General features: G+C 39.6%; 2 protein-coding genes across 9 annotated transcripts; both read right to left on the reverse strand.

Moving 5' to 3' along the window:
* Positions 1-9131: 9131 nt before the first annotated feature.
* Positions 9132-53462, reverse strand: phf21ab (PHD finger protein 21Ab). Of its 8 annotated transcripts, XR_012593643.1 has the most exons (20): positions 52721-53461; positions 43331-43370; positions 41942-41993; positions 41458-41547; positions 39705-39737; positions 39453-39518; positions 32296-32448; positions 31517-31753; positions 29016-29105; positions 27733-28074; positions 25693-25806; positions 25546-25597; positions 25391-25470; positions 23989-24049; positions 19129-19235; positions 18593-18748; positions 18187-18262; positions 16974-17077; positions 12552-16088; positions 9132-12405 (listed from the first exon to the last, which is right to left on the reverse strand). XR_012593643.1 is itself a non-coding variant. In XM_074633391.1 (19 exons), the coding sequence occupies exons 3-19, from the start codon at positions 41981-41983 to the stop codon at positions 15303-15305; spliced, it is 2586 nt and encodes an 861-aa protein (XP_074489492.1). In that variant the 5' UTR covers positions 41984-41993; positions 43331-43370; positions 52721-53462; the 3' UTR covers positions 9132-15302. The 8 variants fall into 8 exon arrangements, 7 of the variants coding, with proteins under 7 accessions (XP_074489492.1, XP_074489491.1, XP_074489496.1 ...); XM_074633391.1 differs by having other exon boundaries at positions 9132-16088; positions 25693-25803; positions 52721-53462; XM_074633390.1 differs by having other exon boundaries at positions 9132-16088; positions 52721-53462.
* A 4175-nt stretch (positions 53463-57637) lies between these two features.
* LOC141766457 (nuclear factor 7, brain-like) lies at positions 57638-60111 on the reverse strand. The gene has a single exon (XM_074633337.1). The coding sequence runs from the start codon at positions 59848-59850 to the stop codon at positions 58447-58449; it is 1404 nt and encodes a 467-aa protein (XP_074489438.1). The 5' UTR covers positions 59851-60111; the 3' UTR covers positions 57638-58446.
* Between the last annotated feature and the right edge of the window lie 5358 nt (positions 60112-65469).

Here is a 65469-nt window from a genome sequence, read left to right on the forward strand (position 1 = left end):
CCTGACGAATCAGAGCGAAGCTCCTCCTATAACATTTAAACATTATAATTTAAACATTATAATATAGATTTAAACATTTTATACATACATTATATACACAGTTATAGGAAGAGCGAAGCTCCTCCTATAACTGTGTATAGGCCTACAGTAGCGTACAGGCCTACAGTTATAAATGGTAAATGTAAATGGACTTGGATTTATATAGCGCTTTTCTAGTCTTCCGACCACTCAAAGCGCTTTACACTACATGTCAGTATTCACCCATTCACACACACATTCATACACTGATGGCAGAGGCTACTGAGGTGCCAACTTTGCCCATCAGGATTTAATCTAAATACTCATTCACACACCGATGGCTATGCCTCCGGGAGCAATTTGGGGTTAAGTGTCTTGCTCAAGGACACATCGACATGTGACCCGGAGCAGCAGGGGATCGAACCACCGACCTTTCCGATTGGTGGACAACCTGCTCTACCCTCTGAGCCACAGCCGAAGCTCTCTTTCCACTGTTCCAATAATCACAAACTCTGGTTTTGGTCAAAATAAACCCTTAATTCATAGCATCAACAGATAGATATTCAGTTTGTTCAGTTCAGTAACATTTTTGACGCTGCATGGCGCTGTTGTGTGTGTTCGTGCGTGTGTGTTAATCTCCCGACAGAGGGCGCAGAGGACAGAAGCTGCTCGCAGTTTAAATGACACCAATAGCTTACTGTGTGTGTCACCTAGCATAGTTTTTATAGCATGACTAACTTGAGTTTTGAACTAATGTTTCCCGCCAGTAGGTGGCTAATCACTTGGGGTGTCTCCTTTTTCAAATGTAAACTCACTTTCATTGGGCAGGAATGAACCAGTGTGTCAGCTGTTGCTAGGGGTCAGGGGGGCCCCAGCAACCAACCTGACGATGTTTCCCGCCAGTAGGTGGCTAACCACTTGGGGTGTCTCCTTTAGTCATAGAGCAGTGTTAATGTAAATGTATGTTGTTTTGATTTCAAATGTAAACTCACTTTCATTGGGCAGACTAATGCCACATTGGTTACACATGAACCAATGTGTAACCTGTTGCTAGGGGTCAGGGGGGCCCCAGCAACCAACCTGACGAATCTGATGACACCTCTCAAATTAAAGAACTCTCATTGGCTCTTTGTTTTATGGCCTTCACTTAAATAACGTCTTCACATCTCCTTCTGCCTCTCTGACTTCTGTTTGAGGTGAGTCTCACGTTAACTGTGTATTTAGCTAGCTAGCTAGCTAGCTGTACAATTCAGCCTCACAGATTAGCATTTTAAGGTTGAACTTTATGAAAACATGTAAATGTCCTGTTTATTTGCTCGACAGGAATGAGTGGCAAATCGATGTGAAGAGAGCTCAAAAACACTCCTCTTTAGGGCCGTACAGAGTCGCCATACTTTAACATAGAAAAATGATTAAAAGTTTAACGGGTAACGAGACTTGGGACTTTATTGGGCCTTTCATCCACCTTCTTAAAACCTCACTATGGTCCTCAGACCCCCCCCCCCCCCCCCTTCTGTCGTAGAAGCACTTTTATGACATGTACGTCTCTGGTTAACTCCTATTATAAACTGCCCCACTGCAGCAGTGGCCAATCACCACGGCAACTTCAGATTGCTGCTAGACAGCTGATTCACATTAGCCAGTCAGAGCAGGCTGACTAACACTAACACACCCACACACACACACACACGCACACTATTTACTGTATCATGCCATTTCAGTGAGCCAGCATGCTGTAAACCAGGCTTCAATGGATCAGGGCCATAATTAATGTGATTACACCTGTGATTAAAAGCCCCACCAACTCTCATTGTATGATAACAGGAATTAGGTATTCACCTACTTTTCAAAATAAAATCCCTCAACTCTTACTGTATGTTAACAGGAAACTAAACACTCCTCACGGCCCCCCAATCACCATGGCAACCACTGACAGACACGCACGCAGCGAAAGGGCCTACAGTGATGACCTCACTATGGACCTCAGACAGTCTGAATTCTGCCCCCCCCTCCACACACACACCACCCCTAGCCCCCACCCATCCCCCCAGCACCAGGCACACTGGTCAAAATTTCTTGCGAAATTTTCTAGTTATTGTTATTATTTATTTCTGTTTTTTAGTGCAACATTAAAGAAGATAAGTGAACAAGGCATGATGATGAGACAGAGGACAAGCAAAAACTACAGCCAGAACAGCATATATAAATAACTAAAAGAGAAAAAATAATGATTCATGATAATCATTAAAAAGTATAGAGTTTATTAAATATATATATCGTGTATAAGCTTCTTCCGATTCGACAAAGTGGCAAAAAAACAACAACAAAAACCTATTAATGCAACTTTAAACATTAGCGTTACTCCTGAATCATGTTGGGGACTTCTTAGGCACTTTTATTTAATTAACATTCAACAATCATTATTTATATTTTTATTAGAATATCATAATAACAACAGTGCAGAAATGCTCCTTTCAGAGTGTTATCTTATAATATATTTTGTTGTTCTAATTTTGTCAATATAAAGCACTGTATCATATTTTATATCATAATTATTAGCTTGTCGTGTTTATTATGAAAATTTGGAAAGTAACTAAAGTTGTAACTAAAAGAGTAGAAGTAGAAAATACTCAAGTAAAGTATAAGTACCTGAAAGTACAGTACTTGAGTAACTGTACTTTGAAAAAATACCGATTAGAATAACTTATATATTTATTCTCTGTCTGTTATTCAAAACATCTTCATTCTTTTATTTAAAACATAAACTGCTGTAAGTAGAAGTATAAAGTCACATTTTTATGCTATTTTATACTTTTACTCCACTACATTAATGAAAATAGAACAAATGGAAATTCTAAAGTAAAGTACAAGTACCTTCAAACACAGAATTACAGGAAGAGAGAAATACTATATAAGTATGTGATGATGTGTACTCTATCTCCCTCTAGTGGCTCCTCTCAGTCATTGTGTCCACACAGCAGAGAATAAAGACAATAGAGACACAAACTAACAGAACTACAGTTTATCTCAGTCGCTTTGGCTCATTTCTTGAAACAGTCTTAACTTTCTCTAAACTGTAAATGCAATTATCACAACTGTTTGATGGGACATCACAACTCTATTACATGTCTGCAAAACGTAGTAAATCACGCTAAACACTTCAAATCTAGTTATTGTGTCAGTAAACTGGCCAACGGCACCAAAATGAAAAGTTGTTTTGTCATCATGTGAGCCGGACTGGTCAAAATGATTACGTGTTTTTTCACCATCAACCCTGGAAATGTTTCTTATATACTAATATCTGTTTTGTTGACACTGACTGCTTACTGTACTACACCAGGATGTCAGTTCTGTCTAGCTGAAGGCTGTTATATATCACACAGAGCTTTATACATTCACATTTCAACAGTTGGTCAAAGTTTACTGGGAAAAGTCAATACTGTACAATAGTACACAGATATGTACATGTATTTATAGTAAATGTATTTGTGTAGCAATGTGTTACATGTATTATAAACAACAAAAAGTCATGTACTGTGAACAGAACATGTTTAATCTCACTGAGAGTCAACTCATCAGGGGTCCCTTGACCTCTGACCTCCAGGTATGTGAATGAAAATGGGTTCTATGGGTACCCACAAGTCTCCTCTTTACAGACATGCCCACTTTATGATAATCACATGCAGGTTTTTGAATGCAGTAGAAATGTGTTTTTCTCTCCTATTCTAAAATGGGGTGTTTGAATATTTCTGCATACTGGGGTCCATAAACAGTCTTGAATTACATAAATTGGATTTCACTGTAAAGCTGAGACTCTTGTGGATCCAATGAGCCCAACTGTATTCATGTGTAATGATGTTAGTCCCCATAGTAGACATTTCATTGTAGTGAGAGCAGTTTTTGAAACGTGACCTCACTGTATAAAATGACCTGTGGTGACCTCTAGGATAATCACAGCCTCATGAAACTTTACAGCCACAAACTAGAGACCTAGAGCATTCAGAGGATGGATGGAGTAAGTTTGGAACGTTATTTAGCCTCCTTCCTGACAAACTAGTATGACATGGTTGGTACCGATGGATTCTTTAGGTTTTCTAAATACCAGTATCTTCACTCTAGTTTTAAAATTGAAAAGCAGTAAAGTGTGTCGAGTCTCAGCGGGTTAATAGAAAAGTATGTTGAAAAATGAAATTTAAATAGAAATCATACCCAAAAAGTTCAGTCAGTCCGAGTCCACCCAAAAAGCACCTGAGTGGGAACCATCCCTTTATTTCTAGCACCCTCTGCTGTAACCCTCCAACATCACAGCTCCAGTCACACTGAGCATGAGTCAGAACTCCACGAGGTCAAAGACGGCGTCTCAGCCTTCATTTAATGTGCACTCATTTAGTGTCCACTTTGTAAGAAAAGACATTCAAAGGGCTTACTACCTCCTAACTTGGCTTTAAAGAACGTGTGTGAGAGTTTCTTACAGGAGAGAGATCAGAGATCTTCAGAGGCTCTCTGCAGTCTGCACTCTGAGAAACTCAAACTCTTCTGTCTGGACCATCAGCAGCCGGTGTGTGTCGTCTGCAGAGATTCAGAAAAACACACAAATCACAGATTCAGACCCATCGATGAAGCTGCACGACAACACAAGAAGGAACTTCAGGAAATTCTGGAGCCCTTAAAGGAGAAGTTAAAGTGGAGTTTGATCAAACAGCAGAACACATGAAGGTCCAGGCCCGACACACAGAGAGGCAGATTAAGGAGCAGTTTAAGAAGCTTCACCAGTTTCTAGAAGAGGAAGAGGAGGCCAGGATGGCTGCACTGAGGGAGGAAGAGGAGCAGAAGAGTCAGATGATGAAGGAGAAGATGGAGGCTGTGAGCAGAGAGATAGCAGCTCTTTCAGACACAGTCAGAGCCACAGAGGACGAGGTGAGAGCTGAAGACGTCTCATTCCTGCTCAACTACAAGGCTGCAGTTGAAACAGTCCAGCAGCGCCCCCTGCTGGAGGATCCACAGCTGCTCTCAGGAGCTCTGATAGACCAGGCCAAACACCTGGGCAACCTGACCTTCAACATCTGGAACAAGATGAAGGACATGGTCTCCTACACTCCTGTGATTCTGGACCCAAACACTGCTGATCCTAAACTCATCCCGTCTGAAGATCTGACCAGTGTGAGACGAGGAGAGGAACAGCAGCTTCCTGATAATCCAGAGAGGATTGATGGTGACTACTCTGTCCTGGGCTCTGAGGGCTTTAACTCAGGGATTCACAGCTGGGACGTCCAGGTTGGAGACAGTACATGCTGGTCAGTGGGTGTGTTAGCAGAGTCTGTCCAGAGGAAGGGAGTCATAGAGTCTGGATTATGGACAATAGGGTTCGATGATGGTGAATACAAAGCATTCTCCCCATCAAGTCCATCCACTGATCTCGTAGTCCAGAAGAAGCTCCAGAGGATCAGAGTGAATCTGGACTTGAACGAAGGAAAGCTGTCGTTCTCTGATCCTGATACTAACACACACATACACACCTACACACACACTTTCAATGAGAGGATGTTTCCATTCATTGCCCCTCTGGATGAACTGAAGGTATTACCAGTGAAGGTCTCTGTGACTGTAGGACAACAGAAATAGATGATGATGATGATGATGATGATGATGATGATGATGATGATGATGATGATGATGATGATGATGATGATGATGATGATGATGATGACGATGATAATGATGATGATGATGATGGTGGTGATGATGATAAATAATTGAAGCTTGTGATCTGATCTCAGTCCCCCGCTCTATATGTAAATATCTAAGATGTAAATCATTTTTTTTCTGTATTTCAAAATGACAGAAAAAAATGTAAAAATGACATGCTTCATTTGTGATTTATATGTAAATGGTCTTAGATTTACAGTATTTTTTGTAAACACAATAGTAAATATCTGTATTTAAGCTTTTCTTGATCATTTTTAAAGATAATTATTCTGTTTTTTAGATGTTTATGACTATATTTTAACAATTAATTTCTGTTAGAAGAAAAGGATTTCATGGAATTCTAAAAATATTTCTTGTAAAAATACAGATTTTTTTTGCAAAACTTCTGAGAGTTAATGTAAATTCGGGGTTTTGCAACGTAAAATGAAATGTTTCATTTGTGATTTATATGTAAATGGTCTTAGATTTACGGTGTATGACTATTCTAACAATAAATATATATGTTAAAAGTAAAATATTTCTTATAATAATACAGTAATAAAGACTAATTATATAAAGATAATTACTGTTTTATTTTTTTACAGGTACTGACAGGATACAGTAGAGCACAGAGGTCGTTACCATGACGCCAGGCGTCTTCCTGTCTATTCACCTGAGGACTCAGAGACCTGCGGATCCCAGCGGGACGTCAGTAGAGTAGACGGTCCTTAATGTGGACCAGGACACATTCACTACACACTGCTGAAAGAATGAGGTCATATGAGACCCAGACCACCTCTGAATGTGGTCTGAGGGATCTGATCTCAATGCGTCTTTAGTGCGTTCACACCTGTACTTAGAGCTGTCCTCTTGTGATCACTGAGGACGCATGTTAATACCAGGTCTGAACGGGGCCTCTATGGTCCAGGTCTGAACAGGGTCTATGGTCCAGGTCTGAACGGGGCCTACGGTCCAGGTCTGAACAGGGTCTATGGTCCAGGTCTGAACAGGTTCTATGGTCCAGGTCTGAACGGGGCCTACGGTCCAGGTCTGAACAGGGTCTATGGTCCAGGTCTGAACAGGTTCTATGGTCCAGGTCTAGAACAGGGTCTATGGTCCAGGTCTGAACGGGGCCTTTGGAACCAGGTCTGAACAGGGTCTATGGTCCAGGTCTAGAACAGGGTCTATGGTCCAGGTCTGAACGGGGCCTATGGTCCAGGTCTGAACGGGGCCTACGGTCCAGGTCTGAACAGGGTCTATGGTCCAGGTCTGAACAGGTTCTATGGTCCAGGTCTGAACGGGGCCTTTGGAACCAGGTCTGAACAGGGTCTATGGTCCAGGTCTAGAACAGGGTCTATGGTCCAGGTCTGAACGGGGCCTCTATGGTCCAGGTCAGAACAGGGCCTACGGTCCAGGTCTGAACGGGGCCTATGGTCCAGGTTTGAACAGGGCCTACGGTCCAGGTTTGAACAGGGCCTACGGTCCAGGTCTGAACAGGGCCTATATGGTCCAGGTCTGAACGGGGCCTATGGTCCAGGTCTGAACAGGGCCTACGGTCCAGGTCCAGGTCTGAACAGGGCCTATGGTCCAGGTCTGAACAGGGCCTACGGTCCAGGTCTGAACAGGATCTATGGTCCAGGTCTGAACAGGGCCTATATGGTCCAGGTCTGAACGGGTCCTATGGTCCAGGTCTGAACAGGGCCTACGGTCCAGGTCCAGGTCTGAACAGGGCCTATGGTCCAGGTCTGAACAGGGCCTACGGTCCAGGTCTGAACAGGATCTATGGTCCAGGTCTGAACGGGGCCTATATGGTCCAGGTCTGAACGGGGTCTATGGTCCAGGTCTGAGGACATTTACATGCCAATACACACTCATAGCTCCGCCCCTAAACTTTAGCCCCGCCTCTTCCATAACTCAGGACCCGTTAGTCGTAGACGGACTCGTCATCATTGCAGTCAGCAGAGTTCCTGTTTCTTTGTGCCTGGCTGCATGGATTATGGGTTTATTTAGTAACATGATGGTGGTGGGAGGGGCTACTCTTTGGTTTACCATTATTGATTACTGATTATATCTTTAATGTGAAGTTTCTGTGTATTTGAACAGCAGGTTCAAACATTGATTTGTTTATTGATGTAAAGTGTTAAAGAGATTTTATTTCACATCATCTGTTCACTGTAATTCATCATTAGAAATGAGATTAAAGCTTCAACAGGAAAATTAAAGTGTCTCATGAAGCACTGTGTGTCACGTTGTTTTAGTCATAAATCAGAATTAAACACGAACGAATCTGGTACTCAGCCAAATATACTTTTCTGTAAACTTTTCAGTATAAACCAGGTATACTTGAATTTTTCTGTATTCTTGCCAAGTAAACTTAAACTTTTATGTTTACTTGTCAGTATAAGCCTAGTATACTTGAATTTTTCTGTATACTTGCCAAGCACACTTTGACTTTTATGTATACTTTTCAGTATAAGCCAAGTATACTTGAATTTTTCTGTATACTTGCCAAGCACACTTTGACTTTTATGTATACTTTTCAGTATAAGCCAAGTATACTTGAATTTTTCTGTATACTTGCCAAGCACACTGAGACTTTTATGTATACTTGTCAGTATAAGCCAAGTATACTTGAATTTGTCTATGTATTTGCCAAGCACACACTTCTCTGTTTATTTGTCAGTATAAGCCAAGCACACTTAGACTTTTATGTATACTTGTCAGTATAAGCCAAGTATACTTAAAGGTTCCATATCATGCTCATTTTCAGGTTCATATTTGTATTTTGTGTTTCTACTAAAACATGTTTACATGCTGTAATGTTAAAAAAAAAATTATTTTCCTTATTCTGTTTGCTTGAATATACCTGTATTTTCCATCTGTCTGAAATGCTCCGTTTTAGTGCATTTCAACGGAATTGCGTTGCTAGGCAACAGTTTGGGTCCATGTTTACTTCCTGTCAGCTGATGTCATTAACATACACTGCAAACAGGAATAAACTGGGTCACATTTAGAATGTTTAGGTTTTAAACCGTGTAATGGTCTAAATATTGTATATTTGTGACATCACAAATGGGACAGAAATCCTAACAGCTTGTTTCAAACGCACAATTTCTGAATACGGGCTGTGTGTATTTCTCTGTATATTGAGCGCTTCGATACTTTCACAGTATTTATAAAGCACTTAAACCTGCTTTATAATATAAAAGACATGAAAATCTTACTTTTTACAATATGGGTCCTTTAAGTATAATTTTGTTAAGTATATCTCTAATAAGTACATAAAAAGTAAACTGAAAGTATATGAATATAGTAAAAATACTAATAGCACACTTGAACAAACTTCTTGTTTGTAAGGGTGAATCCCTTTACGTCTGATTATCAGGTGAACTTTAGTCAGATTTAAAACAGTTACAAAATCGACACGCTGCTTTTCACAATTTATTAACAAAATGATAAAATAAATAAATACAAATTGATCAAATGCTCCTAATATCAACTCCTCCCCATGTTCCCTACAGTATTTCCTAAACACTGCATACAAAGAATTCATCACAGAAGAGGCTCAATACAGAGGTAAGAATCCCACCAGACCAGTCACAATGTCAGGCCAACAGAAGACACATCTGGAACAGAAGTCAAAAAAATAAACACATTCCTTTCCAAAATCATTATGAAAAAATACAAACAATTATACAAATATTCAGATTGTGTAATTACCAATTTACACATTATTCAGCACACCAGGTGAACTTTTTCTTTATTCATATCGCTACAATGCATCTCACCAAATGGAAGATTAAAAAAAGACTTCTTTTATTTTTCATTTATTTTTTTTTTGCACTCAACACGCCCCCGATGGAATTAGCTGTGGATGAGGTAAGAAGCTTCAGGTGTACGGTTGGATCCGGACAGGATGGATGTGAGCGGTAACAACGGGTTGATGATGTCATGTATCGACAGAATACTAGAAGGCCACAATCATGACTTGATCGCTTTAAAACTAAAAAGACTAGAGTCGGAGTGAGCGACTTTACAGGATGCTTCCAGAAGAATCGGCCACAGAAGGAACTGGACATGTCTGAATTAATGCATATAAGACGTCCTCACATACTGACTGAAGAGCTCTCAGCTGCCCACTAATGGTCTTCTTCCAGCTCGGTGAACGCACACGATGCTGACGCAGAAATTAACTTCTAATGATATGCTTCGACTACGTAAAAGGCTTCCAAACAGAAATGCACATTTGCAGTGTTCTTTGGATAAATTCACTTTTAGACTAAATAGAAAGCGAGGACTCGGCCTCAGCCCTGCTGGGATCCCAACATTCAGCATGGTGCATTAGCCAAATCAAAACCGACACTAAAACATGATGTCAGGAAGAAATGTTCACGCTGGATGACCACCGCACCGCTAAACTGCACACGTTTGAATGTTCAAAGAAAAAAAGGTGACTTGAGTTTCACATAAAAACTTAAAAAACAAAACAAATGCATATTAAAAAGATTTGACAAATCTTGTATAAAAATTTGCATAAGAAGGCATGCGCTCCACCAGACTGAGTGGACAGATGTTGCTAATCGGGTAAGCTAAGTCTGCCCGTCGGGGTGCAGGTTAGTTTGTTCACACACAGGCTGCGGCTCACATGACCTGATTTAGCAAACTCATCCCTCCCAAACACAAGAAGAAGAAGAAGAACCACGGCACAGAGGGAACGATGGACGAGTCACAGGACAACGAGTCCGGACCAACACGCCTCCAGGAACCAGATTGATGAATGCGATTGACGGATTTTACACTCTGATAATAATAATAATAATAATAATAATACTGGTCAAACCAAAAGTGCATCACAAAACGACTGGTTGTCACACCGAGCAAAGATCTCATCATCAACAATCCCTCTTTATTAAAAACGACCTCTGACCTTCGCCAGCATCTGCAGCGATCTTTTTTTCTTCTTCTCAATGTAAATCACGTAAAAATGAAAATAAAACACATTTAAGGCAACTCCTATAATAAACAACAACAAAACACTATCTGGTCAATCTAAACGGCATAATCTGAAATGTAGTTTCCACTTGCATCGACTACTGGCAGCCTGAGGTGAAGGGACCGGGTCCGGGTCTCGGTGGGATGGGACAGACCAGGGGAGGGCGGGTCGGGTCGGGTGGGAGGGTTATCTGGAGGGTTAGTAAGGTTCTACAAGTCACAGTGCAAGTCAAGAGACAAATATTATCTGCTGTTTGAAGAAAGGCACTCGAGGTACCTACTGTACAGAGGGAGAGGTCCAGTTGGGCTGGAACACGAGTTCAGGCTCGTTCTGAGTGACGAGACGATGACTGATCTGCTCTATCCATGAGTGAACAACAGGTTGAAAGAAGAAGAACATCCACCCGAGTACGCCGACAAACAACAAAACACACAATGAACGGGATTCATGAGGAACTTGGGGACATTTTCTGTTAGAGCTGCATCCCTGGCCGGTCTTTTCCTTCCATGTTCTGAACTCTTCATCACAGACTAATGACATTTACCAGACAACACTGTGGCCAAACATAAAGATGTTAGAGATTTTCTCTCGTTACTTCTCCTGGGATCTTCTGAATGAAGGCAGTTTGTACAGCTGATGTCAGAAAATAAGGTGTCAGATATGATTCAGTTACATATGATATGAAAAAGACAAAGAAAAAGACACCTGCAACCGCTTATGTCAGTCGCCCAACAACATATTCACCTCCACAACACGTCACTGTTGGTCTGTGCAGAAATGCATCGATAAAAAAAATAAAAAAATCCTTGTTTCATGAGGCGCATCGCTATTATCACCTCTACAGCCATGCTAGCAGCTCTGCTCATCTCAGCTACATGCTAACATTAGCATGCTAACACGCTCACAATGACAAAGCTAACGTGCTAACGTTTAGCAGGTTTAATGTTCACCATATTTAGCACGTTAGCATGCCAACGTTAGCTAATTAGCAGTAAACACAGCTGAGGCTGATGAATGTCTTTCGTTCTACAGGTATTTGGTCATAAACTGAAGTATTGGACACATTAACATGTAGACCTAATGGTGGCGCTAGAGGAAACGTCAGAGGATCACCAGAATAAATAGGATTCATGGATATCTGAACCAAACTGTGTGGCAACCAGGCGACATATCCTCATTCAACGGTTCGTATTGATACGTTTTTTTCATTTTCCATGTTAACTTCCTCTCGTTACATGCGTACAATCTTTTATAGATAAACTTCCGTCTTCACGGGAAACTACTTGGTTAGGTTTAGGCAACAAAACTACTTAGTTAGGTTTAGGAAAAATTATGGTTTGGGTTTAAATAACACCAGAAGTGCTGTAACTCAAGTACGGAAGTTACGTGACAAATAAATCAACGTTGACTTCTGGTTTCACACGGGGCACCAACAACGGTCTCCAGGTGAAAGTCTGGTGTTTTTAGACCCACCCATCCACCCCGACCTCCTCCCTACACGGCGTCTGTTGCTCTCTATACGTCCTGGTACACAATTACGTGGATTACATACAAATTGATTTTGTGGGATATACACGAATTATAGTGTATTACTTTTCGTAGGTATAGCTACTAACGGTGGATGAGAACTGCCGGATATCTGTTCTATATTTAATGAAAATCCATCCAATAGTTGTTGAGATATTTCACTAAAAACCAAAAATGTGAACCTCATGGTGACGCTGGATAAAAAGTTAGGGGGATCACCAGTCAGTAGGGTTCATCCTCTGGAGAACCATGAACATTTCTACAAAATTTTATTGAAAATCCTCCAATACTTGTTGAGATATTTCACAAAAAAAACTAAAATATGAACCTCATGGTGACGCTGGATAAAAAGTGAGGGGGATCACCAGAGTCAGTAGGGTTCATCCTCTAGAGAACCATGAACACGTCTCCAAAAAGTCATTGAAAATCATCCAATACATGTAGAGATATTTCAGTCTGGACCGGAGTGGTGGACCGACTGATACACAGATGCTGCTAGCATGGCTAAAAATACGTAAATAACAGATCACAGAAAATAAAAGTATGTTGACACAACCTTCTACAGCTGAACCTTCAGGGCTACTCGGGTGAATAAGTTTTGGACGACTAAAATTTAAGCAAAAGCGCTCCAACATTGCAAAAGAAACAAAGAAAAAAAGCCCAACCAGAGGCACCGTTAATGAACAGACCTTTCAGAGTTTGTTAATGCCCCGAACCCAACAAGAAGCCAGAAGTCATGATCAGTTCACCAGACAAAGACAGACCCCAACTGACAGCCACCAAGCCAACAAATAACAGCATCACATCTCAGCCCAGACATGCTCCAGAAAGAAAAGAGATGCACCGGTCTAACTGCCCAACAACTCCTCCTCGACCGGAGCCTTAACGTCAGACAGAGGTTTGTGTTTCCTCCTAGAAAAATATTGGCAATGTGGGGATAAGTCACATCACAACAAAGAGATGCATACTCTGTTTAATTCCATATTAACATACAAAAAGCTCTTCAGCACTTCTTTGTAATGCAGCAAGCTTGTGCTTTAATCTCAGGATTTGTGGTATTGTCCTTTGAGATCCATCTGAAGGAGCAGGTTCATACAACAAATCCCTCCATTTCAAGGACAAAAAAGTTCCTCACGTTATTGTTTAATAAGCTCTCCTGTCTCAATCTGGGGACTTCCACTTTCTGAAATGGTAGCATCTATATCTTACAACGCCAATGATTTGATCTTTCAATACAGTAAGTGGACGTGTCCCTGCTGAATTTGGATACAACATCATTTTGGCAGTTCAGGATTCAACAGAAATGTACATAATGCAAAGATCACCACTTCAAAAAGAGGATTCCTTTTTGTGTTGATAATGCCAGTACAGCAGGTTCAGGAACAGAAAGCACTTATTCTGAAGACTAGGAAGACCTGAATATCTTTTCCTATAAAAAGAAACACAGCCCAGATATAGTTTGTGTGTGTTGACATTGCAATATTGCAATTTCACATTTAGTGCTCACAGTTGACACACTTGACTCACGAATGAAAACTCAATCACTACACTTGACCGACACCACTGAAAACATCTGTTAGGCTACAGCGCCTGTTCCACCTCGTCCTCCATACCTGCTGAACATGACGCTCAGCGTCTTTTCTGCCTGAGCTCAGGGATACAGGTGGGGGAGAGATGGGGGGATTGGCGGGGGGGTTAACTGGGAATACGTTTGGTCGTTGGTCGACTGGGAGAGGGTAGTCTTTAGGTAAGTGGGTGATGGTTGCTGGGGTTCCAGAAGGAGGTCAAATTGGTTGTTTGAGGACTGCGGAAGGTACGTTTGGGTTTTAAGGCCCTGACACACCAAGCCAACGGTCGGCTGTCCGACAGATTGGGGCCGTTGGTGAGCGTCCGTCACACAGTTTGGGCACTGTTGTTGAGCGTCCGGTGAACAGTTTAGCGTCGGCGGTGAGCGTCCGTCAGACAGTTTTGGGCCGTCGGTGAGCATCCATTGGACAGTTTGGGGCCGTCGGTGAGCGTCTGTCTAGTTTTTGCGGTGTGTCCCTCACCGCCGGCTCTAGTCTGCCTGTGTCGGAGGTTTTTCAGCTGATTCAGCAGGTTGATTCAGCGGCGGAGCTCGTCGGTGAGAGAAATCACTCTGATTGGCTGTTCAGCTTAAACCAATCAGTGCAGGAGAAGAGAAACGTTAGTGAGGAAAGCAAGCCAACGGGTGAAGTCAAGAGGACACACACAGAAGGCTCTTCTCATTTTTCATCTTCATAAACAACGACGCAACTGGTGGCCTTCGTCGCCGCTAGTTCTTTGATGTTGGGTTGGTGTGTCTGGACCTTTAGACTTAGTACGAACTAGTTTGTTTGAAGCGTACTGAACCTTTTTGGGGTTTAAGAGGGAGGTCACATTGGATTGTTGGTGGACTGGATAGGAAAGGTTTTTGTTGACTGAAGATGGTTTAAGATGTTGGTTAATGGGGAAGTCAGTTTCAGATTGGGCGGGGTAGGGGTTTGGGATAAGACTTGTTGGTTAAGGTTCAGGAAGAGGAGATCGGGAGGTTGCAGAAGTTAAAGGTTGTTCACATTAAGTTTGTTGGGACGAGGGGATGAACAGGCTCTCTTTTCATACTCCATCACAACACTGCTTCTTAGACCAGTAACCCCTGACAGATGTTTGGTTCCATGTTCTGGGTCTTCTGCGTACCCATGAGAACCCATCTCCCCACCCCACCAGAGAACACAGGGGCCACTAGAACAGGCACACACTGGTGTGATGATGAATTAAATCTCCCTTTGAGCATTCCCACCACTGACGACTATCACTAATTGGCATGATGACACTGGAACGCAAGCCTTCCTGTACCCCAGCTCTGTGTGGGGGGTGTGGGGTGGGGGAGGGGGCAGCCTACGTCTTCCCAGAGCCATGTGACTTGGGCTGTATATCTACCATTGACACAGTCTGACAATACAATGCAAACAAACAACATTTATACAGATTGGCAACTTCAGGACACCGTACGGTGCAAGCAAAAGTCATTTTTTTTAATATACGTATATGTTTGAATTCCCTCAGCTCATGAGACAGAGCATTACTTTTTATTGTCCAAACTGCTGACCAGAGCTGGCAAAGAATTCTGGGAGGGTTCTGAGGTTTTGCTGTTGTTGTTGTTGCTGCCGTCACTGTCGGTGATCTCCTCCTGTTTCTTCTCCACCGCTGTCTCTGGAGGGTTGACGGCAGCCATGTTGTTCTCAGAGTTGGTGGTTGCGTTGGCGGTGCAGGCTCCGGTGGGGTTGTGGTCGGGGAAGGCCGGCTCGGCCGTACCGTTGGTGGTGGCAACAGTCGCAACCGCTGAGGGAGCGGGAATGTCAACCACCGGAGCTGCCTCAGTCTCAGGCTTGGCCACAACCTCCACCTGGACACCAGTCCCTGTGTCGCCCCCACCCCCATCCCCGGCCCCGTCACCAGGCCCTGCCTTACCCCCGGCCCCGACCCCGGGGCTGGTATCTGCTGCTAGGGCTGTGCTGTCTTCTAGGACAGCCTGGCTGTCGGTATCTCCTCCTGCTGCTCCTGCTGTCTGGTTGCACCCCGCTGCTCCGTGCTCCTCTTGTTTGTCGTTTCCATCAGCGTTGCAGCTGGCCGAGGAGCTCCCAGCCTTCACGTTCTCTACAGAGTTGACTTCTGGTGCAGCTTCAGGGCCGACTGCACCTCCAACACCGTCCTGCACTCTGGCGCTGACATCCTTACCCTCTGTCTCTGCCAGAGCTTGGTTGAAATTGAAGGCTTGAATGAGGCGAATCAGGTGTTTGACTTTCTCCAGGGAGAGATGCATGTCTTTCTGACGAGCCAGGATGGTGTTTTTGGTCTCCATGCATTTCTGATGGAAGAACAACAGGATCAGATCGGACACCAGATGTTATTTAGAAAACGACCACCAATAATCTATCTCCTAAAGTTCCTGTGTTTCTAGATTTTGGATTAATCGTTATTAGGGCTGTCACAGTTAAATGTGATAACGTGTTAACGCAAATTTGTTTTAACGCCACAAATGTCTGTAACACATTGATGCAATTTTTTGGTTGTAGCAGCTCAGTTTTAAAGCTAGAGTGAAGATACTGGTATCATATGAAACAAGAAAAACTAAGGAATCCATTGGTACCAACCATGTCATACTAGCTTGTGAACTAGGTTAAATAACGCTCCAAACTTGCTTTAAATTTTGTTGAGGAAAAACTATCATGGCCATTTTCAAAGGGGTCCCTTGGCCTTTGACCTCCAGATATGTGAATGAAAATGGGTTCTATGGGTACCCACGAGTCTCCCCTTTACAGACATGCCCACTTTATGATAATCACATGCAGTTTGGGGAAAGTCATAGTCAAGTCAGCACACTGACAGCTGTTGTTGCCTGTTGGGCAATAAATATATACATACATTTGCATAAAGCAGCATATTTGTCCACTCCCATGTAGATAAGAGTATTAAATACTTGACAAATCTCCCTTTAAGGTACATTTTGAACAGATAAAAAATGTGCCATTACTTCTGATTAAATATTTTAATTGTTTGACAGCCCTAGTACTAATATAACAGGCTGCCAGCAATATTTGTCATTTCAACCAGCAAATGCATTGGTCAGCACCAGCTAAGTATCTGAGATTCAGGAGGTTTGTTAGCCTCTGAACTAAGACTCAGGATATTTAATGAAACTGAAAGCAGCTCCTGTCATTGTGTTAATGAGCCATTTGTTTGTGTTTCTTACCGTTATGGAGTTGCTTAGCTGTTTGACTCGCTGTTCCAGCTGCTCTCGCTCCAGCTTCAGTTCAGAACTCCATTTCATCAGCTTCTGTTTCTCCTCTTCTTTAGCTACAGCAGAGAACAATAAAGTTGTTAGTCTCACTGTTTAACTGCTCACATTCGTCACAGCCAGGGTCTGAAATTGACTTTTTTCACTTCCTGTCACTGTGGTAGGTAATTTTTTTTGTCTGCCACTCAGAAATTTTATCTGCCACTTTTGAAATCTCTGATCTAAATGAAGGAATAACATTTGATGTCATTCAATGTTCAATATTTTTTTACATAAAAAACATTATATACATGGTAAATTACAGTGTTCAAATTACTGGCTTCCAGGGAGCCCTGTTTTTCTGGGAAGGGATGGTACTGTTCACAGTACTGTACTGTACTTTGTTATTGTCATCTATAGTGGTTATTTGCATAAAAACACAATTTAAATGATTATGATTATTCAAATATTTGCTTTGATTAAGAAAAATCATGGTAAACTGTTAGGAAGTTAAACAGGTCATAATTCCCTCCGTAATATCTATTTTATATTGCTGTGAAAAAATCTCCTTCAAACAACTGGATTTGTTCAGGTTTCTCTGCAACAACTTATTGTATATGAGATTACATTTGAACACATCATGATAGCATTGTAATTTACCTTCGCCCAATGATCATTTTACTGAGCAGAGCTTGAACACCTCATAATAATAGCTCAATGGCACCTCCGTTAACGTTAGTAGCTCCGTTATTTAACCAATCAGGACTGTGCTGCCCACCGGCTGCTAACAGCTAACGTTACTAACTCCCCTCCTGCTGATTTCAACACAGATTTGTTGCTCACGGTGTCGCATTATCAGGGACAAAATTGGGTGCACCCATCAGGTTTAGTAGCACCATGCTTTTGAGCGCTTTTTTTTCTCTCCGCCGTCTCCGGTCCCAAACAAACTGAAACATGATACAGCGTGCGTCTGCGTCATTGTGCAGCGTAACTGTTGGAAAGCATCAATAAGAGGAATGGATAGTCACGGAGGCATGAGATGACAAGGAATCAGACAACTAGAAACCCGTTCTTTATTCCCATCACTAGCGTTTTCCCTGTCTGCCAAAGTGGCGGATGGCCTGATGATTTCATTTGTACTAATTTCAGACCCTGGTCCCAGCAGATGTAGAAAGCAACGTGACGTCACCTTCTTTGTAGGCGATGTAGGAATGAACAATAGCCAGAGTACCAGGCCAGGGAATGGCTTCTTCTTTCTTCAGGATCTGCAGAGAGAAGCTGGCAGTTGTCATAGAGGCCGAGACTTAGAAAAGACTTGAGGGAGACACATTTAGCCGCCACCCTGTGGTGAGGCTGAGGAGGGACAAGCAATGAGTGGATGGATGTGAGATGCCAATCTGTACTGACACAATGAATGGGACAGAAGCACAACAAAACAATACTGCATCATGTTTATGCTTACAAAGGATTGAACAGTCCTAAAGGTCAGGACAGAGTTTACAGTCGAGTACAGCTACTGGCTCTGATTGGCCCTTCCCTGGGCCACGGTACCCCCTTCCCCCTGACTCAGGATCAGTCACGGCTGCTGTGGTTACCTGATCTTGACATTTTGGACAGATCCACATGCCTTTAGGAATGGTTTTCAGGGGTGGATCCAGGCAGTCCAGGTGATAAACACGAGAACACGTGTCGCACATGAGCAACTGGCCACTGCGTCTGCACACAGTGCAGAAATCCTCATGGATGTCTCCCTGTGAGGAAGAATTGGACCAATCAGTTTCCCCGCCCAACTGAGCCCCACCGGCCATCCGTGGAGAGGCAGGGGGGGGCACCATGATCGGGTCTGGTTTAGTCTGAATATCTAATGGACATGGTGTGTTATACTGAGCCCACAGGAAAGTTACTGGGAGTTAGCATGTACTCTGAGTAGTAGTTATTGTTAATGGACACTGTTCACTTTGTAAGGCTGAGAGTCAAAATCAATGATGGCTGATGATTATCACATGGAGACAACAGACTAATGAAGTGTTTGTGGAGGTCTTTGGGGTGTAAATGAATGATAGAGCTACTGGGCCGATAAGGACTGTGTGTGACGGGGTTTCTGTCCCCCGTCTCCCCCATCGTTACTTACATCCCCAGAGCTGGGGCTGGGCAGGGGGAGGGGGCGGACGGGGCTGGAGGGGGAGGTCGGGGTGAGGCTGCCCAGCTCCGGGACGCTGCTGTATTTGGGTGGGCGACCTGGGTGAAATGAGACAGACGACAAAGACGGAAAACAAAGAAAAAAAGAAAGATGGAGAGGGGGGGAGAAAAGAAAAACAAACAGTCTGTATGACATACCTTGGAAAGGGAGTCTTCGTTGGCTAGCATGAGACAGGGGAGCGGTAAGGGAGGAAGAGGAGGAAGAGGAGTCAGAAGCACAGACAGCAGTGTTAGTGCTGAAGCCGAGCACTAGTACAACCTACTGCAGCTCTGTGTCAGATGTTAACACGCCTGTCCAGGTCCACGTCTTATTATGGGCTGTCACCAGGGCTGCAGCCGGGATGTACAAACACTGAGGCCAAGTTTAACCCCCCCACCTCCCCGATACAGCGCTGCAGGGATGACGTATTTCTGTAGTCCAACAGGAAGTTAGTGTCGCCCTGGTTCCCTCCACTAACCGGAAGTGATCATCTCCCTGGTTCCCTCCACTAACATCCAATGGGATTGTTCCATTGGGTTTTGGATTATTGCCAAAAAAAAACTTAACGTTTATGATACTGACACGTTTAGTTCAGCAAGATAATCTCCACTAATGAACACCACTTATGATTTTTGAAGTGTGATTGCAATCAGCAGAAGTAAAAAGTTAACTTTAGGCTGTAAACGAACTACACCACGGTCACGTGAGCGCGAGTAAACACAACGAGGCTGTAAAGGAGGACGAGTCGGCGTGATGACATTTAGTAGTCTCATTTAGCCACTTGTTGGCAACCGCCTTTTTTAAGACACATAAAGGCTTCAAAATTCACGAGTGGGATATTTACTGACGTAATTCATATCTTAGAACAAAACTTTAAAATCTCTTCAGCTTGTGTTAACCACAGACCTTATTTCAGACATCTAACTAAAAACCCATTGACCTCCAGACGAGGGAACAGGAAGTGATAAAATGCTAACTAATTTCTGGGTTTTAGGACTCATTCCTTCAGCTCTCTATGAAACCCCCTCTGCCGCTAACCATCTCTCAATCAAATCAATAACAAAAGACGGTCTTGAAGTCATGAGGTAGCGTGGGATCGTTTGAGTGGTCTTCATTTTTAAACAACCACCATTGCTGATGAAAATCTATCTAACGTGACTCACACTTCTTCCTAACATACAGCGAGCGAGCGAGTGAACTCTGGCGAATGGAGTGCAGAAAATTGTCCAGATATACTACGAGTGATGCCACTCTATTACATGGAAAGCGTGATATTGATTAACTGTCAGCTTTGATTTTTGACCAGTGAAAGTAGGTTGGAGGTGTGCAAAACTTTGCATAAATAGAGCCAGGGTGAGCGTCGCTTTGCCTGTTCGCTGACGCACAGAGCAGGTTAGGACATCTTCGTTGGTGGAAAATTAAACAATCTGATATTCGCTCGCTCGAAGAGGTGTCAGACAGAAATCATGTTCATGGTCGAGGTAGCGGATACATTTTTAAGGGTGGTCCATCTGCAATCTGTTCTGGTGTTTTCAAAAGGAAATCGCCACTCAGCTGTTAGCAGAAAGCAGTGACGTAGGTTAGCACAGTAAGTTAAACAATTGTTGGTTGTATGTATACTCCCGTGTTCTGAGAGGTAAAATTACTGCTTTTTTGAATGGAGTCTGGTGGCTTTGAAGACAGCGATATAACGGCTTCAGTTCAGAGCATTTCGCTAAGAGGCAACTCAACCAAATGGCTTACAGTTTTATTCACATTTATTCACGTCATGTCATTTCGTTGACTTGCTAACTGATAATTAGAGGACTGGACTACCCATACAGCTACTGTAAGCTCTAGTCCTTTATTCATAGAGTCAAAATATAAACTAGCCAGCGTGTTTTTATCTGTGCCGTATACTCCCCTCAGTGTGTTCAGTAGCTGCAGCCCTGTGATGACAACCGTCTACTGTTTGTTTAGTCGACTGACGTGATAAAATCTGACACTGACAGTTAATTTCTAGTCTTTTCTCCTGATAACTGTGAAGTCAGATGGAGGTTGTGTAGAGATAATTTAGTGTTAGATGTTAAGCCTGTAAGAGGAGTCAGTGTTAGTATTTTGAGTTGTGATGTAATAAAAGCTGATTCATGTTAATCATGTTATTACACACATTCACACATGTCACTGAGTGTTTTTGAACTGAAGAGCAGATATCTAAAATATTACTCTAATTCTAATTAAAACCCTCTCAGATACTTTCATTCTACTTATGTTTTAGCAGGTAAATTCACTACACTTCCCAGAATGCCTTTCAACAGACCCCAGAGGAGAGAACAGGTGTGAAGGTTCAGCCGGGTTTATTCTTCTTCATCAAGGTCAGAAACAAACATACTGATTGATTTACTGTGTAGATCAGCTCAGGCTGCAACTAATGATCACTTTCATTACTTTTAGGTTCAACGATTAACCTTTAAAATACTGAAAAATGTCCAAACAACAGTCTAAAACACAAAGATAGTCAATTTACAAAGATATAAGCAGCAAATCATCCTGTAGAAGAAGGTTGGACTTTTGCCTTAAAGTTCCCATGAAACAGTGCCATTTGTTTTTATGTTCATGCCGGAAATTGCCTATTAAAGGGACTGTATGTAGTTTTTACTCGTATACACATGTTTAATTTTTTTTTTTTTATGTGTGAACAGGTTGTAACCTAAAAAATGAGACCTTCCACGACTTTCTAGGTTTCCTCTATCAGCCTGTAGACTGCTTTTAATGTGAAGAACCTGGGCCTATTTTTCTGGGAAAATCCAACGGATGTGACATCATGCACGCTCACAAGTGCCTTTCATTTCAGCTCCGCTTACAGAGCTAGTGGCACATTCACAACAAGAGCGAAGCAAACTTTTCGCGTGGCGCAATTACATCCAAATTCAATGCAAAGAGGCAAATAGACGCAAATTCGAATGGAGCGACGCAAATGACGGACTGACACGACACAAACACACGGAGGTTGGAGGTTGTGTAGAGAATTTACAGCGTTTCACGTTCGCATTGAAATATTTCCAAGAAATTCTCATAACGCTGTGTGGTGAAAGCCTCTCAGCGTTGTGATTGTCCTCCTGTCGTCACTGATGTCCTGACATTGTTGAATCAGAAATGGAGGAAATAAATCTTGTATGTGTCTGTGGTCACCCAGAGCTATGATAGTACATCATATCTGTACTGAGACTGGACCAAACTACAGACTGTCTATGGTAGAAACAACAACGTCGCTGCCGTATTTATGCCTAGATGACTTTATGTTGAGTGTTGATGGAGCAGCTGCATAGCCTGGCACTGATCCATCCAAACTCCATTCAGAAAACAAGCATTTTAAAAGTTGTTTGATTGTCGTCTTGGTAACAGACCTGACAAAGCATGAATTCAGACTTTTTACAAATCAGCATCATTATGTAGTTATTTCAGCATCATTTTGATCCGTTTATTGATATTAAATCACAGCACAATCTGTTTATTTTGGGTTCATACCGCAGTAGCGACCTGTGGCTTGCTATATACAGTCGGTGCAATGACACTGTATGTGAATACAGCTCGCCGCAGGGTGATGTTATAAACCCAGACACGACAACGTTTGGTTTTCTGACATATCTGGGACTTCCACAACATGTACAAAGCAGCAACAGAGGTTATTTCTTCCATGGTTGATGGAGGAAAGAAATGGCATCTATGGAGACAAGCTCCTCCTCCTCTCCGGCGCGTGTAGAGCGAATTAACACAAATGATGCCGGCGGTCCGACTGGCTTTGATTCATGGGAGGGACCTATGTTTGGTGAGCTAACATTACTGCCAAATATTTGAAATATAGAGTGATATTGTGGTTTTAGCTGCTAATGTTGCTAACGTTAATCAACATGATGCCCGTCAGTCACGTTCGTCTCGTGTGTGTCGCCTCACTGTTTTGACGATGCTCGCTCGCGTCTACGTAGTACGAGCGCGAGCAACAAGACGTTGACTGTCGTTGACTTAACGGCCGCAGGTGTCACTGTTAACAAGACATTTCTGATTCTTACAGAGATCTCTTTAATATGAAGCTTTGGCAGTTTTCTTCCAAAGTTACTGTTTTTTAGTTGGTAATTCCCTCTTTGTACTAAAAAGCCCGGAAAGATATCCACATGATCCACCGATTCAAACTGCTGAAGCCTCAGATTAACTTCAGACTGAGTAGATTTTGTCCCCCATTGGGATGTAGCGATACACCCGTATTGACGATAACCTTGATATTTAAAAATGAAATTGAAAAATTAAAGAGCCCTGTTAAGAGACGGATAAAGTGTTTGGATCATAAGGATGGATGTCATGAATCCTCTATATTCTCTGTATTTATAATACTGTATATGTAATCATGTTTACATTCATTCATTCACTCTGTGAGAGCAGAAGCTTTTTCTTTCTATATCGCAGAATACTGAAGAGGAGGAGAGAAAGAGCAGCCCGAGCTGAAATATCACATTTCTGAGGAGGTTCATGTGAAGTGCTGTATAACTCCGGCTTTAAGACATGAAACCTGACTGAAGCGACAGGAAACAGGAAGCAGGAAGCAGGAGGAGGGGAGACTTGTTTTACAGCATGTTATTAGTACTGAGTCAGATTTTAGTCTCTATTCTACCGTTTCTACTGTTTCTACTGTACTGAACTTCAATACAGCTGCACCTACTCTCTTTCCAGTGCTCTGGTTTCTATTGCACTGAGCTGTATCTCGCTCTACTGTGTCTCTAATCTGTCTCTACCAGTAGTTGCTGGTCTCTGACCAGTAGACCAGTATTTCATACGGACCTCTCTTCCTGGTCCCCTGGTGCAGAGGGCTGTTCAGGTAACTCACTGCACTCTTTTTCCTCTGAAACAAAAGTGGAGAAAACAAACATGTTAATGAAATACGAACTCCACAAAGCTCCTACTGGACGCTCCTCCACTGGTCTCAGTTAATATGTTTGACTTGTTTCTGTCTCTTTGCACAAGAAATCAGTATTTCTCAGATGTGTTTTTTAAATCCTTCATCAGATAAAAAACGTTACGTACAGAAACCTTACACACTGAGTCCGATATGTTTAATTATTCAATTCATTGCGAAAATTCACGATATGAGACAAAATTGAATTAATTACGTGGGTGCGATGGGTAGCGCTAGTCCCTAACAGGAATAATGAATGAATGATATTAGCAAGAAGCTATCGTTTAGCTGCCTAGAGCACAATCACTGCTGTCTAATCTTTCTTTTGCGACCATCTGCGATTCCAAGCTGTTCTGCAATCACCTGTCACAATTTATCTTTAAATCACATCTCTGTATTCTTGTATAATGTATAAAGAAAAGAATACATATAAATAAGTTTGGGTAAATAAATAAGGGGTGAAATGCAAAGGGAAAATCATGCATAAATAAAAGAAATAAATGCATAAATACAGGTATACATTTAAAAAATATATATAAAATAATAAAAAAATAAAAATAATAATAATTAAATGAATAAATTAAAATAAATTAAAAAATAAATGAGTAAATAACAATAACTGCAAAATAAAATAAAAGAGTATATAAAAAATAAAAGCAATAAGAAATTAATTAATAATAAACAAATAAATGCAAAAAGAAATGAATAAATAAAAATAAATGCAAAAAAAATACATACATTTAAAAATAAATTTAAAAGAAATGAAAAAGAAATGCAAAAAGAAATAAATACATTTTAAAATGATTAAAAAGAAAAACATAAATAAATAAAAGGGAAAACTAACCAGAAGAGTAAATAAATAAGATAATAAATACAAAGATAAATAAATAAAGAAGCTAATTAAAACAGAAATATCAATTTATGTCACATTTTATCAATTAAATACATTTATTTGTAATATTATTTTTGCTACTTTTAATGACATATTTATTTATTTATCGAATCATTTATTTATTTATTCATTTATTTTTTATTTTGGCAGGTTCCGTCCTCCATGTTTGGACATCAAATTTTCAAAAAAGATCTGGAAAGTCTTTCTGCTCTATTTTTTGGAAAATTGGACAAATCCCCTTGAATGTGTATGATTTTACAATGCTGCCACCTTTTGGTGAAAGAAAGAAGCTGATACTGATACTGAGAACTCGTCTAATTTAACTTTAGGAAGTGGAATTTGTAAAATAGGAACACCACGTGAAGACAGTCTTAACGTATTGTTGGCGTTTGTACCTCAGGTTCAAACACGGCGCCGCTGTACACCGGGTTGGCCGTCGTTCTCCTCTTCCTCTCCTGTCTTTTGCTCTGAATCTCTGAAATCAAAACATCAGAGTTCAGAAAGCGTCACGGCGGCAGCGTCAGGACGTAACGGAGAAACAACCACTCACCTTCCAAGTGGTCGTGTGTTACGAGGCCCAGAGACACCATGAAGGCCAGTTTCTAGAAGAGAGAGAGAGAGAGAAAGAGTTTAATCATCAGAAGCAGTCAGAGACTCGGACGCCATCATGTGTCAGCCATCACGCTGTAGTACACACCTCTGGGTTCTCCTCTCTCTTGGCTCTGGGAGGAGGAGACAACGGAGGAGTGGTGGAGGAGGGGAGGCTGACAACCACCTTCTGTTCTGCTCCACCTCCTGATTTAACAGTCTGCTGAGAGGAGGAGGAGAAGAGGAAGAACACAGCTGTGAGTACAGATGATGGAGCTTATCCTGTCTTTGAGCTGTAACACTTAATGATGTCACCATATCAGATATTTAGTAGTCAATACCAATACCAGTGAAATTCCATGATTCTCCATACCAAGTTGAAAACAAAAACAAAATAAAAAAGTACTTCAACATCCATGACTTTATTACTATTTATATTCAGTTTTTGTTAGGAAGTTAAACAGGTCATAATTCTCTCTCTATTATCTATTTTATATTGCTGTGAAAACGTCTCCTTCAGACTACTGGATTTATTCACCAAAAACTACATTTTACTAGATTACATTACAATGGCACCTCCCGTTAACGTTAGCTGTTAGTAGGTGTGAAAAAAATGTTAATGTATCGTGATTTTTTTTTTTCATGATTTTTAAATAGATTTTTAATGCCAGAATCTATATATTTGCTTCATTTGAGTCTATGCGGAGATAAAGTATAGATGCAGTATAAAGAGAATAGAGCTGACGGGAGAGCTAGTGACGACCTTGGAGAAGTTAGAGGAAGCATACACGTGGTACTACGTCCGGTTTTCAAAATAAGGTGTTAACAAAGGGAACTGTATATACAAAATACATATATGGAAATAAGATTGATGGATTATATTCACCAGAAGTATAAAACATTACATGTCCCTTATAAATTAAAAAGAAAATACCACTAATTTGTGAGGGAAATGTCTTTATTCTTTGATTTTTGTGTTGCTAGAATTTTTTTTATAAATAATTCCTGACAATGACTGATTTTCAGCATCAGAGATGTCCTGAAGTCAAATATATCAAACATTTTTACTGGCTTCATTTAGAGATTTTCCAGAGTAAAAGTCCCTAGAAGTGTATGATTCAACTTTTTCCCCATGGTCTAGTGTTAAAAAGTTAACAAAATCACAATAAATCGTAATGTCGAATCGCAATACTTAAAAATCACAATACATATTGAATTATGATAGTATCGAATCAGGAGATAGGTATATCGTCCAGCCCCTAGCTGTTAGCAGCCAGTCAGCAGCACAGTCCTGCAGTGAGCTAACAGTCAACATTAACTAGCTCTCGTCCTGCCGATTTCAACACGTATCTGTTGTTCATAATGCAGCATTACCAGGGAGAAAATATGGTGCGTCCACTGGACATGTCAATATTGAGTTTACTGCGTCCCAAACACATTTTCTATCATCCAGGGACGTCGGCGCGCTGTAAGTGTCAGCCCTGACGGTACCTATAGTACTGTAGACAAAGCACCATCACATTTTCATAATTTTGGCATCAACTCGGTACCAAAGTATCGGTTCTTGTGGCATTCCTAGCTCTAAGTACAAGATTCAATCACAGATGATCGAGCTCATCCAATCTTAGAGCTGTAATAACGTTTTTTACCGACAAAATCCAATCTGCACATATCCGAACTTCATCAAGGTAAAAAAATGTCTCTTTGTTGACTGAATGTTAAGTCCTGTAAAAGATTTTATTATCCTCTCACGTGCAAAAGACAGTCACTTTACCTCTTCAGCCTGGTCGGAAACACCAGAAAAGTTGCCATAAAAAAATCAAAATCTAAAAACTTTCTAACTTTCTTACATAAAAATGTTTTGGCAAAGAGAAAATATCCATCCATGGTTTCTCATTTGGGAAAGTAAACTTGTGTAAAAAGCACTCATGGATTGTCTTATCAAAAAAAATAAAATCCTCATGACAGGTGCATTTTAAATACAAAAGAAAACATTACAGACACAAATCAACTAACATTTCCCCATGCTGTTAATAAAGAAGCGTACTGTTGTTATACTCCAGGTATATTCAGGTAGGACTCGTAGTACTCGTAGTACTCGTAGTACTCGTAGTACTCGTAGTAGTCGTAGTAGTCGTAGTACTCGTACCTTGGGCTCAGTGGTCAAGCTGCTGATCTGGATCGTCCTGGCCGGAGTTGGGGTGAGGATAGGGGTGAGGTGGTGTGCCTGGGCGGGGCTGGCGAGGCGGGTGGAGGCAGCAGACACCGGCGTGGTGATGACGATGCCCGTCAGCGGGGTGGAGCCGGTCTTGCTGCAGGGCTGTCCGTTCACGATGCGGACCTGGTGAATGGGAGCCGCCGAGGGCAGCGAGGACGACAGCTTGGTGGCCAACATGACGGGCCTCTGGAGCAGCTGGGGGGCCGCCATCATGGGCGGGGGAGGGGCCGGGGCGATGTGGACGTTGGTGGGTGTGGCCGGTTTGGGCCTGACCTGGTGACGACAGAGAGCCAATCAGAAAACAACACCAGAATGACCCGACACTGCTGGGTAACGCCACTGTGGAGCTCTGCTCTACTGGTAATACTAATACCACTAACCACTGACTCTACTACTACTGCCACTGATACTACTACTGGTACTATTAGTACTACTGCTTCTATCCCACTACAATTTCAAAGTGTATAACCAATATATTTTATATGTTTTAACTAGATAAGTTTCCAGTAAGACAATTTTTGAGTTTATATATTTAAAATATAAATAAATTCCCTTCCTGTTCTGAATTTCTTCTTTTTTAAAATAGAGTAAAAAGCTGTGATTTAGTAATGAAAAACAAGAGTATCAATAAAGAACCAAACCAAAAACGAGTATTGAAAAGAGTAGCAGTATCAATAAAATCCTAACGATACCCGCCCCTACTACTAACAGTACTGTTACAGATACTACAGGTGCTCCCAGTGGCATTACTCAGCACAGGTAAACAACAAGTTTCCACTTAAAGGGTTAAAACACACCGACAGCCAGGAACACAAAATACCAAGAAGCTGCAGGAAAAACAAGCTCTCACCACAAAAGGTAACACACACACACACACACGCACTCACACACACACACACACACACACACACACACACACTCACATTCTCACACACACACACATACACACACACACACACACACACACACATTCACAGGCAGGAAACCTTGAAAACAACCCGTTCACAGGTCAGTTGGAAAATTAAAAAAAGCACAAGGAGAGGAGAAGAGATGAGTAGAGGCAGCACAGAGCAAACAATGTTTTAGTGCCACGGAGCAAGGCATGAGTGTTTGCTTTGCTGCCCTCTGCTGGAGAGTGAGCGAGTCACCTCAGGTGGGCCACACACACTGATCTGAGGGGGTTAGGGTTGGAGGCGGGGCTTACAGGGACGCACCTGTGGCTGAAAGGTGGGTCGAGGCGTCAGTCTAGGAGGAGGGACAAACTGAGGAACTTTGATTGGCTGGGCGGTGGTGGTGGCCTGCACCTGAGACAAAACCACAGCAGATGTGGATCTGTGCTGCTGTTACACTGACACGTCTGCTATTACACTGACACGTCTGCTGTTACACTGACACGTCTGCTGCCGTTACACTGACACGTCTGCTGCCGTTAAACTGACGTGTCTGCTGCCGTTAAACTGACGTGTCTGCTGCCGTTAAACTGACGTGTCTGCTGCCGTTACACTGACACGTCTGCCGTTACACTGACACGTCTGCTGTTACACTCACACGTTTGCTGTTACACTGACACGTCTGCTGTTACACTGACATGTCTGCTGCTGTTATACTGACACATCTGCTGCTGTTACACTGAAACGTCTGCTGTTACACCGACATGTCTGCTACTGTTACACTGACACGTCTGCTGTTACACTGACACGTCTGCTGTTACACCGACATGTCTGCTGCTGTTACACTGACACGTCTCCTGTTACACTGAAACGTCTGCTGCCGTTAAACTGACACGTCTGCTGCCGTTAAACTGACGTGTCTGCTGCGGTTACACTGACACGTCTGCTGTTATACTGAAACGTCTGCTGCCGTTAAACTGACGTGTCTGCTGCTGTTACACTGAAACGTCTGCTGCCGTTAAACTGACGTGTCTGCTGCTGTTACACTGACACGTCTGCTGTTATACTGAAACGTCTGCTGCCGTTAAACTGACACGTCTGCGGTTACACTGACACGTCTGCTGCTGTTGACACTGACCGGTCTGCTGCTGTTACACTGACACGTCTGCTGCTGTTACACTGACACGTCTGCTGCTGTTACACTGACACGTCTGCTGCTGTTGACACTGACACGTCTGCTGCTGTTGACACTGACACGTCTGCTGCTGTTGACACTGACCGGTCTGCTGCTGTTACACTGACACGTCTGCTGCTGTTGACACTGACCGGTCTGCTGCTGTTACACTGACACGTCTACTGCTGTTACACTGACACGTCTGCTGTTACACTGACACGTCTGCTGTTACACTGACACGTCTGCTGTTACACTGACACGTCTGCTGTTACACTGAAACGTCTGCTGCTGTTACACTGACAGGTCTGCTGTTACACCGACACGTTTGCTGCTGTTACACCGAAACATCTGCTGCTGTTACACTGAAACATTTGCTGCTGTTACACCGACATGTCTGCTGCTGTTACACCGACACGTCTGCTGCTGTTACACTGAAACGTCTGCTGCTGTTACACTGACACGTCTGCTGCTGTTACACTGACACGTCTGCTGCTGTTACACTGACACGTCTCCTGTTACACCGACACATCTGCTGCTGTTACACCGACATGTCTGCTGCTGTTACACTGACACGTCTCCCGTTACACTGAAACGTCTGCTGCCGTTACACTGACACGTCTGCTGTTACACCGACACGTCTGCTGTTACACTGAAACATCTGCTGCTGTTATACTGAAACGTCTGCTGTTACACCGACACGTCTACTGCTGTTACACTGACACGTCTGCTGTTACACTGACACGTCTGCTGTTACACTGAAACGTCTGCTGCTGTTAAACTGACAGGTCTGCTGTTACACCGACACGTCTGCTGCTGTTACACTGAAACATCTGCTGCTGTTACACTGAAACATTTGCTGCTGTTACACCGACATGTCTGCTGCTGTTACACTGAAACATCTGCTGCTGTTACACTGACACGTCTGCTGCTGTTAAACTGACAGGTCTGCTGTTACACTGAAACATCTGCTGCTGTTACACTGAAACATTTGCTGCTGTTACACTGAAACATTTGCTGCTGTTACACCGACATGTCTGCTGCTGTTACACTGAAACATCTGCTGCTGTTACACTGACACGTCTGCTGCTGTTACACTGACACGCCTACTGCTGTTACACTGACACGTCTGCTGCTGTTACACTGTGGAGTCCGATGCTGTTACACCGACGTGTCCAATGCTGTTACACTATTGTTACACAACCCAAAAGTAGTCACTACGTCACTCTTTTGCAAGGACATGAATTTTGAGTGCCACTTTCTGGTGTGACAGGACACTTTCATACTCAGCACGTTGTGTTTACATGACATCCGTGTTTGACTCTACTAGCCCTTCTGTTTTTTATGTGAACATGTGGCTACGTGAGATAAACTGGAACCACATGACTGTTTGACTGGTTAGAGGACTGCTTAAAGGCCACCACTCACACCACAGCCTACTCGAGCATTAGCCATGTGATTATAAAAACATCCTTCACTCAGAGTTGGGACACTTTTAAACTCCCTAAAACCCCCTGAAGGCAGTTTAACAGACAGCTGTCTACATTCAGTAGCTCTCCTCAGCTCTACAGCTGACAACATACAGTACAATAAGTCAGATTAGAGGAGGGCGGTGACACGTGACTGGACAGCAGCGTCGACCGGAGGGTCTTACCACCATGGCGTTCTTGGATACCAGTCGCACGGGCTCCGAGCTCTGATTGGTCAGCTTGCTGGCCACCTGCAGGTTGATGGGGGCGTTCTGCAAGTCGGGTTTGGTGATAGCTGTGGTTACCATAGCAACAGTGGGCGGGCGTTGTGGCAGGATAGAGCCGGGCAGGGCGGGCGTGGCGGCAGCTTTCAGCACCAGAGGTAGAGTCTTCGCGGTGAGGACCGGCGTGACTGTCAGAGTCTGTTGAGGGACAATTTAACCCATGAGACTGTTGTTCTGTTCTTTGTCTGTGTTTTTTTAACATTCAGAGAGTGAGTTTATGATCAACTGTTCGAAGTCGTCGTCTGCGGTACACAGAAATGTGTTAACACAACGTTTCGTTTGTAGCCGCTTGTGTAGGAACATTATCTCTGCTGTACGACATACAACGGTTAACGGATAAATAAAATGCATAACTCTCCAATTAGTGAACAATTACAGTATGTTAGAACTAGACTGAATTTATGAACAGCTGATGCAGGATTTTCCTCTATGGTCTGCTGGTTCTTTAAGTCTTTTCATATTTAAAAATACATTGTTTTCTCATAAACTATTAACTGCTGAAAATGGACCAAAGTATTTTCTTTGAATGTAATCATCAGCTATAAAGTATTTAATGAAGTTCACTGCAGTGGGATATTAAATCTACTGTCTTAATCACATTCAAAGAGAGAAATTCAACCCTATGCTGTGGTTTATGAAGCTGTCTCTTATATAAATGTGTGTGTGTGTGTGTTTGCTACCTGCTGCAGGCCTCCAGGTATCTGCTGGCTCTGCAGCAGGCTGGCCGGCTTGATGTCACTGCCTACTGGAGGAGTCTGGATGTGCAGCTGCAGCTTGGCCTCTGGCTCCTGCTTCACCATCAGCTCCTTCCTCAGCTGCTCCACCACCTTTTTCTGCAGGAGGAGAGGAGAGGGAGAGAGAGGAGGTCAAACAAAGACTAAATCTTGTTTACAACAGCAGCAGCAGTATTTGTGCAGAAGAAGCTGCATTGGATCACTTTGTAGTAGGAGTGTAACGATTTTTTACAACGATACAAATCACTATCCATGGTGAACTAAACCCTATCCCAGCATGCACTGGACGAGAGGCAGCGTACACCCTGAACAGGTTACCAGCCTTACCAGCATTACACAAAAAAATCAAATGACAATCACATTATGACTAGGTCTGTCAAACGATTAAAATAGTTAATCACGATTAATCGGTATTGCATTTAGCAATCATAACATGGCAAACAACAGTGTGTCAGTGTGCTGACTTGACTATGACTTGCCCCAAACTGCATGTGATTATCATGAAGTGGGCATGTCTGTAAAGGGGAGACTCGTGGGTACCCATAGAACCCATTTTTATTCACATATCTGGAGGTCAGAGGTCAAGGGATCCCTTTGAAAATGGCCATGACAGTTTTTCTTCATCAAGATTTATTAGGATTCTTTAGGTTTTCTAGTTTCATATGATGCCAGTATCTTCACTCTAGCTATAAAACTGAGCCGCTACAACCTAAAAATTACAGGTTGCATTAAAGAAATTAGTGCCGTTAAAATTAATCTGCGTCAACGCGTTATTATTGCGTTAACTTTGACAGTCCTAGTTTTAATGGAAGAAGAGATATCAGGATAATAGTTAGTAGATTCATTCACTGCTGGTTTGAGTCTGAACATGAAAACACATATAGATTATCTGATAGGTTACGATTTACTTCACTAAGCTGCTCTGCCTGTCCTCTTAGACTGAGTCTAATAATTGCTTTTTCATTGATCCTGGCAGGTCAGATTAGAGGAAGCTCCGTACTTCCTACTGCTGAGACAGTCCAGTCTGTGATTGTACTACATGAATGCATCACAACACTGACAGATACAGATATCAGAGGCCTGCATGCTGCCTCAGCCATTTCTACAAGACAAACATAAAGATAAGGAGGAAGCAGGACAAACCCAAAGCAGGGATCCCTTTGAAAAAGTCAATATATAATCAATAACTGTTGCAGCTGTAACACTCAGCCCTCCTACAATCACCGCTCTGATCTGATTGGCTGGAGAGACTACAGCTGCATTCATGTGGTGTCGGGCTAATCGGAAAAATTAGTTTGCCGACTGGGAAAAATGTATGTGAGGAGAATACCAACACAAGTCGGAACAACAACTCGGAAAGTCAGCGACATTTTTGGTACACGAGCTGCCGTCATATTACACAGAAACATGGAGAGTAAATGTTGGGTTGATGGTAAGAAACTTTTTATTAATTCACGTTTTATCAACTTTTTTGTTCACGTTATTTGTAATCTAGGTTGTAACGTTACTGTCCACGGGACCTAGATTAGTTAGAAAAGCTTATTTATTATTGCTTTATTGATCCATTGTCTAGAAACAGCTCTGAGCAATAAAATACAACACATTAAACTAGGGCTGGGACGATACATCTATCCCGATTCAATACTATCACGATACTTTGGTGCTGATTCAATATGTAATTTTAAGTGTTGCAATTTGATATTGTGATTTATTGTGATTTTTGTTAACTTTTTTTAACATTAGACCATGGGAAAAAGTTGAATCATACACTTCTAGGGACTTTCACTGTGGAAAATATCTAGATGAATCCAGTAAAGATGTTTGATTTTCAGCATGTATGTAGTCAGAGATGTCCTGATGTCAAATATATCAGTCATTGTCAGGAACTATTTATTAATTTTTTTCCAGCAACCCAAAAATCAAAGAATAAAGACATTTCCCTCACAAATAAGTGGTATTTTCTTTTTAATTTATAAGGGACATGTAATGTTTTATACTTCTGGTGAATATAATCCAATCAATCTTATTTCCATATATGTATTTTGTATATACAGTTCCCTTTGTCAACACCTTATTTTGAAAACCGGACGTAGTCAGGCGTGTTATTTCCTCTACCTTCTCCAAGGTGGTCTCTAGCTCTCCCGTCAGCTCCATCCTCTTTATACATCCAAGGTCAGCTCCATCGGGGCCGTTTGAATGTATTTAACATAAATGTCAGTATATGGGTGCTCTATAGTTGTAGCGTCGGCCCATTTGACCACAGAGATGAGAGTGACGGCCGGCTTGACCGCACGTTACTGCGATACGATAACGTTTCCTGTCCATGACAGAGTTAGCATGCAGCTCTGCTCTGCTTTTCCTGCAATGTGTGAAACCCAAAGTGTTTCCATACTTTACTGGATGTGTAGTGTTTACCACTTTGGATTTAAAATGGGAGGGTGCAGGTCGTATCCACGCTGACCCTCCGTTGTTTTCTACTTTCTCGTTTCGGCTCGCTGTGGTTTGTTTTGGTTGACGGATACGGAACGGATATGACGTCACGTTACTCAGACTACAACAATAAAAGCGGTAACTTCCTTCTACCTCCACATAGACTCAAATTAAGTAAATATATCGATTCTGGAATTAAAAAATCCATTTCAACAACGTAAGATAACAAAACGCAATACATAGGCCATTTCCCCCCCCCCCCCACACTTTGTAGCGTCCATGTTATTTCCACATTATGACTTAAAGCTCTTAAACACACAGAAGTCGGAAGACGACTTCCGAACTCTGGGAATGGGACCGTCCGAGGAGCACCTGAATGCAGCATAATAGAAGAAGAAACGGAGCACAGGACACACACACACACACACACACACACACACACACACACACACACACACAGCTGAATCAAAAGATAAAGCCCATCTGTTGCTTAGCAACACTCGACTCAGCAACTTAATGCTGCGACACACGATTATAAAGAGGAGACTCCAGACTGAGAAGAGCCGCGGGTCGCGTTCACACAGCAGTTTGACCTGCAGTTAATAATGTGCAGGACTTTATCTGCTGCTGGGGGACGTTTCATCACACTGGATTAGACTGCCGACTGCCTTGCTGCTCTTATCAACCGCTGCTTAAAGGAGCAGTTCACACACAGTTTCCATTTAACCTCGGCTGGTATCCAAGCCATGCACATAGCTTTTAAAGTTTATAACTCACAGAGTCACCTCTGAGACAATAAGCAGGACAATGACTACGTTTACATCAGTAATTCTTTCATTCCCCCTTTAGAGGAAGAAATATTTTCTCAATCTGTTTATTTTCATTTTACATGCATATTAACTGTAACTTTCTTAAAATAACAATAATCTCTTGTTTTTCTTCATTCATTATATAATATGTAATAATATGTTATGTCTCATACTGTCAGCTGTTTTCAGACATAAAATACAAACTGGTCTCTCCTCGTCTCCCACCGCCTTCATTATTATTTATATTTATATAAATGTAAGTTATGGTGCTGTTGGGTTGCTGCTAGACCGCCCCGTTACAGGTGCATGTGGGAGAGAAAACAGGTCTCAACCGCAGTCAAACTGTTGTTTTTGAATTAAAAATATTGCCTGAAGCAGAATATTTCGTTCGATAAAAACGAGGTCTGTCAATCAATTAAAATATTTAATAGCTCAAATTAATCGCACATATTTTATCAGTTCAAAATGTACCTTAAAAGGGAGATTTGTCAAGTATTTAATACTCTTATCAACATGAGAGTGGACTAATATGCTGCTTTATGCAAATGTATGTATATATTTATTATTGGAAATCAATTAACACAAAACAATAACAAATGTTGTCCAGAAACCCTCACAGGTACTGCATTTAGCATAAAAAATATGCTCAAAACATAACATGGCAAACTGCAGCCCAACAGACAACAACAGCTGTCAGTGTGTCAGTGTGCTGACTTGACTATGACTTGCCCCAAACTGCATGTGATTATCATATAATGGGTATGTCTGTAAAGGGGAGACTCGTGGGTACCCATAGAACCCATTTTCATTCACATATCTGGAGGTCAGAGGTCCAGGGACCCCTTTGAAAATGGCCATGGCAGGTTTTCCTCGACAAAATTTAGCGCAAGTTTGGCACGTTATTTAACCTCCTTCATTACAAGCTAGTATGACGTGGAAATTAGAGTACCAATAATATGCTGCTTTGTAGCCGGTCTGTGAACGTCACTGGGCGGCTCTCCAGCGAGCTACGCCGGCGGGCGATTGTGGAGCTCTCCAAAAAGGCAGATAAACAAAGGTTCCTGTTAATTTAATATTGGACATTTGTGTTGTGATATTTAAACAGTGAAATAAAAGCCCCTCGTCTATAGACCAGTCTCTAGAGAACTCCAGCCTGCTCATAGCGGTCTGTGAGCGTGATCGCCCGGCTGGCGAGGTAGCGACCCCGGCAGGTGCTAGCTGGCTGTATCGGCAGTTTGTGGAGCTTCTAAACTCTGAAAACGTCTGAGCAAATGTTCGATTCACCATCTAATATGGTAAAACTGTCAATATTCAAAATCTACACAGTTGATTTCTCAACTCAAAAATGTTCAGAAGTTAATTTAGTGATGAAATAGCTAAAAATATGTTGTTTTTTGCTTTTGTTCGCATACTGAATACTACATACTACATTTTTGCCAAATCCGTACATACTACTAGTATAGTATGGGGTTGTACTACTAGTATAGTATGAGGTTTAGAATACAGTTTTAAAGTATCTTAATCAGCTCCACCTGCAGCCAAACTACAACAACTAACTTCCTGTTGTCCCTCTCACCACCCAGCTTACAGTTTGAGAACCTCTGATCTGGGTTCTCTGTGTCACTGTCGCTGCATCAGTATGCATTTAAATCTAAATTACAGCAGCAGATTAATAGCAGCCGGTGTTCGGAGGCTGTGGGGTTAACACACGGAGAGAGAAAACAGGTTTTTACAAGAAGAAAAATTCCTCAGCAGGAAGTGTTGCAGTTAAACAGTCTGTAGGTATTTGTCTAGTTGAAACTTGTCCAAAGAGAAGCACCTCCATGGTCTCATTTACATCCACAAACACAAAGAATTTCACCTGCTTCACCGGCAGCCGGCTGCAGCCTCACTGTAAACAGTGAACTAAGTGGATGAGGACGTTTCAGTAAAGCCAACGATCCGTCCACTAGACGAGGAGCAGGACATCAGACTGGTTTTATTTCAGTTAATGCAATCAGCAGCCTGCTAGTTAAACTGGGAGGTTTGAGGTTACCATGGGTCGAGTCTCTTGGGACTCGTGGTCGGATGTCACCTGATATTACGGCACAAACGATTCTGTGTTTATATCACAGCTGTTGTGTGGAGGCATTCACTTCCGGTTAGTTAAGAGGTTATATTAGAAACAGTTATGATCTTTACTTTACACAAAGCCAGGCCAGCTGTTTCACCCTGTTTCCAGTCTTTATGCTAAGCTAAGCTAAGCTAACCACTTCCTGAACACACAGACATGAGACTGATATCAATTAGGCTTGTCGCGGTAGTCGGTGTTACACGGTGGTCGAGCACACACCGATTACCTTACGTACCCACCGGCGCAACCGTCGTTTTGCCCTTTTTACAGAAATAAAACCCATTTAGTTAATTTCCGCGTATCAGCGGCATGTTATCAATAGATAGTTGGACGACGGCCGTGAATGCTTCTGCTCCATACGGAGTCGCAGCTCAGAGTAGCAGGAGTCAGATTTCACACACAGGACGAGAGAGAGAGTTGACAGACAAGACGATGGCAAAGCGAAAAGCAAAAACGCCTATTTGGCAATATTTCAGATTTAAACCCAATGCTATAAGGGAACCATAACGTTAATCAGGCCATCACCGTGCAGAGGACAGAGCGGTCACAGCCTGCAGGATGGAAACCTGCGCTGCTCCGCAGTGAAAGCTGGACCGGAGAGGCCAGACATACCGCCACCCGACGTGAAAGATCAGAGTCAGCGCGCTACATACAGTATATTGACCGTCATCTTTTCTTGTAAAATGTCTGGTGTAATCGGTAACACTGGTGTTGTCACGAGTTTATTTCCTTACCGTCATATCCCTAACATCAATCTGAACATCTCACTCTCTGAAATTAAGAGATTTCCCAAAATGTTGAACTATTCCTTTAAGTTTTTAGTCCTGAATCTGATGCAAACCTCCATAATTCTGGTTTATATTCATATAATTCTATATATGTAAGTGAATAAACATTAGAGCTGCAGACAGTGAGGAGAAGTTTGTCTTCAGTACCTCACAGTAATAATAAAAGCATTCATCCATTGACATTATTACATCCTCAGACAGTCGGAGCTCTGTGTGAGTTGAGACAGTGATCGTCTGAAAACACCTAAATTGTTATGTAAGTCTGTGAGCACAAAACAAACCAAGCTTTATCATGTATTCTCCATTACTAATTTAAAAACAACATTCATCCGCTCGCATCTTTAAAAAGACACTACTTCTTATTCTAGTTGTTCTAATTCTACGTTTTTCTGGACGCAGCACCTACAAAGTGTTTTACATGAAAACAGTCAAATATGGAGGGAGGAGATAAAAATAGGTGGTTAAAAATAAAGACAAAACAACATTTACAAAGAGTGAACAATCAGAAGAGGTTTTAGACGAGCGGTAAAAGAAAGATGGTAGTTTAAGTCTGTCTGACTGACTGACTGGGCGTCTCAACCCTAACTAACTGGTTAATTGGTCTAACTGGTCAGCTCAGTGCTTCTTAAAGGACAGGTTCCTAGTCTTGTTTTAAAACAATACCAGCATGCTGCCCATATAAAGCATTATTAGTTCCCTCCTGGAATCTGACCGATCTGATTCTACCAGACCACAGAGAGACGCAACGCGACCACATAGATGCAAAAGAGACGCAAAATGACCACAAAGTGCTAACGGGCAAGTGAGTTCTAAAATAAAAAAAATGTGAACGTGTCCTTTAAACCATTTCCTCATCTTACCTCTCACATACAGAAATCTGCTGTAAAACCTCATTAACAGAAATGCGTGTGTAAATATATATACAGTATATATATATATATAAAAAAAATGTATAAAACATACCTGCTTCTCACTGAGCGCTGTGATCTTTGCTTGAAGTTCGTGGAGCTGCTTCTTCAGATCTGCGTTCTGAAAACAGGAGCAAGTTAGTCGCTGCCGATCAAAACTGGTGTAAAACTTTGAAAGCTGATTCTCCTTCATGTATCAAACAGTCGGTAGATAACGAACACGAGCCTCTGATGTAAACTCTCACTGTGGTGTGTTCATGAGCAGCTGCAGTCATCAATACATCTGTGATTGAAGTGCTGGGTTTACCTGAGGGTCCTGCTTCATCTGGGCAACCAGTTTCTGCAGAAGAAGACAAGAGACAGTCAGAAAAAAAACATAGAAAACACAGTGACACCCGATGGTCACAGTTTGGAACTACAACTAGAGGGCTGCACTAATAACAACACTCCTCTGATGGACATCAACCAGTGTATATAAGGTTAAAATAATGTGTTTAAAGTTAGAAATAACACAAGAGGAAATGAGTTGCAGGAGAAGTTAATGAGCGAATGAATGTGGGTGTTATATCAGAGCAGGATCTCCCGTATTAAAGGCCCTGAAATATTATTAATATCATATTCTCTATCTGCTTCTCATCATGATCGACGGGATCCTACAGATTTATTTTGAGAGAATTCAGTCTGTGCTTCTCAGTGGTTTGAAGTATTTTCTCATATACTGGTGTTACGTCCCCTAGAGGGGTGTAACGGTACGTGTATTAAATAATCGTGATCTCAGTGTTGACCAAAATAATAATCGAGCAGCCTTACTATGCTATATTGTTGACGGAAAAAAGACAATACCGAAATGCAGTCTAAAAAAAAAAAAAAAAACTTTACGAAAATCTCTCTTTACTATCGCTGACAGAGAAAAGGGAGACAAAATATTATAGACTGTTTTTTTATCTGTATCAGGACTCAATAAAGCTGGGATGATTCACCTATCTCCTGATTCGATATTATCACGATACTTGGGTGCCGATACGATATGTATTGTGATTTTTAAGTATTGCGATTCGATATTGTGATTTATGTTAACTTTTTTAACACTAGACCATGGGGAAAAGTTGAATCATACACTTCTAGGGACTTTTACTTTGGAAAATCTCTAAATTAATCCAGTAAAAATGTTTGATTTTCAGCATGTATGTAGTCAGAGATGTCCTGAAGTCAAATATATCAGTCACTGTCAGGAATTATTTATTACATTTTTTTCCAGCAACCCAAAAATCAAAGAATAAAGACATTTCCCTCACAAATTAGTGGTATTTTCTTTTTAATTTATAAGGGACATGTAATGTTTTATACTTCTGGTGAATACAATCCAATCAATCTTATTTCCATATATGTATTTTGTTTATGCAGTTCCCTTTGTTAATACCTTATTTTGAAAACTGGATATAGTCCCACGTGTATACTTCCTCTAACTTCTCCAAGGTGGTCTCTAGCTCTCCCGTCAGCTCCGTTCTCTTTATACATCCATGGTCAGCTCCATCGGGGCCGTTTGAATGTATTTAACATAAATGTCAGTATATGGGTGCTCTACAGTTGTAGCGTCGGCCCATTTGACCACGGAGATGAGAGTGACGGCCCGCTTTACCGTACGTTACCGCGATACGATAACAATACGATATTCAGCATGTATGTAGTCAGAGATGTCCTGAAGTCAAATATATCAGTCATTGTCAGGAATTATTTATTACATTTTATCCAGCAACCCAAAAATCAAAGAATAAAGACATTTCCCTCAGCTTGTGAGAAGTGCCGGTACGCAAGAAAAAGTCACGGTACGCCACGGAGTAAAATGAAGCCCACTATGAGTACTGGTCTGCGACAGTGAAATCACTTGAAAAGTCATTTGGTGTGAGGTCGGCATGAAATAACCAGACTTTTAGTCAACTAAAAAAAAATGATGAGGTGACTAAATATGATAAAAAAAACTAACCAGGACATTTGACCCGGGACTCAGACTAAAGAAAAACACATCAGAATAAATGACCACTAGTGGAGACACATCGTACCTGATGGATCTGGATCTCCACCTTCAGGGCCTCCTGTAACGTCTGTAATTCCATCATGGATCCAGTCAGTCTACCAGCCGATCGATCAGCCTGTACACACACACACACACACACACACACACACACACACACACACACACACACACACACACACACACACACACACACACACACACACACACACACACACACACACACACACACACACACACACACACACACACACACACACACACACACACACACACGGTTCAACAGAAATCAGCTGCATCTGGGCTGTTGTCATAGCAACGTGAGATACTGCCACATAAGGACTTCCTATTTGATGCTGACAATAATATTTTTCCGTCAAGGTCAAACAAGGTCACAGAGTGAGTCTGGAGTGGACCAAACTAAAAACTTTTACATATTATAAACCTTTTATATGAATATTATTACAAGAGATTAATTATCATTGATGAATATTTAATAAGTGGCCTGTTACCTGAACACCGTCTCCAGTAGGAAAACCATCCAACTGAAGCATTAAAGTGCCGCTGAAGACAAAACAAAACAACATTTAACTTCAATTCTTCTTCAGTTACGCTGAAACTTTATTATTATTACTAAATCATTTATATGTTACGAACTGAATCAGTGACTGAACACAAAACATCATTACTATAATAAAGCTATAACTAAGTGTGATAGTCACATCATCATCTTTGAATGGCAGCGGACTGCGTCTGAATAAAGTTTATATTTCTGAATGTTGGAAAACAAAAATAGTTGAAATTATTCAAAACTACTTGTAGCTAAAACAAAATGTTTCTTTATTTCACAATAATTATAATAAAAGTAATAAGATGGAGTTTTACTTTATTATTGAATATTTTATTCCTGACACACACAGTTTAGCTTTACTTCATTTTAATAAATAAAAAACTTTTAGTAGTAACTGAAACAAGTTACGTCTTTACTAACAAGTTAAGTTACTTTACATTGTTTTATTACTAACATTATTGCTTAATTATTTCGTTATCACTGACATCTTTGCTTAATTTTAAACACAGTATATGTGACTTGTATTACCACCTGAAACATGGTATTTGTGTCGTTACTAAGAGGTTAATATGTTTATATATCAACTGGAACAGGAAGAAGTACATTTAACTTATCATCAGTGATACTTAGTTAAGTACTTAAGTAAAAGTACTAATACATTGATGTAAAAATATTTAATTGCAAGTAAAAGTCATAAGCAAAATGTACTTAAATATATATACACACATATATATATTATTTTGTTTTTATCAATAATTCATATAAAAGCATTTTAATGTTGTAGTTTATCAATGTGGAGCTGATTGTAGATACTTTGTGTACTACTGGGTAGATTACTAGTACAGTACTGCATCAGATCAGATATTTTTTTAATGTAAAAAGTAACTACAAGTATCAAATAAATATAGTGGAGTAAAAAGTACAATATTTACCTCTGAGATGTGCAGTCCTTGAGTAAATGTACGTAGTTATCATGATTATTTACATCATTATATTATATTTTTTCCTAAAAAGGTACTGTAACCTTGAACTGAGGATGTTTGACTGTAACTTTTCTCTTAAAATATAACTTTATCATTAAATTAAAACTAAATGACGTGTGTCATCATTATCTTTTATTCAGAGAAGGTTTATTATCACTTTATTATAATTATTATCTAAAACTAAACAGGTTACATGTAACTGTGCTATATTATGCCACTAAAGTAGTTTGTATTAAATATTATTACCATTAAATGGTTGTTATGATTGAAGTACCATGCAGTATTAATTCACTGATGTTATTATAAATTCACTTTGTTGTTATATCTTAATAAATGCGGTGACTCACCACCTGGCTGTGGGACTGGACTCCACCCCTCTGTGCTGCCCTGTCAAACACAACAAACACACAACAACAAATAAATAACTGTCAATATTCAGCTTCTCTCTACCAAACATTAATAACACGTTATTTTCTGTTTCGACACCAAACATAAACAACATATCACAAGTTTTACCCATAAACTAAAATAGTACACTTTCTTCTATAAAGTATGTTTCTATGTAAACTATCAACTCAATCATATGTTTTCCATTTATGTTGTATTTTATGTGTTATTTTATTTTATAGCTATTAATTTCCTATGTTTGTGTACTCGGCGTTGGTTGATTAGGATGTGAGCACTGTGATTTCCAGGTTTTTAAATAGATCAATAAATTGACCCTTGAAGGCATCTCTTTCTTCCTGGTATGATGGCATTGTTAAACTAAAAAATGACTTTAGTAACAACATATCTAACCCATGCCCCAGCATACCTCTCACATACCTGTGAGGGTTTCTGGACAATATCTGTCATTGTTTTGTGTTGTTAATTGATTAACAATAATAAATATATACATACATTTGAATAAAGCAGCATATTTGTCCACTCCCGTGTTGATAAGAGTATTAAATACTTGAAAAATCTCCCTTTAAGGTACATTTTGAACAGATAAAAAAATTGTGCAATAAATTTGCGATTAATCACGATTAAATATTTCAATCGATTGGAAGCCCTAACTTATATAAGACCTGCAACGATTAGTCAATTAATTGATTAATTGATCGACAGAAAATTAATCAGCAACTATTTTTCCAGCAAAAACAAATGTGAAGATTTGATTTCTTTGGTCTTATTAGACAGAAAAACTGAATATCTTTGGTCAAATAAAACAATCGGAATACGTCACCTTGACAAGCATTTCTTCATTTTAGAGAAAATAATCATCAGTTTAATCAATAATGAAAATAATCACTAGCTGCACCTCTTATTTATACACATTTCTACTCCACTGTCTTTTCTATATATTCATATCATAATTCCCAGTTTCTCTCTATAAAGTCATTGTGTTACTTTTCAAATAAAACATCCAAACTGACTCTACATCGATACTTTCTGTTTAAATAAAATATTTTCTATGACGTCTGCTGTATTATTACTCTCACACTTTTATTACCAGCTTTTTTATTGACACTTGAATTCCCCTGCGTGGGATCAATAAAGTTGGTCTAATTCTGCCCTAGAATCAACTCAGCCAAGGACAATATGACTCAGGGATGACTCCTCAACTCAGGATGACGATCACGTCACTAAAAGTCACCTGACGAGGAGCTTCAGTCTCAATCATTAAGAGGATGCACAAGAAGAAGAAGAAGATAAAGAAGAAGAAGTTTGTTTGTTTCTTTTAATCCATTTCAGAAAATCCATCCCCTCTATACAAACCATTACAATAATTTTCTTCTTCAAAAACACTATTTACAAAATGTAATTACTCTTTGTTGATTTTAAAATTACTATCAAATAGGGATGTCAATTAATTAAAATATGTAATTGCGATCGCATGACTGTCCGTAGTTAATCGCAAATTAATCGCAATTTTTTTATCTGTTCAAAATGTACCTTAAAAGGGATATTTGTCAAGTATTTAATACTCTTATCAACATGGGAGTGGACAACTAGCTGCTTTATGCAAATGTATGTATATATTTATTATTGTAACTCAATTAACAACATGAAACAATGACAAATATTGTCCAGAAACCCTCACAGGTACTGCATTTAGCATAAAAAATATGTTAAAATCATAACATGGCAAACAAATTTTCTAAAGCCTGAAAACAGAGCCATGATGAGGTGCAGAAGTCTCTCTAAGAACACTTGAATTACAATATGCTGAAAGGTTATTGTGGAATTTTTGCCCAATGATGCCAAAAATATACTGCCTACTGTCACTTTAACAGCCCTAAATCAAATGTATCAAATATAAATCATCTTTAGCAAATACACACTAAAAAGGTTAAATATCCATTTTCTCAACCTCAGTATTCAGACTATTCAAATCACATCACATTTACTAATAACCTGAATGTCAAAAGTACTTCTGCGTCCGAACGTCACACATCCATCCATCAACTACATTTACAACTCTTCTTTAAAATAGAATCCAGTAGACTCCACAGAAACAAGTAACACGGCTGTCAGGAGTGTATCTGAATTCAGAGGTTATTGATTAGGGGCGGGAAAAAAACGATTCACCTACGTATCACGATTTTATGTTAAATGCATTCAAACGGCCCCGATGGAGCTGACCATGGATGTATAAAGAGAACGGAGCTGACGGGAGAGTTAGAGACCACCTTGGAGAAGTTAGAGTAAGTATACACGTGTGACTACATCTGGTTTTCAAAATAAGGTGTTAACAAAGGGAACTGTATATACAGAATGCATATATGGAAATAAGAAGTATACCAGAAGTGTAAAACATTACATGTCCCTTATAAATTAAAAAGAAAATACCACTAATTTGTGAAGGAAATGTCTTTATTCCTTGATTTTTGGGTTGCTGGAAAAAAATTTAATAAATAATTCCTGACACTGACCGATATATTTGACTTCAGGACATCTCTGACTACATACAGGCTGAAAATCAAACATTTTTACTGGATTAATTTAGATATTTTACAAATTAAAAGTCCCTAGAAGTGTATGATTCAACTTTTTCCCCATGGTCTAGTGTTCAAAAAGTTAATCACAATTAATCATAATATTGAATTGCTATACTTAAAAATCACAATACATATCGAATCAGCACCCACGTATAGTGATAGTATCGAATCAGGAGATAGGCGAATCGTCCCAGCCCTATTATTGATCCCATTAGATACAGCAGCTGATCGGTTATCAATAATCAATAAACGGTGTCCTGCTCCATGTGTATGTTTCTAAATGCCACAACACTGTTACGGTCTAATTATATTATTTATCTTGTACTTTTATTAGACTGAATTTCAGCACCATGCTGTGTTCAGATAACCTGCCTCCCTTCATGTGGAGGTATTGATTATTACTATATTAAGTTATATGATCATATTGATTGGGATTTAAACAAGCCTTTTATTTACATCTGAAGGGATGTCCAGATTAAGTTTTTTGGCCCCGATCCGAGTCTTTTAATATTGATTTTCTGCCATTTCAGAATCTGATACTTCTAGATTTACCTAAATGTTGATTAAATATATACCTGACGAGCTACTTGATCCTGATCACGAACTACGAAGTTGATCATCTTACATTATTGATCTGATAAGAATGAACATTTAAGTAGAAAGTAGACAACGGCTGCACTGTTGGGACTACAAAAACACTCAGTGATGTTACAGAGTGATGCTTCTTTTACCTCATAAACTATCTTTGCAGTTTGCAGTTTGCAGCCATGTTGTATTTTGGCCTGTCAGGAAAAATCAAGTACTTTTATTATTTTGATGTAAACTCTGAGAGTGAAGCTTTCATCAGGGGGCCGAATATCTTTGTTGGAGGGCCGCAGTAGCTCCACAAGCCGCTGTTTGCCCACCACTGTCTTTACTGTGGATCTAGAGGTGGAAAGTAACTAAGTACATTTACTCAAGTACTGCACCTTACTCATGTTTCAACATAAGGAAACTTTAATTCTCCACTTCACTTTAATATAAACGCTGCACTTTTTACTCTAAATATTAGTACTGGAAATATTACTACTGCTTATTTCAAAGTATAATGAGCTGATAAAACCTCATCCCTTAACAAAGTTAAAACTACCAAACAGTACATGAAGTACTCAGACTCCTACTAATTACCAAAGTAATTAATCATTATGAGTACTTTTACTCTTTTGATACAAAACTATCAGCAGTTAATGTACACAAGTATTATCAGTTTTGTGTAGTTAAAGTATTCGTGGTAAAAGTACACAAGTATAATCAGCGTCATGTAGTTAAAGTATCAGGAGTAAAAGTAATAGGTCTGCAGTAAAAGTACAGACGTATTCACAGCTTCATGTAGTTAAAGTATCAGTAGTAACAATACAAAAGTATTATCAGCTTTGTGTATTTGTAAGTATCAGCAGTGAAAGTACAGAAGTATTATCAGCTTCATGTAGTTAAAGTATCAGCAGTAAAAGTACACAATATGACCAGCTTTGTGTAGTTAAAGTATCAGTAGTAAAATTACAGAAGTATTATCAGCTTCATGCAGTTAAAGTATCAGTACTAAAAGTACCCAGAGTGCACAGTAAAAGTACACAAATATTATCAGCTTTGTCAGCTTCATGTTGTAAGTATAGTGTATCAGTAGGAAAAGTACACAATATTATCAGCTTTCTGTAGTTAAAATATCAGCAGTAAAAGTACTCGGTCTGCAGTAAAAGTCCACAAGTATCATCAGCTTTGTGTAGTAAAAGAACAGAAGTATCATCAGCGTCATGTAGTTCAAGTATCAGTAATAAAAGTACTAGGTCTGCAGTAAAAGTACAGAAGTATTATCAGCTTCATGTAGTTAAAGTCTTAGCAGTAAAAGTACACAAGTATTATCAGCCTCATGCAGTTAAAATATCAGTAGTAAAAGTACTCAGAGTGCACAGTAAAAGTATAGAAGTATTATCACCTTCATGTAGTTAAAACATCAGAAGTTAAAATACAGAAGTATTACCAGCTTTGTGTAGTTAAAGTTTCAGTAGTAAAAGTACATAAGTATCATCAGCTTTGTCAGCTTCATGTAGTTAAAGTATCAGTAGGAAAAGTACACAAGTATTATCAAATTCATGTAGTAAAAGTATGAGAAGTAAAAGTAGAGAAGTATCATCAGCTTCATGTAGTTAAAGTATCAGTAGCAAAAGTACAGAAGTATTTTCAACTTTGTGTAGTTTAAATATCAGCAGTAAAAGTATATAAGTATTATTAACTTCATGCAGTTAAAGTATCAGTAGTAAAAGTACAGAAGTATTATCAGCTTCATGTAGTTAAAACATCAGCACTAAAAGTACACATATTATCAGCTTTGTGTAGTTAAAGTATCAGCAGGAAAAGTACAGAAGTATTATCAGCTTCATGTAGTTAAAACATCAGCACTAAAAGTACACATATTATCAGCTTCATGTAGTTAAAGTATCAGTATTAAAAGTACTCTGTCTGAAGTAAAAGTAAAGTATTATAAACTTTGTGTAGTTAAAGTATCAGCAGTAAAAGTACACAAGTATTATCAGTTTTGTCAGCTTCGTGCAGTTAAAGTATCAGTAGGAAAAGTACAGAAGTATCATCAGCGTCATGTAGTTAAAGTATCAGTAATAAAAGTACTAGGTCTGCAGTAAAAGTACAGAAGTATTATCAGCTTCATGTAGTTAAAGTCTTAGCAGTAAAATCACAGAAGTATTATCAGCTTCATGCAGTTAAAGTATCAGTAGTAAAAGTACTCAGAGTGCACAGTAAAAGTATAGAAGTGTTATCACCTTTATGTAGTTAAAAAATCAGCAGTAAAAGTACAGAAGTATTACCAGCTTTGTGGAGTTAAAGTATCAGTAGGAAAAGTACACAAGTATTATCAGATTCATGAAGTAAAAGTATGAGTAGTAAAAGTAGAGAAGTATCATGAGCTTCATGTAGTTAAAGTATCAGTAGTAAAAGTACTCGGTCTGCATTTAAAGTACAGAAGTATTATAAGCTTCATGTAGTTTAAGTATCACAAGTAAAAGTACAGAAGTATTTTCAGCTTTGTGTAGTTAAATTATCAGCAGTAAAAGTATACAAGTATTATTAGCTTCATGCAGTTAAAGTATCAGTAGTAAAAGTACTCCGAGTGCACAGTAAAAGTACAGAAGTATTATCACCTTCATGTAGTTAAAACATCAGCACTAAAAGTACACAATATTATCAGTTTTGTGTAGGTAAAGTATCAGCAGGAAAAGTACAGAAGTATTATCAGCTTCATGTAGTTAAAGTATCAGTAGGAAAAGTACTCTGTCTGAAGTAAAAGTAAAGTATTATAAACTTTGTGTAGTTAAAGTATCAGCAGTAAAAGTACAAAAGTATTATCAGATCCATGTAGTAAAAGTATCAATAGTAAAAGTAGAGAAGTATCATCAGCTTCATGTAGTTAAAGTATCAGTAGTAAAAGCATTCGGTCTGCAGTAAAAGTACAGCAGTATTATCAGCTTTGTGTAGTTAAAGCATTAGCAGTAAAAGTACAGAAGTATCATCAGCTTCATGTAGTTAAAGTATCAGTAGTAAAAGTACTTAGCCTGCAGTAAAAGTACAGAAGTATTATCAGCTACATATAGTTAAAGAGTCAGAAGTAACAGTACTCAGGTATAATCAACTTCATGTAGTTAAAGTATCAGAAGTAAAAGTACAGAAGTATCATGAGCTACATGTAGTTAAAGAGTCAGTAGTGAAAGTAATCTGTCTGCAGAAAAATTACACAAGTATTATCAGCTTCATGCGGTTAAAGTATCAGCAGTAAAAGTACACAAGTATTATCAGCTTTGTGTGTTAAAGTATCAGCAGTAAAAGTACAGAAGTATTATCAGATTATTATTTTAGTATTAGTAAAGCTGTCAGATAAATAGTACTGCAATAGAAAGTACAATATTTCCCTGTAAGATGTATTGGAGAAGAAGTAGAAAGTGGTATAAATTGAAAATACTCTAAAATAAAGTATTTGTTGATTATATTTACCATCTAAATATACTACAACTAAAGCTGTCAGGTAAATATAGTGCAGTAAAAACTATAATATTTCAATCTGAGATGTAGTGGAGTAGAGGTATAAAGTAACATAAAATGGAACAACTCAAGTTAAGTATAAGTACCTCAAAGGACTTGAGTAAATATACATTCCACTACTGCTGAAAAGTAACAATACATGTAGTGCAGTAAAAAGTACAAGGACATTTAGTGGAGTAGTCGTATAAAGTAAAGTACAAGTACCTCAAAATGAGACCTAAAGTAAAGGACTTGTGTAAAAGTACTTTCTGACTCCAAATAAAACTGCAGTAATGTGTAAACAGTGAGAGATGCAGCTTCTATCATGACCTCTATGACTAACTCCATGTGTCACTGATGGCTCAAACCAAACTCTTATTTAAAAAAACAGTCTTTTTAAGCCCCTCCTAGTGTTTCTGTACATCAGCTGTGGAGTAATTACTCCCTGGGTGGGAGATGAAGTTGTCTGGATAAACTTAGGTAAAAGTACTTTTTGATCAAGCGGGAAAAAAAAGAAACTAAACTAAACTGCATTAGTGGGTAGCTAAATGTATATTACAGCATAAAGTATTTGTTGATTATATTTACCATCTGAATATACTACAACTAAAGCTGTCAAGTAAATATAGTGCAGTAAAAACTACAATATTTCAATCTGAGATGAAGTGAAGTAGATGTATAAAGTAACATAAAATGTAAATAGTCAAGTTAAGTACAAGTACCTCAAAGGACTTGAGTAAATGTACATTCCACCACTGCTGAAAAGTAACAATACATGTAGTGCAGTAAAAAGTACAATGAAATGTGGTATAAAGTAGCAGAAAATGGATACTCAAGTAAAGTGCAAGTACCTCAAATAGACACACAAGTACAGGACTTGTGTAAAAGTACTTTCTGACTCCAATAAAACTGCAGTAATGTGTAAACAGTGAGATATGCAGCTTCTATCATGACCTCTATGACTAACTGCATGTGTCACTGATGGCTCAAACCAAACTCCTATTTAAAAAAACAGTCTTTTTAAGCCCCTTGTAGTGTTTCTGTACATCAGCTGTGGAGTACTTACTCCCTGGGTGGGACATAAAGTTGTCTGGATAAACTTCCATCAGCATCACATGCAAGAGTACAAGTACCTCAAAATGATACTTAAGTAAAGAACTTAGTTAAAAGTACTTTTTGATCGAGACGAGAGAAACTAAATAAAACTGCATTAGTGGGGAGCTAAATGTATATTACAGCAAAAAGTATTTGTTGATTATATTTACCATCTGAATATACTACAACTAAAGCTGTCAGGTAAATATAGTGCAGTATAAAACTACAATATTTCAATCTGAGATGTAGTGGAGTAGAGGTATAAAGTAACATAAAATGTAAATACTCAAGTTAAATACAAGTACCTCAAAGGACTTGAGTAAATGTACATTCCACCACTGCTGAAAAGTAACAATACATGTAGTGCAGTAAAAAGTACAATGGAATTTGGTGGAGTAGTCGTATGAAATAACGTACAAGTACCTCAAATAGACACAAGTAAAGGACTTGTGTAAAAGTACTTTCTGACTCCAATAAAACTGCAGTAATGTGTAAACAGTGAGAGATGCAGCTTCTATCATGACCTCTATGACTAACTCCATGTGTCACTGATGGCTCAAACCAAACTCCTATTTAAAACACAGCCTTTTTAAGCCCCTCGTAGTGTTTCTGTTCATGGGTTCCCTGGCAGTATGTATAAACTGCTGCCTGGGTTAATTGGAGTAATTGCTCCCTGGGTGGGACATGGAAGTTGTCTGGATAAACTTCACCATCAGCATCACATAGCTGCCCGCTGCAGACACGAAAAAGGCCCCCCGAAAAAAAAAAAAAGGCAAGAAAATGAAGCTATATATAAAATGGAGGGTTTTTTTTTTTTTCCTCTCCAAGATGAGAGCCTGTTAAGTGCTTCTTCTGCTGCGGGAGTTGAGATACATGGAAAGTGTTTTTTTGTTTCGGTGGGGTGGTGTGTTTTGGAAATAAACGTTTTATAAACCCAATCTTATATTATAAAAAAGCCAACTATAGTCGAATGGATGTTCAAATATCTCCAGTGTATTAAAATAAACAGCTGTAAACTATCACTACTAATAAACGTGTGAGTGTTTCTCAATGTTGGTTGGTGTTAAAATAAGCATCCGACATTGCTCCACTGTGTTAACGGACAAGTGTTAGCTTTTCTGCAGCCGTTGAGCTAATGCTAACCATCCTGTTAGCAGCTAACAGCTAACACAGCTGATAACTTACATCAAAGATATGATCATAATAAACGTCGTGGTAAGGGGCCGATGTGGGTTAGGGAGAAAACAGAGGAAATAGAAGATATGAGAATGAGAAACAGTCTCTTAAATAGGACGCCATCTTCCAAACTGACGCCGAGCAGCAGCAGCTCGTTGTGCGGGTCTAAGTTCTCTCTCTCGGCCGCTCTCTCTTGTCCTCCACAATATCAACTCCTAGAATAAGAAACACACCAGCTACAAATACAACAGAAAGGGGGGAAAAGCCCTGCTGAATGAAGGAACACCAGCTTCACACACCTGACACACAGCTAACACACACAGCAGCCAAAAGGAGACAAGACAGCAGGTGAAGTTTGACAAGAGAGAGTGGAAAATTAAAGTTATGAAATTAAAAAAAGCCCCAATGTGCACTTACTCAGCAGCAGTCCTCCTGTAGGGTTAATTAAATATATATATATCTAAGAAGAAGAAGAAGAAGAAGAAGCCGATCCACGGTGCAATAACAGCACATATATAAGCTCGCTCTCCCTTCCCGCGGAGCTTTGTTTTGTTGCTGTATTTTATGTTTTAGTTTTAAAATTTGGTGTTAAAAACAAGAGAAAAAAAACTGAAGCTACAAAACAAGAAGAACTCTTCTTCAATCTCATTCAGCTCTCAGCCTCAGCACGGCGTCGAGATCCCTGCGCCGCGGAGCTGGAGGAAGGGGGGACAAAAAACTACTTACACGTACAATTAAGGTGCGTTTGCGAGCGATAAAGCGTTTGATGTTGGCACGTTTTGTTGTTAAAGTTCGTTAAATCGAGAGGATCGGGGGCGCGAGGTAAGGCGAAAATGTGTTGGAAAAGCGGACTACTTTTTGTGTCGGTGCAGCGAATTTATTTCACTTTGCCTAAGGAACGGCGGTGCTGCGACTCCCATTGCCTAGGGAAAAAACCCGGATGTAAACTCAGTGAAACTCTATGGAGAGAAAGTCTGCACACACACACACACACTGCATGTAACTCGGCAGAGAAGCGGAGCAGTTTTTGTTGTGTTTCTGGTTCTGGTTCTGGTTCTCCTTCATGGATCCAGACTAGGACCGGACCGTCCGCCCTCAGTCTGCCGTTGATCAGACTCCATGTTCGGCTGCTCGCTGGTGGAGCTGACGGGCTGTTGCACTCTGTGGAGGAGCAGCAGGAGGAGGAGGAGGAGGAGGAGGAGGAGGAGGAAGAGCACAGGTGGCTCGGCCTTATCTCCTGCTCCTCTGTTTCTACTACAGTTACCTCCTCAGTGGGTCTATTTTACAAATAAATAAATTCTGACAAATAAATAAAGCAGTGGTGGAATGAAGTCAACTGTGTTATTATATCAGAATAAATAACTCCAGTGCTGCTGGGGCACAGAAACACTACAAGGGGCTTAAAAAGGCTGTGTTTTAAATAGGAGTTTGGCTTGAGCCATCAGTGACACATGGAGTTAGTCATAGAGGTCATGATAGAAGCTGCATCTCTCACTGTTTACACATTACTGCAGTTTTATTGGAGTCAGAAAGTACTTTTACACAAGTCCTGTACTTGTGTGTCTATTTGAGGTACTTGTACTTTACTTGAGTATTTTCTGCTACTTTATACCACATTTCATTGTACTTTTTACTGCACTACATGTATCGTTACTTTTCAGCAGTGGTGGAATGTACATTTACTCAAGTCCTTTGATGTACTTGTACTTAACTTGAGTATTTCCATTAATGCTACTTTAGAACCTCTACTCCACTACATCTCAGATTGAAATATTGTAGTTTTTAGTGCATTGTATTTACCTGATGTTTGTTATAGTATATTCAGATGGTAAATATAATCAACAAATACGTTATGCTGTAATCTACATTTAGCTACCCACTACTGCAGTTTTCTTTAGTTCCTTTCTTTCGCTTGATCAAAAAGTACTTTTGTACTTAAGTATCACTTTGAGGTACTTGTACTCTTGCATGTGATGCTGTTGGAAGTTTATCCAGACAACTTCATGTCCCACCCAGGGAGCAATTACTCCACCGCTGATGCACAGAAACACTACGAGGGGCTTAAAAAGGCTGTGTTTTAAATAGGAGTTTGGTTTGAGCCATCAGTGACACATGGAGTTAGTCATAGAGGTCATGATAGAAGCTGCATCTCTCACTGTTTACACATTACTGCAGTTTTATTGGAGTCAGAAAGTACTTTTACACAATTCCTGTACTTGTGTGTCATTTTGATGTACTTTTACATTACTTGAGTATCCATTTTCATGGTAGAATGTACATTTACTCAAGTCCTTTTGAGGTACTTGTACTTAAGTTGAGTATTTCCATTTTATGCTACTTTATACCTCTACTCCACTACATCTCAGATTGAAATATTGTAGTTTTTACATTACATTTATTGTTATTGTTTTCAGATTAAGATTTTACATTAAAAACATAAAATAAACTCCAACGTTTCTAATGGAGTTGCTGCCTCTGTGTCTTCAATACATACAAATAAATAAAGCAGTGTTGAAATGAAGTCAAATTTATTATTATATCAAAATAAACACTCTGAGATGTATCATCTGTACTGCACTTAAGTACAATTTTCAGGTACTTGTATCGGGGCCGGCTTAAGGCATGGGCCATAGGCGGTCGCATAGGACGCCATCATCTGTAAAAAAAAGAAATAAAAAAAATAATGGAATTTTTTCAATGAATGGAAATAAAATACAATAAAAAATAAATTAAAAAAAAATGCTCGTGGGTGCCCTTCCTCATTTTCTGCATTGAGGTAATAAATTAGCAAATAAATAAATAAAAATAAAATAAAACATAAATTAAAAAATGCCGGCGGGCGTCCTTCAGCATTTTCTACATGAGGTAACAAATGAACAAATAAATAAATAAAAATTAAATTAAAAATAATTTGAAAAATGCTTCCTCATTTTCTGCATTAAGGAAACAAATAAAATGTAATTTAAAAAGAAAGAAAGAAAGAAAGAAAATACACTCTTCCCCCTGTAATTCTTGTTGCAGTGAAACTGACTAAACACTTTTAAGCCAACAATATCAGGGATCAATCTTTTATTTATATTATAATTAATACAGTTATTTATGAAAATAAAAATCTTAATTTTTTTCTTAAAACCATTGTGATGTCTGATGTGTGTTGCAGTTTACGGGGCTTGGGTTCTGGGGGGTTGAAACCTCCAAATCCATCAGTAAATTAGAAACACATCAGTGAATTACAGCATTTTCTGTTTTAAATAAAAGAATGAAGATGTTTTGAATAACAGACAGAGAATAAATATATAAGTTATTCCAATCGGTACATTTTCAAAGTACAGTTACTCAAGTACTGTACTTTCAGGTACTTGTACTTTATTTGAGTATTTTCTACTTCTACTCCTTTAGTTACAACTTTAGTTACATTTTCTTAATAAACATGACAAGCTAATAATTATGATATAAAATATGATGCAGTGCTTTATATTGACAAATTACAAAAACAAAATATATTATAATAATATAACACTCTGAAAGGAGCATTTCTGTACTGTTGTTATTATGATATTCTAATAAAAATATAAATAATGATTGTTGACTGTTAATTAAATAAAAGTGCCTAAGAAGTCCCCAACATGATTCAGGATTAACGTTAATGTTTAAAGTTGCATTAATAGGTTTTAGTTGTTGTTTTTTGCCACTTAGTCGAAGTGGAACAAGCTTATACAAGTTATATATATTTAATAAACTCTATACTTTTTAATGATTATCATGAATCATTATTTTTTCTTTTAGTTATTTATATATGCTGTTATGGCTGTAGTTTTTGCTCGTCCTCTGTCTCATCATCATGCCTTGTTCACTTATCTTCTGTGATGTTGCACTAAAAAACAAAACTAAATAATAACAATAATAAATAATCTGTTTAGGAAATACATTCATGTTATTTCCATCGTTTATGTATTTTATGCACTCATCATTTTCTATGGTGTTTCTCAAGGTCTTGGTGTCTTAATGTGGTATTTTGGAGGGATTATTGATCATTTTTATCAGTTCTCCAGTGGTAAAATATTGATAAATTTAGCACCAAATCTGTATAACAAATGGTATCAACCCCAAAATGATGAGTCATAATAGAGCATGGGGATGACCATCATATACTTCTATCATAATGTTTTAAACCCTTATACACTTTCACTGTTTTAATTAATGTTTATTTCTAATTTATGACTAAAACAACTTGACACACAGTGCTTCATGAGACACTTTCATTTTCCAGTTGAAGCTTTAATCTCATTTCTAATGATGAATTACAGTGAACAGATGATGTGAAATAAAATCTCTTTAACACTTTACATGAATAAACAAATCAATGTTTGAACCTGCTGTTCAAATACACAGAAACTTCACATTAAATATATAATCAATAATCAATAATGGTAAACCAAAGAGTAGCCCCTCCCACCACCATCATGTTACTAAATAAACCCATAATCCATGCAGCCAGGCACAAAGAAACAGGAACTCTGCTGACTGCAATGATGAAGAGTCCGTCTACGACTAACGGTCCCGAGTTATGGAAGAGGCGGGGCTGAAGTTTAGGGGCGGAGCTATGAGTGTGTATTGGCATGTAAATGTCCTCAGACCTGGACCATAGACCCGGTTCAGACCTGGACTATAGGCCCTGTTCAGACCTGGACCATAGACCCTGTTCAGACCTGGACCGTAGGCCCCGTTCAGACCTGGACCGTCGGCCCTGTTCAGACCCAGACCATAGTCCCTGTTCAGACCTGGACCGTAGGCCCTGTCCAGACCTGGACCGTAGGCCCTGTTCAGACCTGGTATTAACATGCGTCCTCAGTGATCACAAGTGGACAGCTCTAAGTACAGGTGTGAACGCACTAAAGACACATTGAGATCAGATCCCTCAGACCACATTCAGAGGTGGTCTGGGTCTCATATGACCTCATTCTTTTAGCAGTGTGTAGTGAATGTGTCCTGGTCCACATTAAGGACCGTCTACTCTACTGACGTCCCGCTGGGATCCGCGGGTCTCTGAGTCCTCAGGTGAATAGACAGGAAGACGCCTGGCGTCATGGTAACGACCTCTGTGCTCTACTGTATCCTGTCAGTACAACTGTGTTTTATTTATATATATCTTGTTTCTAGGCTACATATCTACAGACTATCAGACTACTATACACTGTAAAAAAAAAGTGTAAAATAACGGAAATTTTCCAGCAGCAGGGGCGCCAGAAAATGTCTGTTAAAAAAAGGAAAAATACTGTCCGTTAATTAACATAAATAAACTGTAAAAAAAAAAAAAAAATTATTTTTATATAATTAGCCTTTAATACTGTAATATTACAAGAAATATTTTACTTTTAACATATATTTATTGTTAGAATAGTCATACACCGTAAATCTAAGACCATTTACATATAAATCTCAAATGAAACATGTAATTTTACGTTGCAAAAGCCCAAATTTACATTAACTCTCAGAAGTTTTGCAAAAAAAATCTGTATTTTTACAAGAAATATTTTTAGAATTCCATGAAATCCTTTTCTTCTAACATAAATTAATTGTTAAAATAGAGTCATAAACATCTAAAAAACAGAATATTATCTTTAAAAATGATCAAGAAAAGCTTAAATACAGATATTTACTATTGTGATTACAAAAAATACTGTACATCTAAGACCATTTACATATAAATCACAAATGAAACATTTCATTTTTATATTTTTTTTCTGTCATTTTGAAATACAGACAAAAAATGAAAAATTTCTTGAAAAAAAACTGTAAAAACAGTGTTTTTTTAAAAGTGTAGTCAGGGGAAGGTCATTATTATCAGACTGTTGGAGATGTGTCTGTGTTTTTGTTTTGCTGCTTTGCACGGAGCTGATACCCGCTCACTCTCTCTCACATCCCCGGCTCTCTGCCGGTACAATAACCTTTTATTTTGATGTTAATAAAATGTTAATAAAATGTACCTGAATTCACAAATATGTAGGATATTACTACTGACATTCCTGTAATGTTACATCACAACGTCTGCTGTAGTAGCCGTGTGTTTACTAAGTGTTAATTTACATATAGAGCGGGGAAGTCACCACCATCATCATCATCATCATCATCATCATCATCATCTATTTCTGTTGTCCTAAAGTCACAGAGACCTTCACTGGTAAAACCTTCAGTGGGAGATAATCCACAGTGTCAATGAATGGAAACATCCTCTCAGTAAAAGTGTGTGTGTAGGTGTGTATGGGTGTGTTAGTATCAGGATCAGAGAACAACAGCTTTCCTTTGTTCCAGTCCAGATTCACTCTGATCCTCTGGAGCTTCTTCTGGACTACGAGAACAGTGGGTATTCCTGGTGGTGAGGATACTCCGTATATACCATTATCTAACCATATTCTCCATAATTCAGACCGTAGGCCTCCCTTCCTCTGGACAGACTCTGCTAACACACCCAGTTCCCAGTATGTACTGTCTCCAACCTGGACATCCCAGCTGTGAGTCCCTGAGTTAAAGCCCTCAGACCCCAGGACAGAGCAGTAAAATAAAGCATCAATCCTCTCTGGATTATCAGGAAACTGCTGTCTCACTGTTCCTCGTCTCACACTGGTCAGATCTTCAGACAGGATGAGTATTGGATCAGCAGTGTTTGGGTCCAGAATCACAGGAGTGTAGGAGGCCATGTCCTTCATCTTGTTCCAGATGTTGAAGGTCAGGTTGCCCAGGTGTTTGGCCTGGTCTATCAGAGCTCCTGAGAGCAGCTGTGGATCCTCCAGCAGGGGGCGCTGCTGAACTCTTTCCACTGCAGCCTTGTAGTTGAGCAGGAATGAGACGTCTTCAGCTCTCAGCTCGTCCTCTGTGGCTCTGACTGTGTCTGAAAGAGCTGCTATCTCTCTGCTCACAGCCTCCATCTTCTCCTTCATCATCTGACTCTTCTGCTCCTCTTCCTCCCTCAGTGCAGCCATCCTGGCCTCCTCTTCCTCTTCTAGAAACTGGTGAAGCTTCTTAAACTGTTCCTTAATCTGCCTCTCTGTGTGTCGGGCCTGGACCTTCATGTGTTCTGCTGTTTCATCAAACTTCACTTTAACTTCTTCAAAAACCTTTAACTTCTCCTTTAAGGGCTCCAGAGTTTCCTGAAGTTCCTTCTTGTGTTGTCGTGCAGCTTCATCGATGGGTCTGATTATGTGGTTGGTGTGTTTTTCTGAATCTCTGCAGACGACACACACCGGCTGCTGATGGTCCAGACAGAAGAGTTTGAGTTTCTCAGAGTGCAGACTGCAGAGAGCCTCTGAAGATCTCTGAGCTCTCTCCTTTAAGAAACTCTCACACACGTTCTTTAAAGCCAAGTTAGGAGGTAGGAAGAGCTTTGAATGTCTTCTCTTACAAAGTGGACACTCTTGGACGTGTTTATCTGTCCACCAGCTCTGCAGACAGACTTTACAGAAGCTGTGGCTACATGACAGGATGACAGGATCTTTAAAGATGTCGTGGCAGACAGAACAGCAGAAATCGTCCTCTAATCTGGAAGCCATTTAGTCTCTGAGTGAAGCTGAAAACACAGCAGGCAGACGGCTCAGCCACTCCCTGTTCCCTGAAAGTTACTTTCACTTTGAGACTTTGTTCTTGTAAAACTCTGGTTCAGTTTGTGGATTCAGCAGCTGGTTGAAGTGGTAGTATTCCCAGTATTCCCTCCTGTAGATGATCTCTCTCAGTGGAAGTGGTGGTTTTGGTCTGAAGGTGAATCTTATCGTCCGTCTCTCAGTGTGTGTGTGTGTGTGTGTGTGCGTGTGTGTGTGTGTGTGTGTGTCGTTTCAGTGAGGCAGAATAACAACCTGTTTCCTGGTTTGTCTCAGGTATATTAAATGAAGGCTGATACGCTGTCTTTGACCTCGTGGAGTTCTGACTCATGCTCAGTGTGACTGGAGCTGTGATGTTGGAGGGTTACAGCAGAGGGTGCCAGAAATAAAGGGATGGTTCCCACTCAGGTGCTCTTTGGGTGGACTCGGACTAACTGACCTTTTTGGGTATGATTTCTATTTCAATTTCATTTTTCAACATGCTTTTGTATTAACCCGCTGAGACCCGACCAACTTTACTGTTTTTCAGTTTTAAAACTAGAGTGAAGATACTGGTATCTAGAAAACCTAAAGAATCCATTGGTACCAACCATGTCACACTAGCTTGTCAGGAAGGAGGCTAAATAATGTTCCAAACTTACTCCATCCATCCTCTGAATGCTCTAGGTCTCTAGTTTGTGGCTGTAAAGTTTCATGAGGCTGTGATTATCCTAGAGGTCACCACAGGTCATTTTATACAGTGAGGTCACGTTTCAAAAACTGCTCTCACTACAATGAAATGTCTACTATGGGGACTAACATCATCACACATGAATACAGCTGGGCTCATTGGATCCACAAGAGTCTCATCTTTACAGTGATACCCAATTTATGTAATTCAAGACTGTTTATGGACCCCAGTATGCAGAAATATTCAGATACACTATTTTAGAAAAGGATAGAAAAACACATTTATACTGCATTCAAAAACCTGAATGTGATTATCATAAAGTGGGCATGTCTGTAAAGGGGAGACTCGTGGGTGCCCATAGAACCCATTTTCATTCACATATCTGGAGGTCAGAGGTCAAGGGACCCCTTTGAAAATGGCCATGCTTGTTTGGAGCGTTATTTAACCTCCTTCACTACAAGCTAGTATGACACGGTTGGTACCAATGGATTCTTTAGGTTTTCTAGTTTCAGATGATACCAGTATCTAAGTATTCGCTTTGGCTCAATTCTCGTATCAGAATTATTTTTTTCAAGACAATGAGCTCAAATCTCTGAACAATTAGTTTGTCGTTCACAACAGATTCAAAATTCTCATTCAGTCAAGCAAATTTCACGTGTTTTGTCTCATGTGTGCAAGATAATGATTATAATAACTGACTTTTTGTTGTTTATAATACATGTAACACATTGCTACACAAATACATTTACTATAAACACATGTACATATCTGTGTACTATTGTACAGTATTGACTTTTCCCAGTAAACTTTGACCAACTGTTGAAATGTGAATGTAAAAAGCTCTGTGTGATATATAACAGCCTTCAGCTAGACAGAACTGACATCCTGGTGTAGTACAGTAAGCAGTCAGTGTCAACAAAACAGATATTAGTATATAAGAAACATTTCCAGGGTTGATGGTGAAAAAACACGTAATCATTTTGACCAGTCCGGCTCACATGATGACAAAACAACTTTTCATTTTGGTGCCGTTGGCCAGTTTACTGACACAATAACCAGATTTTGAAGCATGAATGAAGAGTTTTGTGTGATTTACTACGTTTTGCAGACATGTAATAGAGTTGTGATGTCCCATCAAACAGTTGTGATAATTGCATTTACAGTTTAGAGAAAGTTAAGACTGTTTCAAGAAATGAGCCAAAGCGACTGAGAAAAACTGTAGTTCTGTTAGAGTTTGTGTCTCTATTGTTGTCTTTATTTTCTGCTGTGTGGACACAATGACTGAGAGGAGCCACTAGAGGGAGATAGAGTACACATCATCACATACTTATATAGTATTTCTCTCTTCCTGTAATTCTGTGTTTGAAGTTACTTGTACTTTACTTGAGTATATCCATTTGTTCCATTGTCATTAATGTAGTGGAGTAAAATTATAAAGCATAAAAATGTGATTTTATACTTCTACTTACAGCAGTTTATGTTTTAAATAAAAGAATGAAGATGTTTTGAATAACAGACAGAGAATAAATATATAAGTTATTCCAATCGGTATATTTTCAAAGTACAGTTACTCAAGTACTGTACTTTCAGGTACTTGTACTTTACTTGAGTATTTTCTACTTCTACTCTTTTAGTTACAACTTTAGTTACTTTCCAAATTGTCATAATAAACATGACAAGCTAATAATTAGGATATAAAATATGATGCAGTGCTTTATATTGACAAATTACAACAACAAATTATATTATAATAAGATAACACTCTGAAAGGAGCATTTCTGTACTGTTGTTATTATGATATTCTAATAAAAATATAAATAATGATAGTTGAACGTTAATTAAATAAAAGTGCCAAAGAAGTCCCCAACATGATTCAGGAGTAACGCTAATGTTTAAAGTTGCATTAATAGGTAAACCGTATGCTGAAAAGCCACCATGATGTTCCCACCTCCAAACTTCACTGTTGGTATGGTGTTTTTAGGGTGATGTGCAGTGCCATTTGTCCTCCAAACATGGTGTGTATTATGGCATCCAAAGAGTTAAACTTTGCTCTCATCTGACCAGACTATATTCTCCCAGTATTCCACAGGCTTGTCCAAATGTTGTGCAGCAAACTTTAAACGAGCTTCAACATGCCTTTTCTTCAGCAATGGAGTCTTGCGTGGTGAGCGTGCATGCAGGCCATGGCGGTTGAGTGCATTACTTATTGATTTCTTTGAAACAATTGTACCTGCTAATTCCAGGTCTTTCTGAAGCTCTCCACAAGTGGTCCTTAGCTCTTGGACAACTCTTCTGATAATTCTTTTCACTCCTCTGTCTGAAATCTTGCGAGGAGCACCTGGTCGTGGCCAGTTTATGGTGAAATGATGTTCTTTCCACATCCGGATTATGGCCCCAACAGTGCTTACTGGAACATTAAGAAGTTTAGAAATGTGCCTGTAGCCAATTTCATCAGTATGTTTTGCAACAATAAGGTTGCGAAGGTCTTGCAAGAGCTCTTTGTTTTTACCCATCATGAGATGTTTGTTGTGTGACACCTTGGTAATTAGACACCTTTTTATAGGCCATCAGTTGGGACTGAACCAGCTGATATTAATTTGCACTGACAAGGGGCCGGATTGCTTTCTAATTACTGATAGATTTCAGCTGTTGTCTTGGCTTTCCATGCCTTTTTGTACCTCCCTTTCTTCATGTGTTCAATACTTTTCCCCTGTGTCACTTCACATTATTACACATAACTTAATTTCTGAACTTATTTGTTTAGGTTTCTTTGTATGTATAGATTACTTGGGTTGTTACCAACATCTGGTGAAAAGTTCATGTCAGTAGCACCTTTGGAAATATATTTACCGAGAAAAATGGTGACGTGTTCAATACTTATTTTACCCGCTGTATATTTAATAAACTCTATACTTTTTAATGATTATCATGAATCATTATTTTTTCTCTTCTAGTTATTTATATATGCTGTTCTGGCTGTAGTTTTTGCTTGTCCTCTGTCTCATCATCATGCCTTGTTCACTTATCTTCTGTTATGTTGCACTAAAAAACTAAAATAAATAATAACAATAATAAATAATCTGTTTAGGAAATACATTCACGTTATTTCCATCGTTTATGCATTTTAGTTAATTCTATATCTCTATTCTGACTCTAGTCTTGTTTAATGCCAATTCATCCTCACTTTTCTTCCAGTTGTGCTTCTTACAGTGTGAACATATGAGTTAATTTTATTAAAAATATTTCTTCAACAAAATAAATAAATGGAAAAAAAACTCTCAGCAGATTGAGGTGGCGTTACATTCAGTCATCTGATCCACTGCGGATAGAAAAATATTATATATATCATCATAACTACTTCACAGACGCAGAGCGGAGAGAGGACCTCAACTCAACAACGCTATTTCATGACAAGTAACCGCGCCAGTGCTACTGCAGCTACTACACGAATTTCGCATTTGTTGTCGTGATGGTCAGCACGAAATCAATTTGTATGTAAACCAGGAAGTGTAAAGAGCGGCGAACGCCGTATAGGGAGGAGGTCGGGGTGGATGGGTGGGTCTAAAAACACCAGACCTTCACCAGGAGACCGCTGTTCATGGCCCGTGTGAAACCAGAAGTCAACAATGATTTATTTGTCACTTAGCTTCTGTACTTAAATTACAGCACTTCTGGAGTTATTTTAACTCAAACCACCATCTTTTCCTAAACCTAACCAAGTAGTTTTAGTTTGAAAAGACTGGAGCGGAAATTGAAAGGTGCACCACGTGTTGCTGGACATTCGTAGGAAAACACACTAAAAATCCGTTGTTGAAAGTCGTACTGAGCGTCACACGGCGTCTGTGTACACGAATCAAATAGATAAAATTTCGAGACTGTGATGCACAGTGTGTCTACGTAGCAGAGCATCAGAAAACAGAGCAGATATGATGCTACGTTATTCAACCAGATGTGCAGATACAACCCCTCATATCACACTGTGCACATACAAGTTCCTGAGTAGTAGCTTGTATATTTGTACACTGTTTGATCAAGATGAACGAGTCAATGAGTGAGAGAAGGGTCGGGGAAAGGAAGCAGGATCTTATCTGAGTTATGTTCCTATTCTTAGATTTATTTCATCTCTCTTTATATCATTTATTTCATCATTCAATTATTTTATCTTTGTCAATTTTCATGAGCCCAACTGTATTCATGTGTGATGATGTTAGTCCCCATAGGAGACATTTCATTGACCTCACTGTATAAAATGACCTGTGGTGACCTCTAGGATAATCACAGCCTCATGAAACTTTACAGCCACAAGCTACAGACCTAGAGCATTCAGAGGATGGATGGATTTCCTAGCTAGATTGACAATAAGGGGGTTTCTGAGCAGTTTACACAACACAAGTGCTCGCCATCCAATCGCCGAAAAATGCAATTCTTGCAGAAATCTCCAAATGTCAAACGTTTTTGATCCCAAATCACAGCATGGCTTTTTCTATGGTGTTCCTCAAGGTCTTGGTGTCTTAATGTGGTATTTTAGAGGTATTATTGATCATTTTTATCAATTCTCCAGTGGTAAAAAATTGTTAAATTTAGCACCAAATCTGTATAACAAATGGTATCAACCCCAAAAATGATGAGTCATAATACAGCATGGGGATGACCATCATATACTTCTATCATAATGTTCTAAACCCTTATACACTTTTACTATTTTAATTAATGTTTATTTCTGATTTATGACTAAAACAACGTGACACACAGTGCTTCATGAGACACTTTAATTTTCCAGTTGAAGCTTTAATCTCATTTCTAATGATGAATTACAGTGAACAGATGATGTGAAATAAAATCTCTTTAACACTTTACATGAATAAACAAATCAATGTTTGAACCTGCTGTTCAAATACACAGAA

This window comes from Sebastes fasciatus, chromosome 4 (genome assembly GCF_043250625.1).
Source record: "Sebastes fasciatus isolate fSebFas1 chromosome 4, fSebFas1.pri, whole genome shotgun sequence".
NCBI classification, from domain to species: domain Eukaryota; kingdom Metazoa; phylum Chordata; class Actinopteri; order Perciformes; family Sebastidae; genus Sebastes; species Sebastes fasciatus.

Bases quoted from the DNA above. Each gene is read 5' to 3' on its own strand.
- LOC141766457 (XM_074633337.1), bottom strand. From the start codon at position 59,850: ATGGCTTCCAGATTAGAGGACGATTTCTGCTGTTCTGTCTGCCACGAC.
- phf21ab (XM_074633390.1), bottom strand. From the start codon at position 41,983: ATGCTTCAGTTGGATGGTTTTCCTACTGGAGACGGTGTTCAG. The intron at 31,754-32,295 runs GTAGCAAACACA...GTCCCTCAACAG, and splicing joins TACCTGGAGGCCTGCAGCAG to ACTCTGACAGTCACGCCGGT. The intron at 19,236-23,988 runs GTCCGTATGAAA...CATTTCACCCAG, and splicing joins CCAGGGGACCAGGAAGAGAG to GTCGCCCACCCAAATACAGC.